Raw genomic sequence first — 72089 nt, 5'->3', positions numbered from 1 at the left:
TAATCCTTGCCTTTTTTAATTCCTTTGAGAGGGTTTTGCAAGGCTCTTCATGTCTTTGATTCATTTTTAGGATTGTCACAACTTTCTTAGGACAATCATAGGTTCATTAAGACTATATGTTACATTCTTAGGATAATGATGGGCTCATTAGGACAATCATAACTTTATTAGGACAATCATAGGCTATTTAGGACTACCATAGTTTCATTACACATCTCATAACCTTTATAAGATGAGATTTAAATTCATTAGGCTATTTAGGACTATCATAGTTTTATTACATGTGTCATAACCTTGTTAAGATAGTTTCATTAGACATCGTAACTTTATTGTAACTTTAATTGTGGAACAAAAAATGATTTCAATTAAGAGTTTAATAAGAATTGTATAAAAAATATATAGAATATGTAATATCTCACATACCTTAGCAACATCTTAAGAACCTTACAACCTTGCTTGCAACACGCAACAACTAGTAGAAACTTTGAAACATCCAAAAAAGTTATTCTAAATCATTTTCTTTCTCTTTTTGATGCTTAATTCAAGCTTATATTGCATCTTTACAGAGTGAGGAAGACTTTAAGAAACTCCTAGAAGTTGAAAAGATTGAGAAACATATGAGGAAATAAAAAATTTAGAACATCTTGAGATATTATATTTTAGCTTGAGTGAAATGACCACCTGTAATAAAGAGGTGGTATCAAAACCACCTGATACTTTCAAAACAAATCTTGTATTTTCAAAAAATATGCAAACTACTTGAAACTTTTCTCCTATTAACAATTTCCCTCCCCCTCACAAAAACTATATTGCAAGTGCAACCTAGACTAAGTAAGCCAAAATTTATGGTATATAATTGTCACAATCTAACAAGAGTTGATACAATTAGAGAATCTTGATTTCAATCATGAAATGTATATGCAATTATGGATAATAGTTGTAAAAAATATTTGCATTAACCAAAAAGCCATAAATCCATGCAACGATTCATGTTGATAAGAGTATAACATATTTATCCAATGCAGTGATATAGGCTTGCCAAAATCCATATGGATATATAAAATGTCGCATATCCATAATACAAAACGTATGCTCAAAATTTCATATAGGCATACAACAAAGGCCCCTAGTCTACTAATTTCCCACTACTAAGAGGAAATAGATCACTAGCTACCTTTGAATGTCAAGGGGGTGGATATGTATGTGATATTGACATCTTTCGAATGCACTCACCAGCCCTCCCATCTAGACTTCTTTGGAGCTCCAACTGATACAATAAAAAGTATTGACATCCATGTATAATATATATAAAAAATAAATTATAGAATGACATATAATAGAATAATTATTAACCATATACATATAATCATGATGTTATTCATAAAGGTGGCACATTAATGATCAGGAGTGACAATTCCTTGCAACAAGCATTAAGATATAAATTAAACTACATACGAGTATCATTAAAATTTCGCAGTAGACCATTAAAATAACAATTGAAAATTACTAATCATTATCATACCTTTGCCAAAGCTTTAGAACTTTCTATTGTTGTAGCAACAACACACTCCAATTTAGCATGAACATCAGGAGTAAATGATGTCAACAATTATAGTTCAATTATATATCAAACTACCTAAAATTGTTTTACAACACCATTAATAACTAAGATTAATTCTATGTAAGTGCCTCAATGAACTTCACTGCAAGGTATCAATGTCAAAGGTCCAACACCAAACTATTTTACATCCAAAGTGACTTATGAGAAAACCATTCATACATTGTCAACTATTCACATGTACTATTTGAATTCTTTATTGGATACATACCTATTGACTCAATGGTGTTGTGTAAAATGGGGTTGGGGGATCGTCACATGTAGTGAAAACACTTCGACATTATATTTTCATCATAATCATTATATTAACTTAGTTATTCTAACATTTCAAAATAAAATTTAATAAACAAAATTGAACGAACTTGCAAAAATTTACCTGCTATCAATGTTGAATGTCTCATTCAGTAGAGATTCTGCCATGACTATATTATCTATAGAAGATGGTTGATGTGTAGGTGCATGCTCACTACTATCAAGATCACAAGTGAAAAGAGACTTGCATGATTGATAGTAGTGAGTTGTAAATTGAGGCCTAAAAGATTCACCCACATCACCATGTCCTAGAGGCATGACACATTGTATGAGGGTTTGAGTCAGTGAGCTAAAGGACTCCAAGGTGTCCACCTCAACTCTCTCCTTTACAATGGAAGGAATGGTCATATTCCCCACCATAGGTCTACCCAAGGGTCTTGGTGCTAGGTTTGAGTCACACTGTGCTCTTTCTTTGTCGTGTGAGGAACCCCCACCCCTGCCTTGGAAATTTAGATAGTTAAGATAATTTGAGATCTCATTGAGGACAAACTCACAATAGAGTTTCCTTAAAAATGATTGAAGTGTGCCTCATGATTATTGCATAGAGTCTAATAAAAAACCATCTACAACCTATCCTAAAAGATATACCGCATCCCTTTGTGGTGGCACCAATAGATAGGGAACCTCCTACATCCATGGTGTAAAGCTTGATTGGTTCAAGGGTCCATGAAAAGTGCACACAAGTCGACTTTGTTAATTTTATTTTTCTATACTTTAGCATATGATAACTTGTTTGCATAATTTTATTTTTCTTCTCTTTTATTGGACCACATATTAATTTGTCCACTCACTGAATCTTCATGGGCCATGATAGATTGCTATGAGTTAGTAAGGCTTGTCCTATGAGAGGTTGCTGAAAAAAAATCTTTAAGCCTATTGATCAACTCAAGTTGCTTTTTTATTATTTTCAATTTTCCCTAGAATTTTTTTTTGTGTTCCTGGGGGATGTCTATGAATACGAGGGGTTTTTTGTTCTTCTTCTTCAGAAGGGTCTTGACGAGGAGGTGATGGTGGATTTTTAATATTTTCACATGGATTCTCAATTCCTAAAAATTAAAATAAATTTAGAATTAAAAACCTAATTTAATAAAAATTTGAGAGTAAGTAATCAAAAGTACATACCTATTCAACATCGTGGCGACATTTTGGTGATGATTCAACACCTCTAAGAGCAAAATTGTCTTCTTTTTTTGGTGAGCGCACTCTATAGAGACAAATAACCAGTCGAACTCATGGGTTGTAGCAGTGAAATGACAAAAAGGACACAAAATTTTTCTTTTATTTGTGTTTTTCTATTTGGCACATTCCTTATTTGGCATGCCCAAAGCTCTTGATGGGGGCAAAAAACATTTTTGGCAACTTTTTGGTCCCCCATCCTGGTGCATCGCCTAGATCCCATAGATTCAGGAGCTCTTGAGTCATTTCCAAGGTATTATTTGATAATTGAGATTTTTTCCCAAAGTATGCTTCAACTTTTAAATAATAGGAAAATTCATTATTGTTATCATAAGCTCCCATGAATTCTTTTGAGGAATCATTAATTGAAAATATGTCAAATGAAGGTATGGTAGAAGTGAAACTAACATCGATTAATTACAAACTAAGTAGAGGAAGATATTTAAAAGTAGATATCACATTCACATTGAGATATGGTAGATGTGATGCTTTGGTGGGATTTGAATCATTTTGATCAAAACTAAATAAAGCTTCTTACATGTAAGGCCCTATGGGAACTTTGATTCCTTATTCATTTGTACCACAACAATTGCCTTTATATCCACTCTTAGATATGATATGAAAACAAGGACCATAAAGGGATGTCATTTATGAAAGATATGGTGGAGCATCATAATTATCAATTTCATGTGAAGAAGAATTAGAAGACTTTGTTGAAGTAGAAGCAACCATGAAATTAATATTAGGTTTCTTAGAATAATTTTAAACCTTTGTGGATGCCACCACATCTTCCTTTCAAGTCTCAGATTATAATGGAGTGAATTTAAACTCTCCCACATAGGAAGGTGTAAAGTCTAATGACCCCCAATCATCCTCTAAGAGTGTCTCCTTAGGTGAAGGAGTATCATCAATAGGAGGTGGTGTATTTAGTTTGGTTGAGGAGGGAATTGTAGAATATAAAGGAGATTTAAATCTTGATTTTATTCACAAACAAATTTGTAAGCTCTTATTAGCTTCCAATATGTTATTATAAATGAATTTTAGTGTGTGATGAAGAGTGTAAAGGACTACTTGCATAGCATGAATCCACGGTCTACCTAGAAGAAGATTATAAGTGAGAGTATCATGCATGACATGGATAGGTGTGGGTAAAATCATAGGACCAACTTTAATAGGAAATGTGATTGTACCTAGCAATTGTATACCAACAATATCAAATTCAAGAATAGAGAGAGAATTGGGTTGAATGAGGGAGGTATCCTCATTGATTTGATGTAATAGGTTTATGCTACAAACATCAAGACCCGATCCATTGTCAACTAAGGTACATCTTATCTCAATATTGTTAATGAGTACAATAATCATGAGGGGAACATATTGATTTTTAACATCCAAAGGTGGTAACTCATGTTGTGAAAACACAATATCTAACTTTGTTGCATGCATACACTCTAACAAGGCCACTACATCACTCAGTCTCACAGAAGGTGGAACAAATATCTTATGCAAAGCCTCTTGGAACATCCTATGGTATGTAGGGAAAGTTTAAATCAATTACCAAAGGGAGATCTTATGTGGAGTGGCATGAAGCTACATAAAAATATCATACTCCTTTCTAAAGTGTTGAGTGAGACAAGGTGTGAAAGGAAGCATGGGTTGAGAAGAGGGAAAAGAAGAAGCAAGAACAAATTGTATGGAATTGGGTTGCTTATTGTTTCTCATTTTATACATGTGAGCAACTGTATTATAACTAGGTTGTTGTGACACTTGTTGGTTCATCATGTTTCTTTGAGTGAGTTGTTTTGTAAATTTTTGAGGTTGGAGAACATCAGGATGAAGGTGCATAACAATCTTAGGCTTTTTAAGTTTGTTCTTATAGCCAATAACATGTATCATGTTAATTAACCTTTGACAAAAGGATGGTTTAGGAGGAATAGAGGATGATTCAATAGAGATGAAGTCATTGAGGACTTCATTTGACATATCAAAATAATCACTACTAAATGACTCATCAAATGCATTAAAATCTTGTAAAAAGAGATCCAACATGATTGGATAACTTACTTTCTCCAAGATGAAGGTTGATTTTGTTTTTAAGGTTTTGGTTTTCTAATCTAAGAAAAGAAAAAAATGATTTAACCAAGGCTTTAAATGATGCAATTTGATGAATTAAAGTGTTCAAAACACTTAAGCAATTTTAAAAACACCATATAAAGACACAACAGTGCATGTAAATTAGGTTTTATTCTCTTTATAATCAAAACATATGTAAAAGATGTTGGGTTCACCAAATTGTTTGATATGGAAAAGAGATGGACAAGTATAGCTAGTAACTTAACTAGAACCAAGCTCTCTTCCATAAACAATCGTAGTATGAATGAACCAAAGGTATTATGCTTGACTTACTCTAATTAAAGAGAGTTAAGCAACTTGGGTTATATTCCTTTGTTGCATAGAAGATTGATTGATTGAAATATATGTGAGCTAATTAGGTCTAAAAGAATGCATAAATGATGACATAAAGTGCTAAAATAGATTTGTAAATAGATAGGAAGCTACAGAGAGTTACAAAAATGAAATAGGGATACACATATGGTCCTGTGACAAGAAACAAAGCTTCAAACTATCAAAAAATGTGCTAGGAGCCCTACTCCAAAGAGTTTGACTATTGAAAACTGCCCATATTTGATATAAAAAAACTCAAAACCCTAGTTCCTCCAAATTCTAGCTCAAACATGTAGGACTGGGGTGCTAGATGCCCTTGTCCAAGCTTTTCTTTCTGAATTTCCTTTGTTAGTATCTTCCTCAATTGGCTTAGTCTTCTTGTACTTGCTAACTATTGTTGTAGTACCCCTCCTTGTTCAGCCTCTTTTTGTATGTTTTTGATTGACTTCAGTGGAACATTATTGTATATTGATTCAGATGTTATGCGATGTTATTTCATTCTTTATCTGGATCTGTGGTGTATGATGTTATGCAGTATCTCGATGCTTATGTTTAATGTTATTTTTTATGGATCATTATCATAAACTGACACTTTTACCTTATAGTGTGATGCGTTATTTATATGTTGTGTGTTTGCAAGTGTATTGGGGTGTGAGGACATGATTTTCCTTCACTCACTCTGATGAGACAGGGAACGTCACGATTCTCCTTCATCAGTGTGCATTTTGTGTCTGTATATATATATATTGGTATATATGCACATGTGGTTCTTTGGTGCAGGACATTGCAGGTACTAGTACCAGGTAGGTATAGGGTATTGACTCCACCTAGTTTCATAGGTCTGAGCATGCCTTTTATATCTGATGGGAGTGGAGGAGATAGTTGTTGTACCCTGGTTTGACCCGCAGTTACACTCGTGTGAGTGTTGTCAGTTGGTTCCTTGGTTTGGTCATTCTTGGTTTTGCATATTTTCATTATTTAAATGGTTATTTAATTAAATCAATGATTTGCTAGATTAAATGGTTAAATGGCTTATTTATTTTGTAAGGTGCATTGATATATTTTGGAAGGAAATAAATAAGTGCCTAGCCATTTAAATGTTAAATGATTATGTTGAAAGAAAGTATTTTTGGAAATAGAAATTAATAAAAGCTTTCCTTTCTACTTTTTCATTTGATTTTTTCATTTTAATTGTTCGAAAAGAATTGTTTTTGGAAAAAGGTAAATATGATTGCTTTTGAGTTTTAAAATATTTAAATCTGATTGGATGGAATAAGTTTTAACCTAGAAAGTTTAGGTTAAAAGATAATTTTCATGCTATTCCTAAGATTCATGGGAAGAAGGAAGAGGGGAATTTTGGAAAGAAATTCTGGAAAACTTTCTAAAGGAACTGGAAATTCGACCTAGTTTGCAAGACTAGAAATTCTTCATCTCTTTGCTTGTTGTTGCTTCAAGGTTGGAGGTTCTCTTCTTGTTTTGAATCTGTTATTTGAAATTTTTCAGTTTGCTTCCTGTGTGTGGAAATTATGCAAATCTTGTTAGGTTCCGAAGACAACAATTTAACCAACTTAATGCTTAATACCGGTAAACTAGTTAAGTATGTTGGTAGATAGTTATAACAGTTAATTGCTATACTGGTAAGGACTAGTGCATGAAACATAAACACAAAGTCATCCACAACACATAACACCAATATTTGTACGTGGAAACCCTGTAAGGGGAAAAACCACAATGGGAAACCTTACCCACAATCAGATGATACTACTGCAGATAGTAAGTGTACATAAATGGGGTCTACACATGCAGAAAGGCCAACACCCTAGAGCTCACTGCTCAATCACAAAATGGGAGTCACACTGACTACAGTTGGATGGTTAAATCCAATAAGAATTTAGTGCACAAAATAGCATCTTATATGCTGGATTCAGTACTAGTGTAATGCTGATATGCTTCCACAAAAACCTTCCTTCAATCTTCAGATGATGTCTACATGTATAGATCTGCTTAATCTCGCATATACCTTCACACAATCCTTTTTTTGCATTCCACATTTGATCTTACAAATAAGATCTTACATTTATACCATAACCTAAGACCAATTTTAGTAGGTCGGCTCTACAAGATATTACAATAAAAACATTTTACAAACAATATAATATCCAATGCAATAACCGATTGAACATGTCAGCTTAATGCATTTACAACAATAATTAATCATCTCCATAGCGTTTCATGTTGATCTGGAAAAGATAAACCTGTCGATGTAACCCTAGACCTATTTGACGGTAACAGCAAATATGCAACTATGAATATACCAATGAACAAAACTCTAGGACAAGATGTCCAAACGATGTCTTCGACATTAGTGTTTTCCATGCCATTCTAAGTGTTGATGATCATTATATCTTGTCGGTGTACCATACACCAGTAACTGTGCAATAGTTACTTTCTTGCCGGTGAATGTTGTTGGATCTCCAAAGTGCTAGTGTTTTAGTAGGTGTTGACATCAATGACAAAACCATACCAAAATACCAACAATCTCCCCCTTTGGCATTGATGGCAACACAAGATGGAAAAACCATCAAAGTGCCAAAACAGAAATGCCAAGTACCAAAAACCAACAATCTCCAAAATGATTATAACCAGAAAGTAATGATCTCTCCTAAACAACAATCTCTCCCCCTGGGAGCAACATGTGTTTTCCAAAGTTTTTCCATACCAATCTCTCCCCAAAAGATAATAAAGATAATGTGTTTTTCCATATATATCTCTCCCCCTTTGACATCAAATGCCAAAGTTACAATAGAACCAAGTTCATATACAAAATACCAATCAATTCAATATACCAACTACTCCCCCTGAGAAGTAGCTTCCTCATCAAGGACCGGAATAAAAGATTTCTCTGTTAATTTTGTCGGTTGATGACAATCATCAACTATCTAAGTCTCTACCGGTGGTGGTATGACTCCAAGCTGATCTCTGAGATATTCGAAAGTCTCTTTAGGCAAAGGTTTAGTGAAAATATCTGCAATCTACTCTTTAGTATTCACATAAACCATTTTTATCTCCTTTGCTTCAACTTTTTCCCTTAGAAAATTCAGTTTGATAGAAACATGTTTGGTTTTAGAATGTAATACCGGATTCTTAGATATATCAATTGATGCAGTGTTATCACAATAGATAGTAATAGGTTCCTTGCATTTTACCTTTATGTCTTTCAACATTTGCTTAAGCCATAGTAACTATGTATAGTTAGTTGTTGTTGCAACATATTTTGATTCTGTTGTTGATAAAGATGTACAACTTTGTTTCTTACTCAATCAAGAGACTAATCTGTTTCCAAGAAAAAATGCTCCGTCGGTGGTGTTTTTTTTATCATCCACATCTCCTGCCCAATTTGCATCTGTGTATGCACATAATTCAAAGTTTTCATCTCTAGGATACCATAATCCAAGATTTATAGTGCCTTGTAAGTACCAGAAAATCCTTTTTACTACTGATTCATGATTTTCTCTAGGATTACTTTGAAATCTAGAAACAATGCATATTGCATTCATAATATCAGGTTTGGTTTGTGTCAAACACAATAAACTTCCTATCATAGATTTGTATCTAGTTGGATTAACAGGTGTAGATTCATCCCTTTGTGATAATTTGTCATTTGTTGTCATAGGTGTGCTTACCCATTTAGAGTTCTCCATCCCAAATTTCTTTAGTAACTCTTTTAAGTATTTGGATTGACTCAAGAATATACCTTTATCAGTCTGTGAAATCTGCAATCCTAAAAAGAATTTTATTTCTCCAATCATAGACATTTCAAATTATTGCTACATTTTAATAGAAAATTCCTTACATAATCCATCTTTTCCTCCAAAGATTATATCATCAACAAATACTTCTATAATCAAGATGTCATCATTAGTTACTTTATAATATAAATTGTTGTCTGCATTTCCTTTAGTAAAACCAATCTTTAAAAGATACTTATCCAATCTTGCATACCAAGCTCTTGGAGCTTGGTTTAGTCCATATAGAGCTTTTCTTAACCTGCATACCATATCATTGTCATCTATCAAAGAAAATCCATTAGGTTGTTCAATGTATACTTCCTCTTCAAGATCTCCATTCAAAAATGCACATTTAATATCCATTTGATAAACTTTGTAGTTCTTGTGTGCTGCAAAAGCCAAAAATAATCTGACTGCTTCAATTCTAGCTACTGGTGCAAAGGTTTCATTGTAATCAACTCCTTTTTTCTGAGAATATCCCTTACACACTAGTCTTTCTTTATTTCTGACAACCTTGCCATCTTCATTAATTTTGTTTCTAAATACCCATTTGGTTCCAATTACATTTTTATCTATAGGTCGGGGAACTAATGTCCAAGTGTTGGTTTTCTCAATTTGTTCTAATTCTTCTTCCATAGCTTTAATCCAAAATTTATCTTCACATGCCTCATTAATAGATGATGGTTCAATTTGAGAAATAAGACATACCTCTTCATTTGCCAATCTTCCTCTTGTCATAACTCCTTTAAACTTGTTTCCAATTATCTGATCTTCAGAATGATTCAATCTTACATATCGGGGTGTCTTAGTTTGTTGTTGTTCCTCAATTACTGTGGAATCCTCAGATGATATCGGGGTAACTAGATCTTCATTCTGTACCGGTGGATTTAGAGTAGGTTCATTTGTCAAAAATTTTGTTGCCGGTTCAGAGTCTATATACCTTGAAGTTCCTCTGAATTATTCATCAATTTTTACATTTGTACTCTCAACAATTTTCTGCAATCTCTTGTTAAAACATCTATATGCTTTTCTCTTAGATGAATAACCAAGAAATATTCCATCATCACTTCTAGGATCAAATTTGCCAATATACTCATCTCTTCTGATATAACATTTACTTCCAAAAATTCTGAAATACTTAAGAGTAGGAGTATTACCAAACCATAGTTCACGAGAGGTCTTACCGGTTTCACCTTTGATGTGAACTTTGTTAAATGTATAGACTGTTGTGTTGATTGCTTCTCTCCAATACACATGTGGTAGGTTCACTTCTGATAACATACTTCTTGCTGCATCCAAGATAGTTTTGTTTTTCCTTTCAACAACTCCATTCTGTTGTGGTGTCTAAGGTGCTGATATCTGTCTTCTGATTCCATTCACTTCACAAAATGTATTAAATTCCTTAAATGTAAATTCACCTCCTTGATCTGATCTTAAACATTTGATTTTCTTACCGGTTTCATTTTCAACCAATGCTTTGAACAGTTTGAACTTTCCAAGTGCTTCTGATTTTTCTTTGAGAAAAGTAACCCAACACATTCTAGAATAGTCATCAATGATTAGCATGAAATATCTATCACCTTGTAAGCTTTTAGTTCTCGCTGGACCACATAAATCAGTGTGAATCAAATCAAGAGCATTATTTGATTTTTCTGGAATACTTTTGAAAGTAGCTCTAACTTGTTTTCCAAATTGACATTCCTTACATACTATATTCTGAGGTTTGACAATTTTAGGTAAATCTCTAACTGCCTTAGTAGTACTGATCTTTACCATCCAATCAAAGTTTACATGATAGAGTCTCTTATGCCATAACCAACTTTCATCTATATGTGCAATTAAGCATGTCTTTTCATTGTTATTCAAATGAAAGATATTACCTCTAGTCTGATTACCGGTTGCAATTTCCAAACCAGTTTTGTTCATGATTTTGCATTTTCCATTTTTAAATTGTAACTGAAATCCTTTCTCAACTAATTGACCAACACTCAAAAGATTATGCTTTAATCCTTCAACATAGTAGACATTGTCAGTGTTATGCTTACCATCAAGAGATATTGAACCCTTACCTTTGATTGAACAAGCTTTGTCATCTCCAAATCTCACTAAGCCTCCATTGTATTCTTGAAAGTTCAAGAATTTACCTTTGTTTCCTGTCATATGATTTGAGCATCCTGAATCAATGATCCATTCATCCTTTACTTCAACTTTAGCTGCCATGGCCTGTACTACCGGTTGAGTAGTAGGTGTCAGTTGATCTTCTATTATAGCAACAAAAATCCATCCATTGTCTACCGAATCCTCATCAAAATCATCAGTCACACCTTCATCAACAATGTAACAAGATTTTTATTTATCCTTCTTAAATTTGTATCTCTGATATTCAGGGTTAGGCTTGTATGTTCTTCTAGCTTCTTCTCTTAGTCTAGCATGTCTATCAGGGCATCTTGAATCCATATGACCAATCTTATTGCAGTTAAAACATTTAAAGGGTGCTCTACCTTCATACTTACTTCCAACTAGACCTTTAGGCATTTTCCTTGCAAATAGTGCTTCAAGTTCTTCAAGTTCTTCATTTTCTTTCCTACTTTCTTCAAGTTCTCTTGCATAAAAGGGTTTCCAATCAGATTTGTCAAATGATGGAGCAGATGATGTTGATGCTTTAAAGGCCAAATCTATCTTTATAGTAGCAACGGGACCAAATTCTTCAATTTCAAAAGCTGAAAGTTTCCCAATCAATGTATCCCTAGTAACTAATGTATTAGGCATTGTTCTTAACTCATTTATAGTAGTGACTTTCATTTTATATGCCGGTGGCAATCCTCTTAAAACTTTTGAAACAATTTCATCCTCACTTAAGGTTCCTCCACAACATTTAATACCCAAAACAATTTCATTTACTCTTTCCATAAAAGCAGAAATCCTTTCATCTTCTTCCATTTTCAGATGTTCATTTCAAGTTTTGCAATTTTGATTGTGGAATCTCCTTCATTCAGTGTTTCCAAATGATCCCAAATAGATTTAGTAGTAGACCTATCTGATAGTCCCATGATTTGTTGATCTGATAATGCGCTCAAAAGTGCTTCTCTTGCTTTGCAATCATTTTCCTCATCTTTTGTCAAGTTAGCTGGACTGGGCTGCCCTGGTACAGCAACAGTATAACCATTCTTTGTAACTTCCTAGATGTCTTTTCCAATACAATTTAGATGTGTCTCCATTTTGATCTTCCATATGCCATAGTTGGTTCCATCAAGTTTAGGACTATCCTTCCTGAAATAGTTAGTAGACATTGGATCTCCTCAAGCTGTTAAACTTTTGCAAAAGAGGACTAGGCTCTGATACCAATTGTTAGATCCTGAAGACAACTGAGAGGGGGGGGAGGGTGTGAATTAGTTGTCAAATAAATTTAAACCAAAAACAATTTAACCAACTTAATGCTTAATACCGGTAAACCAGTTAAGTATGCCAGTAGACAGTTATAACGGTTAATTGCTATACTGGTAAGGATTAGTGCATGAAACATAAACACAAAGTCATCCACAACACATAACACCAATATTTGTACGTGGAAACCCTATAAGGGGAAAAACCACAGTGGGAAACCTTACCCACAATCAGATGATACTACTATAGATAGTAAGTGTACATAAATGGGGTCTACACATGCAGAAAGGCCAACAACCTAGAGCTCACTGCTCAATCACAAAATGGGAGTCACACTGACTACAGTTGGATGGTTAAATCCAATAAGAATGTACTGCACAAAAATAGCATCTTCATATGTTGGATTCAGTACCTGTGTAATGTTGATATGCTTCCACAAAAACCCTCCTTCAATCTTCAGATGATGTCTGCATGTATAGCTCTGCTTAATCTCACATATACCTTCACACAATCCTTTTTTCGCATTCCACATTTGATCTTACAAATAAGATCCTACATTTATACCATAACCTAAGACCAATTTTAGTAGGTCGGCTCTACAAGATATTACAATAAAAACAGTTTACAAACAACATAATATCCGATGCAATAACCAATTGAACATGTCGGCTTAATGAATTTACAACAATAATTAATCATCTCCATAGCGTGCCATGTTTTTCTGGAAAAGATAAACCTGCCAGTGTAACCCTAGACCTATTTGTCGGTAACAACAAATATGCAACTATGAATATACCAATGAACAAAACTCCAGGACAAGATGTCAAGATGATGTCTTCGACATTACCAAGTGTTTTCCATGCCATTCTAAGTGTCGGTGATCATTATATCTTGCCAGTGTACCATATACCAGTAACTATGCAATAGTTACTTTCTTGCCGGTGAATGTTGTTGGATCTCCAAAGTGCTAGTGTTTTAGTAGGTGTTGACATCAATGACAAAACCATACCAAAATACCAACAAATCTTCCCGTAGATGCTTGTGGAATGATTGGAATGGAAGAAAGAGTGTTTATTGTTCTTGGTTTTGTGAAATTTATATCATATGATTGCTTTTAGGAGGGAAATGATTCATTTCTCTATGTTGTGTGTTTGATTTTGAAAATCAATTTCTTGTTTTACCTCTTCTATTTGGAAAGAATGAACTAGATTTAGCTTGTTGTGTGCTTTCTAGTTTCGTGTTGCCCAGATTTGGGGTTCTTGTGGGACTTTATTTCATCTTTTACCTTGCTGGTAAATATCCATTTGAAAAATTGGATTTCGTACTGTGTTTGTGTGTGCCCATGAAATGTTCCGAAAATGAATCGTTTTCTTGCTTAAACGATTGGGTGGAGTGTTGTTTTTAATGCCTTGGAGGCATGTATTTTATTTGTTTTGTTTCCTTGCCTTACATCACCCCGTGGCAGGCTAGTTCCAACACGCGGGTCGGCAGTCTCTGTTGTCCGCAGGTAGCAGTACTATCGGTCGGCGGGTACTACTACGCAGTACTACTGGTTGGTAGTTGTTGCTACCAACGGTAGCACCGCTACCGGTCGGTAGTCACTACTACCGGTTGGTAGCAGTGCTACCAAAAAGTAGTGCCTGCTACCGGTCAGTAGCAGTACTACCGACAAGTAGTGCATGTGGCCCCCGACAGCGACACTACTGCGAGTTGGTTTCACCCCCGCATCACCATGTACTTTACCGGTTAGTGCAATAAAGTTAATTTTTAATCAATTATATATTTTTTAGAGTGGTTTTTGGTGTTAAATGAAATATATTTTAGAATGGATTTTGTGTTGAATAAAAATAAAAGGTGTTTTTCATGTGATTTTTATTATGTGGTTAGTAAATTTATCAATGGAAATCAAGGCATGAATTAAGAATTAAAACTGGTTAATTTGGGTATATTCTAGAAATGAATTAAAATGCCTGTTTGGAATTCATGTTTTTATTTGGTTGAATGTTTAATGTGGATTTCATTTTTGATGGAATATTGATTTGGAATTTGAATAATGTGATTGCTGGAAAGAGTGTTTTATTTAATTTTCAATCAATGATGTTGCAAGTGTTTATGATGTTGTTTTTCTCAAAGATTGTCTAAGAGCAGACTTAGTGAAAATAGTTGTCCTTGCAAGTGTATAATGTGTTATTTTTGGTATGTGGTTTAGTCGTCCCGTGGTGGCGTATTTGGTACCTTTGACCAAGTGATATATGTTGGCTTCGTTGTCGTAACCATGTAGTGTCTTTGCCTTATGGTTAGCAAAGAGTCAGTATGTCCTTGTTGACCACTTGATTCTGCTAGTGGTGTTTATGGTTGTCCGCTTCGCCATAGGGTCTTCGGGGAGTGACCTTATTTGTTTAGTGTCCTTTGAGAGAGTGGCTTTCACTTGGGGATTGCGCCCAAAGTGGTAGGCATTATGACCCAGCAAAAGTTAGATAATAACTGGTAATCTAATGAATTGATTAAGTGGGTAGTTTCATAACATTAATGAAGATAATTGTACCTCGCGCATGAGTGAGTGCTTGTATAGGGCTCATAATGTTGTGAGAAGGTCTGGAATGGCAAACCAACCACCTTGTCTTCACGAAAGGCTAGAAGGGTCCGCATGAGACTTAGTTGGAGCCGGAGGTTCGAGAGAGGTTACCAGGACAGAGAGTCGGGACCTAGGAGATCCTACCGAGGTAACCATCAAGCTATGCGATGACACTCTCTCATTTGGTTCACTTGTGTATTTGTGATGTTGAGTCACCTAGATTTTGTGGAGTCATATTGTGTTGTCATGGAGTCATATTGTTTTGTCGATCATGTCATGTTTATGCTTGTTTGAGGGTCCTCAGCTATCTCCTAGCACGGTGGCATGATTCCATTTTGGGAATTACATGGTCGGATGGTAGTGCCACTTCCCATCAAATGTTCGGATTTGTACCTTCATGCAAGGATTGGCTTCACAAGTGTTCTTTTGGTTCGTGGCTCATGATTCATCTCATGTTTGGAGATTATTGTTATTTGGAGACCTATGTGGTCATTGTAATATTGATCTTATGTAACCTTGTATTTGGTTGAGATGTATCTTTATATGTATATTGAGAAGCTATGTATTGGAAGAGAAATGTAATCCTATGTTGGGATGTCTTTATTAGTTTCCTTTATGATATTTGTACATGCTATTGAAGTGGAATTATATTGTATCCTTTCAATCTTTCAATGGTGTACCTTTATTTGCTTAAGGCTTCTTGTGATCTTAGATTTAATGATGTATATGTGGATTAACGGTAATTGTGGAATTTATTTTCTAAAGTTAATTCTTCGTTGGTAACCCTTAAGGAATTCTAGTGTTAGTCTTCCACTTGTGTTATTGTGCATATTGTGTAAATGCACTTATGATGTTTATACTTTAAAAAAAAATTGTTTCACCCTTGTTTGTGGTTTTTCTTTCGGGGTTCCTAGCAGGGTATTACAATTGTGAAATCCTAGATTTGAACCTACACAAGCATAGAGAGAGGAAAAAATGATTATAGCTATATAGGGGCTTGCCTTAGTTAAACTCTCGTTTTAGTTTTTCCACCTCCACAGATAGCCAAGTTGGATATAAGATAAAAGTGTGTGTGCTCTAAAACTTAAGTGTGTCTAAAATTGTGGTGAGTAATAATGTGCATAAACATAAACAATATCCCTACTCAAGCATATTAGAGTGAACCTTAGATGAGGCAATCAAAAGGTGGTGTACAAACCAACCGAATAATACATGAATCAATAACAATATATGAGTGATAATGATTAGATTTAAAGCTAAAAATCAAAAATGCAAGATTGACATGAAATCATACCATACCTTTGAGAAGTACAAGCTAATCATTAGTTAGTAATTCTCTATCATCCTCCAACATTCCTTGAAGCTTTCATCATCTTTGCAATAATGGTGAATGATAATTGATGAAGACTTGATGTAGATTTGATGTTGTTGATTATTCTTCAAATTCACAAACTTGTAGAATCAAATTGGCAGATCTTTGTTATCATTAGGATTGCATATTTTTGTATGTCCAAATGACATAAGCTATTAGTTTTTATATGAGTCACAAGGTTAATTTTTTATAAAAGATGACATAAATCAGTCATAAACAAAAATTGAGATTAGATTCGTAATGTTAAGGCCAACATTTAAAATATTTGAAATTTTGAGAGATTTTGGTGGGACGAGTGTGCAAATTAGCATAGTCCCGCCAAAATAGGATCCCTAAAAGTAGGATGCAAGATTTTAGGCCTATGATATTAGATCTGATCCTAATTTTTTGTTTTGACAATGATTAAATACAAATAAGATAATTGAATTTTGAAGTAGGATAGGACAAATCTCCTTGAGTTGGGGGTTAAATTAAAGGCTAGAAATGGTCCTAAAATTGTCTAGGGGAGTGGAAACTAAAGAAAGTGCTAAGGAGAGTGTGAAATATGACTCACAATTAAGAAGCATAATTTATGACACTGCAATCATTAATACATGCAGTATTACCACTTAAGTGGGCACTTTTGGCACACTTTTTGACTCAAAACTTAGACCCAACACTTTGCTATACCATATTTCTTAATTTAGAGCATCCCAAATCTATTTCCTAGAGCATTGCCCACCCTATACTAGATTGAACTTGCAATTTAATCCTCTAGACTAGATCATGGTGTAATCTTGTCCCTTTTTTCAAAAATTCAAAATTCTTACATTGCAAGGCTAACAATCTCATACATAATCATTACTCGTCAATATATGTGCCAAAAGGCTTGAATTGTGTGTATAGGGCAAGTATTTAAAAACATCACCCTAAATTATTATAAGGATAATCTAATCAAGACAACACACTTGCATATCTATCACTAACATTTGTAGGCTCAACATATTGACTACTCTATCTACATCAACATTTGACACTAGTATTCCATTCTTAAAAATTACTAACTAAATTTTGGGTCTTAATTGCTAATTATTATAAATGAGAAAAGTGCACACTTTTCTTCACCCACTTTATGTCACTTTGTGTGGAAGTAATTAGTGTAAGGTCTTAGTACTTAATTGAGAACTTTTGACATGCTTTCTAAGTTAAAACTGAAATCCAACACTTTGTTATACCACATCACTCAATCTAGAGCATCCCCGGTCCATTCCCAAAGCATTGCCTAGCCTTAACTAAATCACAAGCATGATTATGTTCATTACTTCAAAAATTCAAAAATTTTGCATCCTAATGTTAACAGTGTTGAAAGTGACTATCATCCATTAACATTGTGCCAAAAAAAATGAATTGTATTTAGGGCATGTATTTGAAAGCATCTCCCTAGGTTATTCTAAGGATAACCTAATCAAGACAATACTTGCAAGTTCAACATATCAACTACTCTATCTATATCTACTTCCAACACCATTATTACACTTTTTAAACCATTTCTAACTAAGTTTCCAGTCCTAATTTCTAACAACAATAGAGGAGGAAAGTTCATACACTTCTTTGCCACTCATCTTGTGCCTTTGTGTGGATGTCATTAATGCATGGTTGTAGCACCTAATTGAGTAATTTTAGCACACTTGATGAGTCTAAACTCAAACCAAACACTTTGTAATGCCACACACTTAGTTCAAAGCATTCTCGATTCATTTCCTAAAGCATTGCTCATCCTAGAATAGATTGCACTTGCAATTTGACCCCCTATATAGGATTGTGGTGCAATCTTGGCCCCCTTTTTCAAAAATTCAAAATCCTAACATTTGAAGGCCAATAATCTTAAACATAACCACTACTTGATGTACAATCCAATTTTTTTTAGTTGTGTGCCTAGGGCATCCATATAGAGGCAATGTCATATGCCATTCTAAGGATTATCTAATTGTGAACACACTTGCATATCTATCACAATAATTACATGTTCGACATATTAACCACTTTGTCTCCATCAACATTGAACACCACTGTACACTCTTTTAATCACAAAACACTTAACTTAGGGTCATGACTACTATCAAGGAAGTCAATCAATTTTCTCATATATTATAATAGGTCCCAAGAAGCATCTATTTTTCCTTAAAGTGGATATACATCAAACCTTTTGATCAATATTGAAGGTTTATCTCTACTAAAACAAAATCACACTATCAAATTGATACAACACCATGATAGTGTGATTGCATCCCATTATCCCAAACTCAAATTTTCATCTCAAGCCTCTAACACCACATCTAATACTAGGCTACAAATATCAACTCTTTGTGACAACATTGTTGCAAATGTGAAGTTCTTAGTGTGTCAGTATGGTTGTCATTGATGTCAACATACTGATTATGTGTTTTAGTGATTGGTTTTTGCTTTGCATTTATGGTATGTTACTGGATGTTGCTTTGGGATGTCATTCTTATGATTTGGTGCTCCGTAAGTTGTGATCCAGAAGCGTATTCAGTGTTGATGGTGTTTGACAATATTTGTAGTGCTCCACATTTCAGGTTCTGATGATAATATTTTAAAATTATGTTGTTTTTGTCTTTATCTTTGTTATTTTTATTCAGGATGTGATGATGTGCTCCAGAGTCATGGTTGCAGATATGTTCATTCTGGGTCCAATCGACCTTGAATGTTTTGTTTTTGCTTCAGTGATTGTGGTGTATGGATAACATGTTGTTTTGATAAATGTAGTGCATTGTGGTATGGTCCACTTTTCATTCTTTTCCACCATGGGAATGTTTAGTGTATACCTATTTCAAATTGGGTTTCAAAAATTTCTTTGGCCGACTTAGGAAACTTCTATTTCAGAGATTAGTATAAATAAAGGATGATCGTGATGAAGAACATATAGAAGCAAGTGGATTGAAAAAAAATATTTGTTTCCTATTGGTGCGAATTTGTGTGAGGTTATGCGAAGTTGTGGTTGAGCAATGTGGTAGTGTGTTGTTTTTGTTTGGTACTGGAGGTAGTGAGCCAAAGGTTTCTTCTAAAATTGCAGCATTGTGGCAGTTGTCCTATAGTGGTAGATTACTTCTTTTTCTTTCTTCTTTTGGGCAGTGAGCCCTTTTCTAGCCATTTTAGTCAGGCAGTGAGCCCACTGCAATGAGCATTCTGGCAGTGAGCCACCCTTTATAAAAACCACCTTAACCGATGTCACCCTAACAGGTGTTTTATACTTGAGAATTAGTATTCTCCGTGGTTTTTCCCTTCTTGGGTTTTCCATGTAAAATATGGTGTTTTATGTGTATGTTTCATGTGTGTGCTCTCTCATGCTTATATCAATTTATAGCTGAGTAATTAAGTATTAGTTTACCGCATCTAATTTTGTGGAATAAGTAAAAGATTTTAATTGACAATTGATTCACCCCCCCCTCCCCCCACTCTTAGTTGTCTGAGATATTCAATAATTGGTATCAGAGCTTTGGTTCCTAGAAAGTGAGACTAACCGCTTGAGGAGTTCCGATGGTACATAAATTGACTATTCCTACCTTTTGAAGGATCCAACTATAGTTTTTGGAGAGTGAAGATGAGAGGATATTTGATTTCTCTAAGTTACAAGACTTGGAAAGTTGTGGAGACTAAGTATATGATGTCGACAAATGGTCCTACTACCCTGAATGAGATTGAAGCCTATGAAGAAAATAAATGAGCAAGGTATGCTATCTTTAGTGCCCTATCTAAAAATAAATTGGCGGAGGTTGTTACATTAGACATTGCTTATGAAGTCTGGGAAAGACTGAAAAACATCTATGAAGGAAATGACATGGTTAAGCTAGCTAAGATTAAAAAAAATCCTAAATGCAGATATGAGAACTTAAGGATAGAAGAAGGTGAAGACATAAAAAGTTATTTCAAAAGGTTGATAGTGCAATGAATGAGATCAGAGATCTTAGCGGCACCTTGGATGATAAGAATGTGAGAGAAAATACTATGAGGACTTTACCCAGATGTTATGGTGACAAGATTTCAACTATTGAAGAAACTTATGATCCGTTCAAGTTCACCAGAGAACAATTGTATGGCACCTTGACTACATTCAAGATGAGGAAGTTTGGCATGGACAACATTTAAAGCCACAAAAGCTACAGATGAAGATTGAGATGATGAGAACCTAGATGAAATGGAAGCAAACTTTGTAAGAAAGCTAAAGAAAGGAGTTGACAAGTATAAAGGCATGTTACCTCCTAAATGTTTCAAGTGTGGAAAATTGGTCATTATGCGTCTAGATGTCCGAAGAGAGGCACAAAACAAAAGTTTATAGAAAACAAAGAAAGTTCAATAAGAAAGCTTAGTATGTTAAAGATGATGTTGATATTTCAGATGATGAGTCGGATTATGAAGATGGTGATTGTTTGTTTTAGGTAGAAAAAGATGAACCTAAACCTAGCAATAATAAAGAGATAACTCCAAAAGGTAATACTAAGATTGTAGAAATTGTTGCCTATGCATTTCATGTTAGAAGAGATAGAAATGAATTGTTGATTAATAGTGGATGTTCAAATCATATGACTGGTGACAACAGTAAGTTTGTAAACTTGAAAAGTATTATAGTGGTTCTACGGATCAATGCAAGTTGGCTATGGCAGTGGAGGATGTGTCACATCAACTTTGACAATTTGGTGAAGATTAGTTTACAAAGTGAAAGACATTTCATGATCTTAATTGATGATCATTCTAGAATAACTCGGGTTGCATTTTTAAGAGAAAAGTTAGAGGCATTAGAAAAGTTTAAGATATTCAAAGCTAGAGTTGAAAATGAAGTTGATAGAAATCAAATGCTTAAGATCTGATAGAGGAGGTGAGTTTGTTTCTAATGAATTTAACACTTTTTGTGAGAAATATGGGATTAAGAGACATCTGTCTACTCCTAGGACACCATTGCAAAATGATGTAGTGGAAAGAATGAACATGACTATACAAGAAGTAGCAAGAACTGTTATCAAAGAAGCAAACCTACCAGAAGTTTACTGAAAATAAGCAATGCATACTACTATATACACTCTCAATAGAGTTCTATTCTGGAAGAAATATGGGAAGACATCATATGAGTTATGGCATGAAAGGATTCCATCAATGAAGTACTTCAAGGTATTTGGGAGTAAATGCTACATCTGCAGAGATGAAAGAAATCTAGGAAAGTTTGATAGCAGAGTAGATGAAGGTGTATTCCTAGGATATTCTACAAAGAGAAAAGTTTATCGGTGTTACAACAAGAGATTGAATAAAATTGTTGAAAGTGCAAATGTGAAGGTTGACGAAAATATTTCCAAAGACTCTAGTATACAAGCAGGATATGAATCTAATGAGTTCGCAAGCAAAGAATAAGAAGAGAAGAGCAGAGAAGAAGATAAACAGAAAGAAACTCAGGTTACTTCGACAACTGTATCAAAAACTCTGAGGTATGTATAAAAGAATCACTCTGAGAACCAAATTATAGGAGACAAGAACGAAGGTGTTATTAGAAGAAGTAAAGTTGTTGAAGAACAAGTTTTTTTGTGTCTATTTTCTGAAGCTGAACCTAAGATAGTTGAAAAGTTTGTAAAGATCATAATTGGATGAAGGCTATGAAAGAAGAGTCAAATCAGATTGAGAAAAATCAAACTTGGGAACTAGTTCCTAGACCGGTAGATAAGAATGTCATTGGATCAAAGTGGGTGTTCCGGAATAAGCTAGATGAAGATGGGTGTGTTGTAAGAAACAAGGCAAGAATGGTATGCAAATATTACACACAAGTTGAAAGCATTGATTTTGAAGAAATTTATGCTCTTGTTACCAGAATGGAAGTAATTGGGATGTTTTTAGTTTTTGCAGCATGCAAATATTTTAAAGTTTATCAAATGGATGTGAAGTCGGCATTTTTGAATGGGGAACTAAAAAAAGAAGTTTACATTGAGTAACTCAAACGATTTAAGTTGTCAGATGATTCAAATATTGTCTGCAAATTGAAGAAAGCATTGTATGCTTTAAAGTAAGCTCCTAGAGCTTGGTATGGAAGGCTAGACAAGTATTTATTGCATCAAGGTTTTCAAAACGGGTTTGTCGACAATAATCTTTACTTTAAAATTGAATCAAATAAGATCCTAATTGTTGCAGTATATGTGGATGACATAATATTAGGAGGAAATGATGGCATGTGCAAGAAGTTTGCTGGTGAAATGCAAAAAGAATTTGAAATGTTCATGATTGGTGAGTTGAACTTTTTTCTTGGGTTACAAGTGTATCAAAACAGTAAAGGTATTTTTATTTCTTAGTCAAAGTATGTTAGAGAGTTGTTGAAAAAGTTTGGATTGGAGAATTCTAAACTGGTATGTACTCCTATGACAACCGAATACAAGTTGACTAATGATGATAAATCTCCTAATTCTGATGCAAGCAAGTACAAATCAATGATTGGAGGATTGTTATACCTGATTGCTACCAGACCGGATACCATGTATGTCATTTGCCTTGCAGCTAGATTTCAGCAAGATTTGAAAGAGTCGCATGTTGTTGCAGTAAAGAGGATTTTTAGATATATGAAAGGTACATAAGATTTTGGATTGTGGTATCCTAGAAGATCGGATTTTACTAAAAGCTTATATTGATGTAGATTGGGCACGAAGTGTTGATGACATAAAAAGTACCAATGGAGGATCATTTTTCCTTGGCTCCTGGTTAGTTGCATGGTTAAGTAAAAAGCAAAACTTTGTGTCTTTATCAATCATAAAAGTTGAATACATTGTAGTTGCATCATGTTGCACTCAGATACTTTGGATGAAACAGACGTTTAAGGATATTGGTGTGATGTTTGATGAACCGATATCAATCATGTGTGATAATACAAGTGAGCTAAATATCTCTAAGAATCTGGTACTGTATTATAGAATGAAGCATATCTTTGTTTGGTATCACTTCTTAAGGGAGAAAGTATTGGACAATGAAGTAAAACTTGAGTATGTATCTACAAAAGAGCAAGTTGTAGATATTTTTATGAAGGCTTTGTGTAAAAATACTTTTGAGTATCTCTGGCAGAAGTTGAGGGTAACACCCCTTCCTAGTTTAAACTAAGTGCATTTAGCAGTGCATTAGTCCAGAGAACTTTATGTATATTTTTAGTCTGGACTAATGATTGGGGCTTCCTCTTAGGAGGAGTTGTGCTAGCTCTAAAGCTGATTATTAATGTTGAGTTGTTGTCTCCTTTGTCCTTGATGTCAAAGGGGGAGAGATTGGAGAGATATGAAGTTGTTTGGGGAGAGAGATGAGTTATGAATCTGAGTTTGTGTTTGTTGTTGATGAATGTTGTCATCAATGACAAAGGGGGAGATTGTTGCAAATGTGAAACTGTTAGTGTGTCAGTATGGTTGTCATTGATATCAACATACTGATTATGTGTTTTAGTGATTGGTTTGTGCCTTGCATTTGTGATTTGTTGTATATGTAGTCATGAAGTTTTGGTATATTGTTGGATGTTGCTTTGGGGTGTCATTCTTATGATTTGGTGCTCCGGAAGTTGTGCTCTGGAAGTGTATTTAGTGTTGATGGTGTTTAACAATATTTGTAATGTTCCGCATTTCTCCACATTTTTGGTTCTGATGATAATACTTTGGAATTATGTTGTTTTCATTTTTATCTTTGTTATTCTGATTCAGGATGTGATGATGTGCTTTGGAGTCATGGTTGCGGATATTGTTCATTTCGGGTCCAATCAACCTTGAATGTTATGTTTTTGTTTCAATGATTGTGGTGTATGGATAGTGTAGACCTATTTCAAATTGGGTTCTGAAAATTCCTTTGACCGACTTGGGAAACTTATATTTCAGAGATTAGTATAAATAAAGGACAGTCATAATGAAGAACATATAGAAGCAAGTGGACTGAAAAGGAAAATTTGTTTCGTGTTGGTGTGAATTTGTGCAAGATTATGTGAAGTTGCGGTTAAGTAGTGTGGTAGTGAGCTGTTGTTGTTTGGTACCAGAGGCAGTAGGCCAAAAGTTTCTTCCAACATTGCAACGTTGTGGCAGATGTCCTACAATGGTAGATTACTTCTTTTTGTTTCTTCTTCTTCTGAGCAATGAGCTTTATTTTGGCAGTTTTAACCAAACGTGAACCCGCCTACAATGAGCATTCTGACAATGAGCCAGCCTTTGTAAAAATCACCTTAATCAATGTCACCCTAATAGATGTTTTATGTGCATGTTTCATATGTGTACTCTCTCATACTTATATCAGTTTATGGTTGAGTAATTAAGTATTATTTTATCAGAACTATTTTTGTGGAATAAATAAAAGATTTTATTTGACAACTGATTTACCCCTCTCAGTTGTACGAGAAATTCAACAAACATAACACCATATCTAATGCTAGGTTACAAATATCAACTCTTTATCACAACATCACAGCATCACAACAATCAAAATGCATCTTGTTTAATTTCAAAGTAAGCCCTAATTCATCTTATTGTATTTTCAAAATATATTTATTTTTATTAATCCATCAAACCCAGGTGCTTATAAATCTGACGTTTTGAATTATGGTTAATTGATTAGCTCTTTCATATATATTGAGGATGTTTGATTTGCTCTCGACAAAAGAGCTAATGGATTGTCAACTTTCTTAGGTCACATGTGGATCTCCAAATATTCTAATCGATTATAATATTGTTCATTACAATGAGTACTCTTGTTTTCCACAGATATGCATAAAGTTCCACACGTTAACGACAATGATAATCTTCTTGAATCTGGATTTGTAGGGCCATCTCCGCACTAATATAGAAAAAAATATTTGCTCGTTCAAATCTCTACATAGTTTTGAATGACTCGGGTCAAAATAGCCTACTCTTGGCGATACAATAAAAAAAAAATTGTAGCTTCCAGCAATCAAAAATACCACTGTATCAATTGATGGGTACTGATGAGTTGCAGGTCTTCCAAAATATAAATTTTCCAATTACTATTAGCTTCTTTTATATAAAATACATCTGAATTGACCATATTCCTGAAAATTTACAAGCGTTATGAGCAAGTTATATGCACATTTATTTATTTGTATTTATGACTATCAAAATATAAGATCTGTTAGTTATCCCGAGTATAAAACAGATTTTGTTTTATAAAGTTTACCTATACATGAAAGAAATGGACTTACATGTATAGCACTACTATAAGGCTATGAACTTATTTGTACTTTGCATGCCAATCAGCTACCAAATTAGGGGATAAAGTTCAAGGGAATGTTGTTTGCATCCAATTTTGGGCAGATGTTTCCACATGTTTCAGAGTAATTGAATGGTAACCAATTAGATTCTTTGTTTGTCCAAACAGTTTATCTATGAGAGAGGAGCCAAATACAAGAATGCATTAAAAAAAAGGCCCAAGGGAATGTTGTTTGCATCCAATTTTGAGCAGATGTTTCCACATGTTTCAGAGTAATTGAATGGTAACCAATTAGATTCTTTGTTTGTCCAAACAGTTTATCTATGAGAGAGGAGCCAAATACAAGAATGCATTAAAAAAAGACCCTCGCTGCTTGCAGGCATTGTAATAAATTGATTTATATACTGCTTATTGTTTCCATCCTTACAATGTTTACAAATAGCCCTTGTCTGAGTTTTGCTCAAAATGTCCCTGTTTTGTTTCCCTGGTTGCATTGTTATTATTCCATAAACTTCCAAAAAAAATATAATGAATTAATTTCTTGAAAAGCTGGTGTATTTATTATAATCCACAAACAAAGACTTAGCCCCGCGCTGCTCAATCAAAATTAAAAAATCTCACATGCAATTGCTATTTTTGTAGAAATTCATAATCAAGTGAATTCAGCCAACACCTGGCTTGGGACAACCAGTTGCAAGAGGTAGCCTCAAATTTTCCACAGTTCTAAATGTTCTAGGGATCATTCTGTCAACATAGAGAAGGCCAGCAAGATGATCACATTCATGCTGTAATATTCGTGCCTGCCAACCAATAGCATTTACTTTGATTGGAAGTCCATCACGCCCTAAACCTGTTACTTCAACTTTAAGATGTCTTTCAACTAGTGCCCGAAATCCATTAACACTGAAAAAACCAAAGGTCGCTTTATATGTCAGATTAATTTGCATATGTATAACTGAAAATAAAAAATATTGATGATACATTCATGCATGTTAACTATCAAAAAATAGTGCAGGTTTTTCATTAACTTCTTCTAGTGGATCTTTAAGAGAGTTGAACAAGAGTAGATAAAGATAAAGTGCATATGAAAAAAGTGGTCAGATAGAATGTATTGCTAGAATAGATGAGATCTCCAGCAATAATTTGCAAAGCAAGTAGACAATTGTACAGATATAGAAAAGGTGATCTAAAGAAACAGATAGGGTTGGTACCCAAATAGGTCGTGGAGATTGATGTGCATCAAATGCCAGAAGAGATCAGAAGCCAAACAGACAGCTTTACAAGATCTTGGGGCTAGAACTTGATGTTTGTTCTTATATTTCCTAGAATCAACCTTACATTCATGGGGGAGATAACTTTAATGATTAAGAATTGTATTAATTTTAGTGTCTTCAGTAAATAATAATAACACAGACATTCTTATCACAACACATGTATTCTCTTCCATAGTTTAGGTTCTGATACGTGAGTACAGGGCTCCACATTTATATCTTCAAACAAGTCAGCCTAAAGTAATAAAGATGCATTACGACTGTCCAATCAAAACTGCATTTAATGCTAAATAGTAAATACAACACCTACAAAATAATAAGTCAAAAAAACTAGTGCAATAAATTGGATCCCCAGTATTGCTTCACAAGCTGGATCAATGGCCAGCTTGTCAGGAAGCTTTTCTCGTACAATTTAGAGGATTTTGCCTTAAAGATGACTTCCTTATGATTCATGCAATTGCAGAGAAAAGAAACACTTTCACAAAAGCTCTAAACCAAACAGTGTCCATAGAAAAAGTTATCTTGCTATTATAGTCATCACTCAAATGCTAAGTTGCCAAATTCTTCAAAAAATCTGCTGGGTCCGGGTTCGGTTCGGTGCGAATTCCGGGCCGTTAGAAATTCATTGAAAATTCTGTCAGGGTGCGCTTTTAGCCCAGTAAATTCGCTCAGAGGAATGGGAGGAATTTAGGCGAATTTTGGGCGAATTTGGGCGCCAGCAGCACAAACCGGGAAGAATCTGGGCGAATATGCCAACTTTTAAAACTTTTGTGAAGTTTTTTTTTCGCCTAATTTAGTCTATTCGACCCTCCAACCCTAAATTAGGCCACTAAAAGGCCAAAAAGGTAAAACCTATCTCATTTGTGCATTTGTGAATGAAAAAAAAAACTTCTTGGATCCATTTCTAAACTTTCTTGTTTGCTTGCCATAGCTGAAGAAATGTTGAAAGGTGATTGTTGCATGCTCTAAGCTGGTTTGTGAGCTACTCCTACGTGGTTGCAAGTGTTGAGAAGTCCTCAAAGACATTGAAGAGGAAGATTTCAACAAAAGAGGTAGGTTTTTGAAATTTTGTTGATTTTGTTTGTTTTTTTAATTTTTCTTTGCATTTGTTTTACAAAATGAAATGATTTCTCTAGATTTACTTTTATTTTATTTTTTTATTTTGGTTTGTGGCTTTGTATGTTGTTTAATGTTTATAGATTCAACATTCATAGAATTGCAAGTGCTTCTAGCACTGGGAACTCCCGATTCAAAACAGACCCAGGCTCTCCACCATGGTAATATGTGGAAATGGTTCAGCAACTACCTGGTGGAGGAGGTTTCCTTTGGATTTGCAGCCATTGCAAAGAGGAATATAAAAGCTCTTATAGTAGAGTGAAAACACATTTGTGCTTTATCCCTCAAAAAGGCATCAAGTTTTGTCCAGGCAAGCCAAAAGTTCCAGGGCAGCCTGCACCAAAAACCTTGCTTGCAAACTCTATTGTTCTAAAATATATTGAAGAGCAAAGACAAGCAGATGAAGCAGTTGGGAATGCAGTTACTCATACTTTGGAAAGGTCTAGAAGTTAAAAAGAAACAAAGGCCCCTATGTCTTCAACTTCCATTTCCAATGAACAATCCGTAGAGGGCCATCCATTCTTGAATCTTCCTAAACAACCGGTGACAAATAAAAGAGCAAAGGGGCCCTTGGAAATGTCATTTCAAAATGAGGCTAGAGACATTGCCGGGAAAGACATAGGTAGATGCATCTCTGCAAATGGATTGGCATTTAATGTTGTTCACTCACCATATTGGCAAAAACTGGTGAGATCAATTAATGAGTCTCCAACGGGGTTCAAGGGCCCAGGTTATGAGAAGTTGCGCACCACTTTATTAGACAAAGAGGTGAAACATGTAGAGGATTCTGTGAAGCCTATTAGGGATTCATGGATCGAAACAGGTGTGTCCATAGTATCAGATGGATGGAAAGATGCAAGAAATCGCCCTTTGGTCAATGTTCTTGCAGTGTCCACGAGAGGTGCAATGTTTTTGAGAGTAGTGGATTGTGAAGGGCAAGAGAAGGACAATCCATTCATTGCAAACATTCTTTTCCAAGCCATTGAGCAAGTTGGCCCTCAAAATGTTGTTTAGGTGATAACAGACAATGCAAAAAATTGTAGGGCTGCTGGGTTATTGGTTGAGGAGTGCTATAACACATTTTTTGGACACCTTGTGCTGTCCACTCACTCAAACTAATGCTGCAAAAAACTGGCAATAAAATTGAGTGGATCAAACAAATGTATGGTGATGCCTAGGAGATCCAAATGTTCATCACGAACCACCATATGTCGCAAGCCATATTTAGACAATTCTCGAGATTGGAGCTCTTGAAAGTAAGTTAAATTATTTAAAATTTAAATATGTTTTAGACTTTAGTTTGGTATTTACTATTTAGTAAACTTTCTAAGTATTTAATTTTAATTTTGATTTTTAATTTATTATTGTTTTGATTTTGAGTTGTTGAGACCCGTTTTGCCTTCAACACTATTGTTTTGAGGCGTCTTGTGAAGGTTAAAAAGGCATTGTCTAGAATGGTAACCATTGCTAATTGGAACATATGGAGGCAATCTAGCGGTACAAGGGCAGCTGCCATTAAGGCAATGATACTAGACGACTCTTGGTGGGATTGTGCTCAGTACCTCCTGAGATTTACTGAGCCCATATTGAGCATGATCTGATACACTGACATGGATAGGCCTTGCTTGGGTGAGGTATATGATGGATTGACTCCATGATTGAGGATATGAAAAAAATAATAAATGAGAAAGAGCAAGATCCTGAAGAAAAATTCTTCAAGGAATTACAAAAAATCATGGTGGAGAGATGGAACAAAATGACTACCCCTTTGCATCTCCTTGCCTTTGCATTGAGCCCCAAATACTATAGTCGGGAGGTCCTCAATAAGAGTAGCACTAGAGTTGCCCCATATAGAGATCATGAAGTTGCTATTGGGTACAAGGCAGCCCTTCGTAGACTCTTTCCGGATTCATTATGGGCTGTGGTGAGGGCTTAAGTCATGAGTTTTGCAAGCACAAATGATTGTGGTATTGAGGCTCTTGAAGACAAGGCAAATGTTGATGCTCATAAATGGTGGTACTTCCATGGAGAAATATACCAGCACCTACAACCCATTGCCATCAAAATTTTGTCGTCACAAGTAAGCTCTTAATCTTAAGGTTCTAATTTCTAATTTCTTCATTCTTAAAATTTGTATTCATAACTGATAACTCTTAACTCTCTGATTTCAAAATTGAAAATCTTGATAGGTTGCTAGTTCATCATCATCCGAGAGGAATTGGAACACGTACTCCTTCATCCACTCAATAAAACACAATAGACTACATTCCAAGAAGGCAGAAGACTTGGTCTATGTACATTCAAACTTGAGGCTCCTAACATGCAAAGACAATACCTACAAACAAGGGGAGGCAAAGCATTGGGATGTTGAACCAGAGCATGCAGAGTTGGATGATTCAATTACCTGCCTTAATGCACTTGGAGTTGATAATGATGATGATGAGCTACCTAGTGATCATGAGGCTGCTCCCGAGACTGAGATTGCTAGTACCACTGCCAGTGGCACTGTTTGTGCTTCTAATTTGCCATAGGAGGAGGATGATGATATGTTTGATGACTTTTGATGATATTTGATCAATGATGGCTGATTGTTAATGTTGACATTATTATTTTCGAACTTAAACATTCATATGGTGGTGTATTTTGGCATTTTGCTATCTTATTTGCCATTTGGACTAAAAGTCTACAACATTAATATATATGGTGGTGTATTTTGCTATTTATTTGCTGCATATATATATATATATATATATATATATTTAATTTAATTTTTTTGTTTCTATATGTTTTTGTACGGACGAACCCAAACCCACCTCCCCAAAAAAATGAATGAATTTGCAAACCCGAATCTCGAACCAGAATCCGAATCCGAACCAGGACCAGCAACTTAGCCTACAACCTATGCACCAGCACACAGATAACACAAGTCAATAGCTAAATATACATCAGACTATAAAAAGTGAAGACAATCACCAAACAAGGTCCTAGGGAAGGGCATCCCTTGACATTCACTACAAAAAGCACCACTAAAATTTGGGACTAAAGTCAACTCCATCTGCATCTCTGAGTTTTAACTTTTAAGTTTTTAACACAAGATTTGAATTTTAATATGAACTTAAAAATGTGTGTGTTTTCACTATTCTCATTTTATTAAACACAACATTCAATACAAACCCATCCTTTCAGGATTGCTAGCTGAGTTGCTCACCATGTTACACATGACTGATGGATAAAATGAAAAATTCTATTAGCATAGCATACAACTGTAAGTAAAATCCAACCATCCCCTTATATGAATTCCGGGTAAAATCTCAGCCACCATCCTTTACAAAACTGTTGGCTAAACTCCTCAGTTACCACTGACATCATCCCTTACATGAGTGCCGGCCTAAGGTTTTGTCCTTCATTGCCACCATTCCTTACAGAACTTAAGTAATTGATTCATCACTGCCAAAATCCTTTGCATGATTATTGGCTAAAACTTTTAATCAGTATCACCACTATCCTAATAACCTATCATCCCTTAGAGGACTGTCGATACAATTTATCAACAATAATATCCCTTCAATAATACAATATTGAAATATGAATATGAAGGGGTCATTGTACTTTAAAATAACAGCAAAAAATGGCCACAAAAGTACATCCAGTTCGTGCTACTGAAAAGGTCAACATTGTGCTGACTGGTCAACATAACAGCATATTGTTCTTGGAATTTGGTCAACGCAGCATGAAAGATAGAATTCATTATAATTGCTTATGCAATTAATTTAACATTGTTGCAGAAAAGGTCAACAGTGGGTCTGATGTCAGATAATAGAATCTATCCTCTTTTTCTGCATTTCTGCCATATTGTCTCTGCTATGGCCTTGGAAGTTGCCAGTGAATTTACTGATAATTTCAACTAGGATCGACGTTTGTCTTGTAAATACACATTTTATGCAATGACAAATAGGTTTCTGTTGTCTAAGTTGTAGTAGTCAGAAATATATAACAAAGTATTTTGAAAATTCAATGCAATTCAGCTAATGGAGAGAATGGCGTATTTTTGTATCTAGTTTGAATAATTTTACCTTGATGATGTTATCAGCACTATATCTTAAAAACAAAGGTTTCTATGATGTGTCATAGAATGTCATCTTCATCCTATTTTCCTATTTGGTTTTCTCCCTGGGATCTCCTGAATGTTTTCTCCATAACCTTGAAGATACAGTCAATGGTTTTGTTGTCAGGTAAAGGCTTATTCTAGACTATAATGCTGGATAAAAAGGTCAATACAACAGTAGATTCTTCTGCAGACTTGGTCAATGCAACAACAAAAATAAATATGTCCATCACAGTCATTTTTAGCGTTAGAATCTATTCTGTCTTTGGAAATTACCAGTCAAATTGATAATAATTGTCTACTATAATTAATTTCAACTTTTCACTTGTTGCTCTCCCAGCAAGCTTGTCCTCTTAAAAATGAAGTAATCAGTTCATCAGAAACACATCACTTTCCCCTTACAAATTTCTTCATGTATCCATTTCATGGGGTTTATAAAAAAAATTAACAAGCTTCTTGGTGTTCACATGCACCCCTCAATGCCAATGCGTTCTGTTCATCCATAAAATTTACTGGACAGGAGTGCAGCCAATATTAATGTTAACGAAGATGTTACCTGAGACATCCTTCAAAGAAGTTTGCTGTTTTATTGCCTATAGGTTTGAGCTTCGGATTTATTATTATCTGTGTCAAGTCAAAGGATGCAAACAAAATTTAAGAGGGAATTTCATCATATTTTATAGATAAAAAACTAGCTGACATTAATTTAAAGAATTAAAAGCCTTGTCAAACATGGAAACAATACCAACATACCAAAAGGTCAAATGAATTCCGTTGTTGAGCTTCAACTTCCTCCTTTGGTGCATAACTGATATATTCTTTTGTATCTTCTAGGGCAATTATCTGTGTTCCTCAACATCAAAAGCAATATTCAGTGTAAGTTCCTACAGTAGAGAATGCATTTATTATTTGCATGCAGTGCATTCAACAATATACACGTTAGGCACTTTGCTACAATAAAATTGTGTAGCCTGTTGCATCTCACCAAATACAACCGAGAATACAGATTGGAACAACTCTATCCTAACTTTCATTTGGATCAACCATATAACAAAACAAAATGAAAATGGATGACAAATGAAAACATAAAAAAAATAATGGCAACAAAAATTGAAATTAGCCATTATGAGGGCAAAACAAATAACTACATAGAAAAACAGAAAAACTTATATTAGAATCAAGCAAAAGTCAAAAATGTATTTCCTGTTTCAATGTTAAACTGGGAAAGACCTTCCTTGAATATAATTTTCAAAAGCTCATGTCCAGTGGCGACTGCTCTCCTAAGTCCTTTATTGTTGTAGTATTTTTCAGCTTCATATACAGTTTTCCAACTGTTCAAACTTAAACTGGCATTTCTTATATGTCAGATGAATTTATTAAAATATTAACCACATCAAACACAATGTCCAATAATTTCAATGTTTGCAATCTATGTTGCTAAATCATAGTGTGGCTTTGCGACTTTATTCTCCCTCGCAATTTGTGAGCTCAAAGCTAAAGGTCAAACTACTTTCACACAATTGCAGCTAAATGTCAACCTCGTTATCCTGAGGAAGATGTGTTCAATATACACCTTGAAAATGCTTTACTAAAACACTTTTCTTGAGGACTTGTTAGCAATTTGTATCTCCCATAATTGATATGTCATGAGATTGCAGTGAACTCAGCTAGAGCAGCTAGTCCCCCTAGTCATGATTAGGTATCCTTAGTATGACTTAGGTCCCTATATTTCACGCTTAGACACCTGCTTTGCACTACACCTGACCATTCTAAGGCCAGCGTCACTGGCATTGGTTGGTATGATACAAATAGCAGTTTTCACCTTTAATCAAAGCCAACTGTAATGTCCACGGATAGTCTGGCACTGGCCTTTAGAAGTTGTGACCTAGTATTTGGTACACACTGTATACTTTGGTCCTTATTCCATTTCCAAAGGTTATATTAGACAACATAACAGACCTATGTGTTGCTAACTAAATCCCCCTAGAAGAACACTAGAGCTTCACTTAAGAAAAACACAGATACAATGAGTTGCAGACTTGAGGTTGAAGACTGAGTGCAGACCAACATCAGAGACTTACAAACAAGCACTCACCTGCTTATGAGTTTAGCTCTTCCCTTTCAAGATTTCAACCTTGCAACGTAGAAGCTCTAATGAATGGCGGAGATCATTGCACCAACAAGTTCCTCGCATGTTTAGAAAATTGTCTTCTTAATTTCCTTTTAGTGTATACTAAAAGAGGCCTTCTACCTTTACCTATTTAGAGACATGTTTAGTAGAATTCCCTTCTTAACATATCGTTCTGAAGAACCCAACATGAATTCTCTCCTCCCTTTGGTTGGGTGATGTGCACATTTCCCTTAGTTTCCAAACATATATCCTTTCAAATCTCTTATTTGCAAACCTTAGACCTAGAATTCACAAAGAATATTGAATAGTCCCAACAAATCCTCCATTTGCAAACTTTCAAACATAGAATTTCACCATCTAAAGCTTCTAAGAAGTGCACATTCCTATAAGAGAGCACAGTGGATTTTGCATAGCCGACCATAGATTTGCTACCAAATACTTCAAAAAAGTTTAACAACCATGAGGGCCAACCGATAATTCCTACAATGAACTATACAAATTGGTGTTAGGATCATACTCAACACTATAGTCCATTTACTACTAACCTAATTGTCAATCTTGATTGGTGGACCCACAAAACAAATATTGATCCTGCAGAGAATTACACAAATCAGCCTGGTAGACATTTTCAGCTTCACACTAGAAATCCAAATAAAATGCTTGAATTCGATGATCCTATTAAACAGGCAACAACTGTATTTCCTAGGGGACCTCCTCCTCAACAATGGGTGCATGATGCCCAATATTAGCAAAAATAACAGTCTCCATTTAGGCATCTCAGAGTCTAACCAACAATGAATTCAGGATACTGATAACACATTCAAAATCACAAATCTTTGATTCTCCAGTACTAACATTCCATTGGCATAATCTGAAAAACTTTTATTAGTGGCATGCTGGCAAGGGACATCTTGCCAATGACCGTAGGAGATTCCTTAACTCCCTAGTGAGAATTACCCTGGGAAAAGATTTTGACCATAAATACTTACAAGCTAAACAAGCCAAGGAATCTCAAGTTATCAACATCAAGCAATTGCACCTGAGATGCCAACCCATCCCACACACCCTTAACCTTGGTGTACAAACCAAAGTTCATCAGGACCCCGTTCTTTACCAATCTTAACAGAAACTACTAGTCCTGACTTTTAAAACCATCAAACCCACTGAAAGGCAATAAAAAACTATCCATGGACAATACCAACAATCTCAAAGGCATAAGCAAACTATCAAAGCTCAAACAACAACAAAATTTCAATTGTCAAATTCATATAGTCCATCCTATTCCCATTAGCAACAATGATCACCAACCAAACCATACATTCAGAGTTCTGAACAGAAAGTAGGAAGGGCTTCCGCCTCAAACCTGGTCCGTACATTAGATACATCACCAACCCATTCAGAGACTGCACTGCCATGCCTTGTAGCATTCAAATTACACCAACCCTAGGCAGGTGGCATCGCAAATTCACCAACTTTGGATCACACAACCCCAGATTTGAATGATTCCTAAGCCATTAGCACTTCCGACCATCATAATTATTATCAATATCAGAATTCTTATCAGTCTTCTCCTTGACATCAGACTAAACCATGTTATAAGTTACTACTATCGTCAATACTGTTGATGGCATACCTAGTGGGAGCATTCCATTACTAATTCCCAAGCTTATCAACACTGCATAGAGCAGAACACTACAAATGTGCACAATTCAAATTAATCAAGGGGAGGTTCGTGCCTTGCACATAAATTTAGTAAGAGGAACAGCTATTGTAGGTGACATCTCTCAACCACCCATTCTACCCACATATGTAGAGCCTATGAGTGACATCTCAACATCCAGCACACCAGTAACTCTCACCCAATAAAAAGCCTGTCATGTTCAGATTTTTATTTCTCACCCAACAGCCATTTGTAACAATGAGCAGCATAATATAGAGTAGATTTTGGCAAGAATAATGGGACCCGGCTTATAATGGCAGATTTTGCCCATCTGCATGAAGTATCTTGAAGTGTGTAGTTTGGTGAGTTTTGGAGATTCTAGCTCAACCTTCAGTTGCCATTTTTGTCAGTTTGGGTGTTGCAGATTTTTTGTTGGCATCTAGTGTTGATGCCCCTTTGTGACCGATGCATGTTTCTTCCTCATAATGATGGAAAGTATATTTTTCTACCTGTTGTGCTTTTCTATGTGAATTGTCTGGGTGTGTAAAGGGATATAATGTTATTTGTAAAAAGGATAGCCTCTATCTTCTGGAAGGGAACTTTTCTTCTCCATGTTTAACTGCTTGTCTGTGAAGCTTTTTTAATTTTTTCTTACATTATTCTTTTTATCATGGCAAGTACATCCCTGGAGCACTCCTTTGACAGTCTCGAATCAGGAAGGCCTTCTTAAAAATATGGGAAAATCTAAATTGGCTCACACTTATCAGTGAAGAAATTTTTCATAGTGAGGAAAGTACAGTGGTTAAGGTTAATCCTAATCTTCTTAGTTCTTGTCTACAAGCTCCGAAAGAATGGACACCCATTTGCAAACTTTTGGTGATTACAATATCTGCAAAAACTATTAGAAAATGGGGGTTCATCATATTTTCATGCTACTGGAAATTATTTAAGTCCTCATATTCAAGAATGAATCCTGCCGTATGGGAAGAGCAAGCTTATTTGTGAAAAATGGATTAAAAGGTAAAGAGTCCTCATCTGCCAACTAGGTCTAGGTGAATCTATAACTTTGAATGAACCCATCTTGGAGCAAATAGGAGATACTTTCAGGTTCATACCAGTGGTCCTCTAGTGGTACAAATAAAACGATGAACATAAATCATGCAAGAATATGTGTGGTTATTGACTTAGAAAAGCCATAGTAGCCAGACTCAGTTTCAGAATGAATGAAGAGAAAGAGTATTACAAGTATCGAGAAACAGATTGAGAAAACAAGTCAATTTAAAAAATAATATCAAAAGAACTTTTTGTTTGTAAGTTATGCACAAGTACCATATTGACTCACCGGTATTACTCATGCCACCCAAGCTTTTGCCAAGGCTTCACAATTAATCATAGTGGTGAGCTAACTCTGCTTGTTTTTGACATCAGATACAAATTACTTGAGTTATTGTAAGTACTCATTTGTTTCTACGTTTTCAAGGTCAAGCTACGCAACACTCGTGTCACTGAATATCTTACTACTGACAAGAGATTACAATGTCACATAAACTATACTGTTGTCAAGAAGTCCCAGACAAGTGCTTCAAATCTTTGGAGAACTACTCAAAAAGTTTTTTATGGAAAAGAAATTTGAAAGATGTGAAAAGGACGCCAAAGAGACATAATTAAAAGTTTCACGTGTGCTAGAAATATTTAGTAAAAAACTTGCTGGATTTGTTGAGCAAAATATAGGATGAGATTAAATTTTTGAAACTCACCAAATCTAAAGATGTGAATTTTGCATCAAATGATTGTCAAATATATGTTTTTGAGAGTTGGCAAGTGGCATATATGTTAATATGTTATAATTATTTGTCTTGTAGCCCTTTTTTCTTGACCAGATTTAAAATTGTGAAATCTATGTTCATGCATGAGTGCAGTTTGTGTTGTGTTATGTATATATGTCCATGTATCCATTTTGTATAGATTGTTTATGTCATGTAATGTCTTCATGGTTAATACATTTGGGTAATTGGATGGAATAGTGGGGCACATGGGGGCATCATCCAATCCATCTGAATTCCTGGAATGACTACATGCAGAAATAAGGTAATCGGATCAGTTACAATCTTCATCTTGCCTAGTCTCCTGGATAATATAAAGAATGATGGGGCTTATAGGTTTCTCATACAATCCTTCCACCTTATCCAGAAGACTATGCGCAGTCAAGGTTGTGACCCAAGAGCATGCTGCATAGGGAATATTACAAACACTATTATAATCATATGACATCTCTCGATAGGAGTTAGCAGGTCCTATTGCATTCCATTTTCTGATTATTGTGCTTGACAAGTCAAGGTCACAACCAATCATTATGAGCTCTTGATTTTGTGCACCATGAGGCAAGGGTTGCATGTATATTATCTTCAAGACCTTGGCCAAGGGAGCTGTTGTGACCATTTCACACATCACCCCATCAAAATGGGGACCCCCTCTCTTTTTTGTGTCTTGCTTTCTCTTTGCTTAGCTTTTCTCTGCTTGTTAGGTGTTTTGAGTGAGTTAGTGGTGGCCTAAGTTTGGTAAGTTAGGGTTTCCTTCCTAGAGCTTGCCTAGGGTTCCTTTTAGGGCCAAGTTTGACCTAAGCTTGGGGAAGTCATTTTTCTCTGCCTAGAACCCTGATGTAATTTTAGCAGGATCGTGCCTTAGAAAGTTGGAGAATGTATATTTTGCAAGGAAGTCTTGAGGAGTTTGAGTCAAGATGAGTCAAGGTTGTGAGTTGTTAGGCCAAAGTCTTGTCTTTTGTAGAGTCTGAGTTGATATGATGAAGCAAGTGATCGAAGTGTAGGCATGAAAGACGAATGCTAGCATGGGCAAGCTTGGAAGGATGTAATTATAAGGAATTGGCTTGAAAATTTGAGAAAAAGTTAAGGATGTGAGCTCAAAGAAGAATTTTGCTCCTGGCCCTTCCAAAGGGTCCATAGCAAATTCTACTAAGAACCTCCCTTGGTCCTAACTTGGGCTATAGCTTTTGCTCCCAGGCTTCAATTGAATGAAGAATGATTGATCCTTGCCATTGGAATGAGTTGCAACCATATTGGATAAGGAATTTGAGCCAAAAGGAGCAAATTCGCTCCTGACCCTTCCAAAGGGTCCAGAGCGAATTTCCTCATACCTACTTTCTTAGTCCTAATTTGCATCACAAACCTTGCTCCGATGGCATCTTTGAAGAGGATAAATACACTAGGTCGGAAATGAAGTCAATGATGGAAGATCTGAGCCTATAAAATCAATTTCACTCCTGGCCCTTCCAAAGGGTCCAGAGCGAAATCCTTGGAAAGACCTAATTTGTCATCAAAAGCATTGAATTGACATCACCTTGTAGGCAAATGGAATTCATTAAGATGAAGGAAGGATCTAAAAAACCAAGTCTAAGAGAAAAGTTGAGGGGAAAATGAGAAAATTGAGCCTAAAACCTCAATTTCGCTCTGGACCCTTCCAAAGGGTCTAGAGCAAATTTCCTTGTATCTCCCTTCCTGGTCCTAATTTGCATAAAAAAACCTTGTCCTTATGACGTTATGAAGAGAGCATTGATGTCTGCAACAATGAGAAGTGATGAAAAGTAAGGAATTTGAGCATAACTGCAAATTTCGCTCCTGACCCTTCCAAAGGGTCCAGAGCGAAATTTATCCAAGCTCCTGACCCTCTCAAAGGATCCAAAGCGAAATTCCCTAAAGGACCTATTTCTTCACCAAAGTCATTGAATGGTTGGGCAAATTTACAAGATTATGGAAGGAAAAGGATCAAGGATCAAGTTTAAGACAAAGCCAAGTGAAAAAGGATGTGAATTGAGCCTAGAAGAGCAATTTCGCTCCTGACCCTTCCAAAAGGTCCAAAGCGAAATTCATTCAAGCTCCTGACCCTCTCAAGGGGTCTAGAGCGAAATCCTTAGCTAGACTCTCAATTTCACCTAGTGCACTAAGACAACCTTGTTTTGATGGCAAATTGACTTGATCATGGTAAGAGGAGGTTTGATAAGACAAGTTTGAGGTGATTTAAGAGAAAAGGAAGTGTAAAATGAGCCTAAGGAAGAATTTCACTCCTAACCCTTCCAAAGGGTCTAGAGCGAAATTTCTTAAACCTCTCTTTATTCCTTGTTTGAAGACCAAGATCTTTGTTCCTATGACGTGGTTGAGAGAAGATTGATGTGTACTTGCCTTGAGAAGTGATTTGGAGAAAAGGAAATGATAAATTGAGACTTAATCACAAATTTCGCTTCTGACCCTTCGAAAGGGTCCAAAGCGAAATCCTTAGGACTCCCTATTTTCACCTTGTTTCGAGCTAGGATGGAGGCTAGTTGCATAATCATGATGGAAGGAGGTTTGAAAGGTTAAGTTCAAGGCTGAGAAATGATGAAAATATGAGGTAAATTGAGCAAAATAGCTAATTCGCTCCTGACCCTTGGAGAGGATCCAGAGCGAGTTTTATTATAGGGCCTATCCTTGGAGACGATCCAGAGCGAATTTTCATAAAATCCTCCCTTTTGCTTCGAATTTGGACTAGTTTTATGCCTTGGAAGCAATTGAGGGGTGAAAAGGTGAAGGATTTAGGTCTAAAAGAGCAAAATCGCTCCTAACCCTTCCAAAGAATCCAAAGCGAATCTTTGAGATAGCCTAATTTCTTGCCAAAACACTTTGAAATAGACATCACTTTGAGGGTAGATGAGGTTGATTGAGATGGAGGGAGGACCAAAAAGGCAAGTCTAGGAGCAAAGCTCAAGGAAATAATGAAAGGTTGAGTGCAAATAACTATTTCGCTCCTGACCCTTCCAAAGGGTTCAGAGCGAAATTTCCCAATAGGGCCTGTCCTTCCAAGGATACACAAACAAGTTTGCTCATAGTTGTCTTTGAACATTAAGATTTGTGCAAGGAGATCTCCAAGATGTCTTCCTAGCTAACCTCAAGGGTGGAACAACATGGATGAAGGTGATGCAAAGTGTTTGATGCTTGTCCAAGCCTCATACCCCTAATTCGCTCTTGTCCTTTTCAAAGGTTCAAGAGCGAATTTCTTCAAAACACTTTATTCCTCACCCGAATCGCTCATCAAACCTTATTTTGAACAACTAAGGAAGCAAATTCGCCCAATTCAAGCACTTATTAAATTCAAAACTAAAAAAAAAAAATTTACTCTTTGGCGCCAAAGCATTTTTTTTTTAAATTTTAATACAAAGTCCGCCAGCTCAAGAAGGTGAAATAATAAAAAAAATTATATATAACAAGGTCGGCCTTTTAGAGGAGGGGTGAAGGTGCCTATAAAGGAAAGATGATCCTAAAAGCATTAATCATTCAATCAAACAATTTCTTCCTTGGAGCGAATTTAAAGAGCAGACTTGGAGAAGCAAATTCCAGCAGATAGAAGGCGAATTTCAGGTTTAAGAAGGCAAAAATCATATCATATAAAGGCAGGTCAAGGCAGATTCAACATTCTTAATCTCAGACCTGATCTTTTTAAGAACAAATTAGAAGATCAGCAATCCTCCGAGGGTGAATTTGATTTACTTAAGTGCAGACCTGAAGCTTTTAGCAGAACAAACTTCTTTGAACAGCATTTAGGAAGGAGGTAAATTCAATATCAAGGCACTATTTATCCCCCTTTTAAGGTTTCTTCCTTTCAGAGCTCAAAAATCAAGATTGAGGTATGTTCAATGTCTAAATTTGAATGAGGATCTGATTTAGTTCAATAAAGATTATTTTGTAAAGATAGGTCTTCTTATTTAGATAGATTTGTAATTTCAATTTGTAAATTTCTATGCTTATTCATTTAAGTTCAAATTGAAATTCAATTGTTCTTTTTAAGGTCTTCAATCACCTATCTTTGTGACTATACCTAAAACCTAACTTAAACCCTTTTTATAGGTAACAAATGGTGGCCCCCAAGGCAAGTGGATCCTCTATCCGGCAAGCCCTCATTAAAGAAGATCAAAGGAGTGATGACTTGGAGACGAGGATCGTATCCAAATGGAGCAATATTGGAGACACCAACTTAGGAAACTTCAATGTGAAGAAGTTTCGAGAAGCACCCTACATCGGCAAGCCATCACCCATAGCTAAGAAGATAATTGAGAGTGGGATCATCAAGGCCGCAGGCTTCCCTCCCGCAGTCAAATGTCATGAGCTAATGATCGAATGTGCCAGGCACTATGATTCGCATTCAAGAACAATTGTAGCCAAAGATGGGACTATCCTCGCCTATCTCTCAGAAGGAGCTATAAGTGAAGCTTTTCATCTTCCAGAACAGAGGGATATGATCTACAAGAGCCTAGAAGGAACCAAATCTATCTACGAAGATGATCCTGATACTTGTCTAAATTTCATCAATAAGAATTGGTTACTCAAGAGTAGGCCTTGCCTAAATAAGATACCCAATACACCTCATAGAATTGATTTCCAAGAAGAATTCAGAGACTTGATAACCATGCTTAATCGAATTGTGGGTGCCTCTCAAGCCTTCTTTTTCGAGAGGTGGATGTTCTTCTTTATACAAGTGATCGTTTAAGGAAAGGGAATGTTCAATTGGGCCAGGATTATCAGTAACAACCTAGATGTGCAATTGAGGAGGCTAGTCCCTACTAAGTCATTCCAAATGAGTTCATATGTTATATATTTTTTAGCCAGATGTTTTGAGTATGCAGGACTACCACACAGAGGAGTTGTTGGGAGAGGACCCGGAGAGATAAGAGTATGTGATTCTTATGCTCAATTGCATCATCCGCCTAAGAATTACTACAAGCTAGTCAACGATACTTTCACAATGCATATCACCAAGACACTACAAGGAGGAATTCACCAAAGATTGTCTCTAGAAGCACAAGAGCTCGTGAAGAAACATGGTGCGTGGTTCATTCAATTTCCTTAATTCACCTACGTCAGAATCCATGGATGTCCTTCACCTCCTTATATGTTGCCAAGGTATCCTACGGATAGAGTAGTACTACTTGAAGAACTAGACAGCTGGCAACTTGTGCTAAGGCATCAAGACATAAGCATGGGAATGGTATCCCTATACCTATTTCACTTGGAAATTCAATTGAAGTATGTCCTAATTCTCAAGCAGCTAAAGATCCAGAAAATGAGCTATCTCTCTACTCATTCACATCTTTTGCCTCGAGAGAAAATTTTGATCCTAATGGTCATATGGAAGAAACAGTTGGGAAGAAGTACAAGCATGTATTTCAAGTAGAGGACTTCTGGATGAATGTTCAGGATGATGTAGAGGTAAAAAGAAAGATGCACTCTCGATTGCCCTTAGATCTTATCAGGAAATGCAAAGTTTATAGAGTAGCAGATCAAGCACAAGACAGTGGCAGATATCTTCAATCTTCCTATGAGAAAGAAGACAAAGAAATGAAGATTGATTGGGATGAGCAAAAGGTCGCAGGCTTGAGAGCATTGATGGATCCTGTCTTGAGTTGTACTCGCAAATGGGTGGATGTCCAACATCAAAATTTTAAGGAACAAAACATAGCTATGATATTCAACTTAGAAACAAGAACGGAAGAAGGAGAGGCAAGTGCAAGCGAGAACACTTCTCATTCTAAGGGGTCAAAGAGAAAGGAGGGACCTGAAAAGAGAGAATCATCCAAGAAGAAACAAAGAGTAAATCTTGATCATCCCTTGAGTGCTTGTTCTAGACATGAAAAAGAGATAAGTCAAGGAGAGGATCAAAGAGAGAAGGTCTATGAGATGGATGAGTCCATGGAGTCCACGATACAGAATGATAAACAAGACAAAGGAAGGACACCTCAGCACTCATCAAATCAGTCTCTTCCTCTCCAAGTTGATGTTAATGAGCAACAAGGAGAAAGAAATGATGATGAAGCGACATCTCCTTTTAGAGGCGAGAGGCCATTGCCTGAGGAAGTGCAAGTAAGAGAAGGAAAGTCTTCCATTCCAGATTGGCTTAGAGAAAGACTTACGAGGATAGTTGTGGTTGAAGATGAGGAGCAAGTATCTGATTTGGAAAGCCTTCTAGGCAATTCTCAAGAGGAGATTGAAAAGAAGAAAGCTACAAAGATGTCTAAGGTAATCAGAGATGATACAGGATCGAGAAAGATACAGATAGCTACACCAGCAGTAGACAAGTACGATGATGAGATCATGGCAGAAGAATATGATTTAGAGACATTTGATCTTGGCCCACTTACCTCCGAGCAAGCCATGGAAGATGTGACTAATTCAGTGAGGGCAGTCAATGATAAACTAAAAGAAGAAATAGAAAAGAATAAAAGGTTGGAAAAGGAGATTAATACTTGGAGGAATTATTTTAGTCACCTTAATGAGCCATTAAGGCGATAGGATCCAGTAGTCTCACCCTTGCAGGCACTGCCTCTTGAGTCAATAAATCGGGCAGAAAAGATGAAGAACTCAGCACGACTCATGGATACATGGATTGATAGATCCTACATGGTAGCCAAGGAATTTATAGGAAGAATGATGAAAATAGTTCACAGGGCCATCCAAGTCCTTGAGATCATTCATAATCTAGTGGTAATTGTCGATGCATTCACTCACACTAGAGACATTATCATCCCAGTATTGCAAGTGGTAAGAAGGACATCAAGACAGGTTTTAACACAAGAAAGGGTAATTGATAGAGGAACCCATAATCTCCTACAATGGTCAACTTTGCTCCAAATGAAGGAAGTTCTATTCAAGGACATCAATAGTAAGTGCAACCGAGTTGAGGACACTATCCATCCTATTCAGGATTAGGTGTTTGATGTAGTGTGTGAAATCTTTGATAGAAGGATAGAGATTGAAACAGATGTGAACGTCCAAGAATTGGAGGACACGATCAAGGTCATCTTTTGTAGAGAAGATAGCATAATCATAGAAGAGCAATGAGATTAGATGTATACTACTATGTTCCTGATTGAGAAAACAAAAGAGTTGGAGCACGGATGGGAGATGACTCTTCTTGCGGCCTTTGATGAGGTCCTTCACTTGGAAGAGTGAATAAAGAACATGCCTGAGATTCCCATTGCAGAGATTGAGGGGATTACGTCCAGATTCATTGAATATACCAGAAAGGAACAGGGTAAAGGGAACAAAATTCTAGATGAAAAGTTGTTATGAAATGATGTGGCAATTCAATCCCCATTGGACGATGCTTTCTCGTTATTTGTGCCAATTTCTATTGGCTATGTTATGATAATGCTTATCTAAATAGGGTTATTCTTGTAACAAACCCTAATTAGGGTTTAGGTTTCAAAATTTCAGCCCTTGATGTTCTTTAAATTTGGGCCATTCATTGTATTTGAGAATGTTATATAAGCTCTCACTCAATTCATTTGTAAGGTTAAGAAGAAGAATAAGTTTATTAGCAACAGAGAAGAAGAGTAGTTATTAATAGAGAATACAAATTTGGTGAAGAAAGAAAGTTGAACAATTGCTGTTATATTTTGCTATGAGATCAATGAAATCTTGAAGTTATGTTATTTTATTGTAATCCTTGTGGCTTCTTACATGGTTGTTTATCTTCTTGAATCACTCTTATTGAAGATAGCATTTAGATGTTAGAGTTAGATTGAATGATAATTGTAGTGCAAGATCTTTTAGTGAAGCTCATAGTCCAAACCACTAGCCTCTTACTGATTGTGAGTGTGCCCTGTGTGGTCAACTGGAGATATTGAAATTGTTTAGGGTTCAATCATTGCTTGAATACTGATATGTATCCTATTGATAGTATCTATGTTCATTAATAATTCGAAAATCTTTAAATTCCCTTAGAAGATCGCCCCGATTCTAGTAGAGTAGTTGTTCTATAGCAATACTGAGATTGGTAGAGTTTCACCAAGATTGCCCTCCATTTAGTCATTCATAGGCTTAGTTTAGCATAGCCCTCTCTAATCCCTTATCTTTTGTCTTTTTTGAAACATTGGTTAGTATTAGGAAAATCCAGTTCCTCATTGGTTAAGTAGTTGCAAGAAACAACTTTCATAGAAAGTACCTAAGGCCCCTTGATGAAACAGCAAACACAACGAACATTGGTGCTTATCCACACGTAGAGAACCTACATATTAGAACCTTGGAGTTGCCTCGATTGATCCTTAGGCGAAATCTTCAGCATTCAGGGAAGCTTTGTTCAAGAGAGGATAACGTACCTTTGCGTATTTTATTCAGTGTTTGATCGTGTATAAAAGACACATCAACAGGAGCATAATGAAGGGTAGGCTCCCACCTTTTGAGGTGACATATGGTGGAGTTGTACATCTCTTGATATAATTTCAGATTCATAGATTTATGTTTAAAACACAACTCTGAGTTTTCGTATTGTAGATGTGCCAATTAGATATGGTTTATTTATCGACATTTGTGTGCCTAGAACTATTTTCCACTTGTACCAATATGATGTATATAATTATCTAAAGAAAGGGGAATTGATCCACAGAAGTATTCAAAAGTTAATTTGCACTTTAAAATTATTATTACACATCTGATATCGTCTGCATGTATGGAAAATATATTTCTTCATATATCTTGGTCACTGTTGTGACGTTTTCACACATCGCCCCATTGCAAATGGGGACCCTTGCTTTTTTTGCTTTTTAGGGTTTGTTTTTTTGGTTTTTTAGGGTTTTGTCAGTTAGCCTTTGCATTTTGAGTGTCGCCCAGGTGATCACATGGATAAGCAAGTCCGGCTTGAGTGATGTCCTGATCCTGGAATTTGGCTAAGTCTGGAATGTCCTGATCCTGGAATTTGGCTAAGTCTGGAATGTCCTGATCCTGAATTTGACTAAGTCTGGAAACTGAAAAACCTCAAAAAACTAGATTTTGCAATATAACTCCTGGAGGTCTGAAACCACTCTCAAACATCCTGAAAGTATATATGGAATATAACTTAAAGTATAAGAAAGAAGAAACATAGAAGGAAGAAACATAGAAGGAAATGTCACATAGAAGGAAGAAACATAGAAGGAAATGTCACTTAAATGTTATATTCCATTAAAATTGTCCTGATAGAGAGTTCGAAAAGTCAAATTTCGCTCCTGACCTTCACTGAGGGTCCAAAGCGAAAAGCACTCCTGTCCCTCTCCAAGGGTCCAAGGCGAATCGCTCATGTCCCTCACCAAGGGTCCAGAGCGAAAAAGCTTAGTGGAGTCATTCCTGACCTTGTTTGGACAAATTGAGACATCAAAGGCATGGTGAAGGACAAAATGAGCATGATAGAGCATCCAGACTTGATCAAAGACAATGAAATGATGAAGTTTTGCCTAGAAGGGTAAAATCGCTCCTGTCCCTCACTGAAGGACCAGAGCGATTTTATTCATATACACATTTTTAGACCTTGTTTGGACTCGAACTTTTATTCATGGCGTGTAAAGAGATGATATTTTCCTTAGCGAAGGAAATTTGAAGTGAAAAGTAAAAAGATTTGGCCCTGAGAGCAAAAATCGCTCCTGTCCCTCACTGAAGGACCGGAGCTTGAAATCCAAGATTGCTTTATCCTTGCAAGATTTTAATGATTTCGCGATTTGAGGAGAACAAAGAAAGTGTGTTTTATCAGTTGAATATAATTTGAGTGCACCTCGATGGAGAAAATCTACTCAAAAGTCAAAATCGCTCCTGTCCCTTTGCCAGGGACCAGGGCGAATTTCAATGATAGCTCCTGTCCCTCTCCCAAGGACCAGAGCGATTTGCTTAAAGGACAAGTTTTGGCGAAGGTGAAGAAAGTTTTTAAGTTTGAGGCAAGTAAAAGGAGGCGTAACCACTCTATTGAAGATAATTTTGAAGATTGCAAAAAGCCAGTGAAGCCTATTTTGTCCTAGGCGCTCCTGTCCCTCTCCAAGGGACCAGAGCAATTTTCTCCTAAGACAAATTTCCCACGAAGTTAAAGTGAGTTTCATGTCAAAGATGAGTAAAGGGGAGCATAATGAATACGTTGAAGACAAATTTGAAAGGTGGCAAATCGCAAATGAGCTTATAAGTGCAAATTCGCTCCTGTCCTTCAGTCAAGGACCAGGGCGAAATCTAGGCTATTTAGCCTTCCCCTCTAAATTTTAATGAATCCAAGGTACAAGGTGGCGATGATGTTGGAAATGCTTCGAAAAAGAGTGAAGTTACAAAGACCGCAAAATGTGATGGGAAATGGCCAAAGCGCTCCTGTCCCTCTCTAAGGGACCAGAGCGAAATCTTCAAAAAGACATAAAATGCTTGCATTGCAAAGTACTATTTCTTGTGTCCGGGATTCAAGATGGAAGAGAAAGTGATATTCTACGTTTAGAAAGCAATTGGAGGTCGATATGATCAAAGGTTCGCACACAGAGCAAAATGGCGCTCCTGTTCTTCAGTCAAGGACCAGGGCGATATTCATTAAAACAGTCATTTCCTTCAAAGCTACGTCAAGGCAAGGTTACACAAGATCGAAGATGTCTTTAAGAGGATGGTGAACAAAGAGTTTACGACAAAAGTTGACAATTTTGAGCTCAAACACAAAGTTCGCTCCTGTCCCTCTCCCAGGGACCAGAACGATGAGGTTAATATTCATTATTCTTCCCATGTCTAGGCGCCAACCTCATTTTCAAATTGCATTAAATGCTAAATTTCGATGAGCCTTGATATTTTTAATTAAAATTGCCATTTAATGGGTGCGCACAAGGCATTTAATTGATTAATTTAGCCTTTAAAAAATCGAATTTTTCTAATTATAAAGGCATTTAAAATTAAAAATAAAATTGGAGCGCTTGGGATATTATTTAATATTTTGATTAAGTCGGCCTTATTCTTTTATTAATTTTTATTTATCTTTTGGCCTTTTTTTTTCAAGTCGGCCTTTGTGAAAATAAAGAGGTAAGCACCTATATAGTGGAGGTGTGTTGAGCGATTCTAATTCATCATTCATCCACTCACACAAGTGCGATTTGGAGAAGAACAACAAGGTGCGAAATCTGGTCTAAGGAGGAGCGAATTTAGTTGAAGACTAAAGAAGGAGCGAATTTTCCTCAAAGCGTTGAAGGCTAGAGGTGGTGAAGTTGATAGAAGAAGCACATTTTGAAGACTTCGATCCACATTTTGCCTAGCACACTTGCTTAATTTTGCATCTTTTCTTAGATTTAGTTCTCAAGTGGAGGTATGGCGAGATTCTCCTAGTCTCAATTTTCAATTTTCAATTTTCAATTTCAAGTGGCTTAGTTAAATTTAGGAAATGATAATTCAAAGATTTATCATGAGGTTTCCTAATTTAAAACTTAAATCCTCTTTCTAGTCTATATTTCCACGTTGCAAAACATGTTACTAATTTTAAAATGTTGTGTATGTATCAAGATGGCGACTCCCAAACTCGAAAGATCTACAAGTCGGAAGGCTCTCATCAAGGAAAATCAAGCCAGATCAAGGACGGTCTCCTCCAGGACGATCAAGCAAGGACAAGGACGACCTTCTTCAGCCTAGCATCGACAAGGATGGCCTTCTTTGGACTAACGTCATCAAGATAAGGGCGACCTCTTCCAATCCAGCATTCCAAGGCGAGGTACATCATCATCCTGCAAATCAAGGACACAAGAAGTCAAAGCAAAGGGTTCGTTGAAGAAGCAGATAGTTCCAGAAGAATTAATTAAAGCTAGCTTCTCAACAACATCAAGTTGAATATCTACCAAGTTCCAAGTGTCAAATGAGGTGGCATCCTAGTCATCGCTCATCCAGTCAGTGTGGTCCACCTCAGCATGTCCAGATTCGATGTACCTAACTCATGGGAGGTGGCACAAACTTCGATGTACCTACCCCAGCTATCCATTGGTGGAATTTTCTAGAGAGGACATGTGTCCAAGCAATACAATTTTATCATTGGTCAAGCATTAAATGTTATGTAATGGTTGTAACAAACCCTAATTAGGGTTTTTATTATTGAATCCTAGCCATTGATCTCAAATTGATCTTAGCCATCGAATTGTATTGTGGGCACTATATAAGCCCTGGCATTTCATTTGTAAAGGTATTAGGCAGAGAGAGTTAGAAAATAGTTAGAATAGTTAGGAATAGTTGGAAGCAATTAGAGTAGAGTAGAGAGAGAAGGCAAAGATTGTTGCCAAGATGTTGTTGTAAAAGACTTGTAACTTCATTGAAGAAATGGTGAAATTTATGGGTCGATTCGACAATTTGCATGGTCTTTATACTTCTCATATTTGATTTCATGTTAGTAGATGAGTGGAAGAAATGTGCTTGATTGATGGTGAAATTCATATATCCATACTACTAGCAGTTTGTTGATTGCAGACTTGCCTTGCGTAGTCAACTGGAATCGTTCAGCTTAAGCCTAACTTCAATTGTCGCTTCTTCATCGATATGCATCAACCTGATGGTGTCTATGCTTGCAGTGATGATTTGAACATCATAAAGCTTTCGTTCGAAGATCGCACTAGCCTTGTGGAGATGGTCCTGCGATGTCAAAACAAGACTTAGTTGGAATTTCATCAAAGATCAATCATTGCTCCTACATTCCTTAGTATTAGGATTAGATTCTATCCTCGCCCTCGTCTTTTTTCCTTTTTTCAAATCAGAGCTAGTAAGATCCCACGTTCCAGCACTATTCAAAGCAGATTAGAAGTTCAGGCATCAAATGTAAGTCCCCTTGTGATTCCAGCAAATCACATCATACCACAAAGAGCTTATCCACACGTAGAGACCCTACATACAAGAACCTTGGAGTCATCCTGATTGATCCTTTTTTGCGATATCTTCAACAATCAGAGGCTTTATTCAAGAGAGGATAAGGTACCCTTGGGTATTTTATTCTGTGTTAGGCTGTGTACAAAATACACGTCAACAGTCACCAATGGAATGATCATGATTATAGTTGATTCTATTTAATCTGATTTCTCAACTTTTAAAAGTGCATAATTTTATATTTATATGAACAACTTAAAGTATTGCTATCACCTTGTTTGTTGTCTTAAGAACTTGTGTGGCATATGCTAAGTTGTGTAAGATATCTACGTACCTTCATGAGTTGTAAGCACGTTGATTAGAAAGGTGGTACCTAACTAGATTCAAACCTTAGAGCTTCATGGACAAGTGTTCAACCTCACTTATCTTGCTTAAGAATTTATGAAACTCTATGTTTTGCAAGTACGACTATGCACAAGACTCTTACAATAAAAAATTCCTCACCCTTAGTTAAGTTACTGTAGTTAATATTTTTTATTTATTATAATGTTAGACATATTTAGTTAATTTGTAGGTTGGCAACCTCCGAGTTGTGAGAAAAGAAAGATAATCAAAGGACTTTTGGACCCATGCCAAACAAAGAAAAATGAAAAAATTGCTTCTATAACAATTAATTTGAAAAATATTGAGAAAAATAGGATCATTGAAGCTCTAAAAAAAGATAAATGGTACCAAAGTTACAATGACAAATCCAGGAAGCACAAAACAAAATTTGCGATCAACATTATGGCTTAGCTGGAAAAGGAACAAAAGAAAACTTAGAACAGAAGAAAAAAGAGAAGGAAGAACGAATTAAGATTTATTAAAAATAGCCTCAAAATTAATGAACACAAGAAGTGAGCAAACAATATGCCAGGCTTGCCACAAATGAAAGATGAATCTCTTTCAAAGACAAGATAATGATGAAGTTACAAAGCCATGGCCAACCACTGTCAGTCCACCTCAACAACCACATCAGTCTGATGGTATCTAATCAACCTTGAATAGACACCTACACAATATAAAGAACATCAACAAAGTGAATATTGACATCCCTGTTGCTAAAAAGATATACGATTGAAGCACATACTTATTGATGGATAAGACAATTGGCATGCAAACTAAGATAATTAATTGGCAGAACAATAAGAATGCTTGGTGTTGATCTAATAATAGAAATGCAAAAACATATTACTAAAATCGACACAAAGTCAAATTTATAGTGTATATATGGATGAGGTCCAACAGGAGCGGCAAGGCAGAGTGATTGACATGATGATAACCGTAGTTAACAAGTTTGAAAATCTAGATTTGTCTAGGGAAGGAAGAAATTCGAGAAAACAAATCATAAGGTCCGAACGAGAAAACAACTATATGTGTGAATTTGTGCATGAGCGTGTGCATGTGTGTGCATAGTTGTGTGTTTTGCTGTGTTTGTGTGGGTCTGCATGTGTGTGAGTGTGTGGGTGTGCGCATGTGTATGAGTGCATGGATGTATGTGTGTGTGCATGTGTATGGGTGCGTGTGGGGGCATGTGCATATGCGTAAGTGTGTGGGTGTGTTGAGGGGGAGAGGGAGAGGGAGAGGGTTGTGTGTATGGATGTTGTGCATTTGTATATGTGGGGGTGTGTGCGTGCAGTGTGGGTGTATGCATGTGTGTGGATGTGTGTACGTGTGTGGGTGTGTTGATGAGGAGAGGGAGAGGGTTGTGAGTATGGGTGTTTGCATGTTTGAATGCGTGTGTGTGTGTGTTTTGAAAGGGAGAGGGCAAGGGTTGTGTGTATGTATGTGTTAAAATATTATATGGTATATACATATCTAAAACCATAATTTCTGGCTGGGAATAGAAAATAAGATGGTATGTAGGTTTGCATAGAAATGAAAACATTTATTTGTAGAAAAGAATAAATAATTAAAAAAAATCTGGATTGGATCAGACCTATGTTATATGTCTTAAATTATGGATGTGACAGGATCAAGTCCAGATCTGACAGGATTTGATCACTATGACGATAAAATATTAAAAACCATGTGGTAAAATGTCTATGGCTTGTAATAGTGCAGGCCACACTTGGATGAGAATGAGAGCCAATCTTTCCATGAGTCTTGACAGAATTAAAAACCCTCAAACGTGGAATCTAAGTTGAATTCTAAGTCTAATTGCGCACTCCTCCATGAATAAAGAGATGGCAAGGAGAATGTTACCAATTTACCAGGCAATGAATGGATGGAATAGTAAGTAAATGGAATATGACAGTTTGATGCCAAAAAAAAGCCATCAGTTTCCCTCATTCTCATCAGCCAATAGACAGGTTTAAAACAGTGTTCCACAGGGACGTGTCCCCCCCCTTTTTGGGCGCGTCCCCCCGTCAGAAACATCTCGGGGACAGGGGGACAGGGACGCGACGTCCCCCGCCGTCCCGCCACCGCCACCCAAGCGCTGCCGGGACACGGAGACGTCCCCTCGTCTCCCAAGGAGACGTGGAGATTGTTGACGTGTATTTTGTACACTATCAAACACAGAATAAAATACCCAAGGGTACCTTATCCTCTCTTGAATAAAGCCTCTGATTGCTGAAGATGTCGCAAAAAAGGATCAATCAGGATGACTCCAAGGTTCTTCGATGTAGGGTCTCTACGTGTGGATAAGCACCAGTGGTCGTTGTAAATGCTGTTTCATCAAGGGGCCTTACGTTTCCGAATTGCAGGAATAGAATTTTCCTAAAACTAACAGGTTCTCAAAAAAGATCAAAAGATAGGGTTTGCAAGAGATGAATTCTAACCTAATCCTACAAATGACTCAATGCAAGCTAGACTTGGTAAAATTCTACCAATTTCAGTATCGCCAAGGAATTACAACTCTACTGGAATTGATGCGATCTTCTAAGGTGATTAGTGATGAATCATCAAGAATTATGGACACTACCATAAAGGTACATATCAATAGTTCAATAATGATTGAAGGTTCAAGCAATCCAAATATCTCCAGTTGACCACACAAGGCGTCCTTACAATCAGTAAGAAGCTAGTGGTTTGGAACGTGAATCTCACCAAAGATCAAGCCCAACACTTAGTCCTTCAAACTAAAAATGCCACTTCGACTAAGAATGATTCAAGAAAATAAACAACCATGAAAATAGCCACAAGAATTGCAATAAAACACCATAACTTCAATATTTTATTGATCTCAAAGCCAAAATAGACAACAATTGCTTGAAATTCTTTCTTCAATGCTCAATCTTGCTACAAAATAACTTTCTTCTCTCCAAAAGCTCTAATCTTCTAATTATTTGACTATCTAATTATGACAAAATGAAAATGAGTGAGGGTATATATAGCATCCTCAATTACAATGAACGGCGCAGATCAAAAGAAGATCAACGGCTGAGATTCTGACACCTAAACCCTAATTAGGGTTTGTTACAAAAAGTTCCCCTTTTATTGAACAATATTAAATGCATAGCCAAATATTTAATTGGCACAAAAATCTAGGAAACATAGACCAATGATAATTAAGGTGCCACGCCATCTACAACAACCTCTCTTCTAGAACCTTATTCCCCTTCCAATGTTCCTTCTTAGCATATGCAATGAATCTGGACACAATTCCCTCAATCTCAGCAATAGGAATCTCGGGAAGATTCCTCATTCGTTCCTCCAAGTGAATAACCTGATCAAAGGCCTTGAGAAGAGTCGTATCCCATCCAAGTTCGCGTTCTTTGATCTTCTCAATCAGGAGCATAGTAGCGAACATTAGATCATGTTGCTCATCCGTGATGACATTCTCATCTTTGCAAAAGATGACCTTGACTCTTTCTTCCAACTCTTGAAGGTCCACATCTGTCTCAACTTCGATCCTCCTGCCAAGAATGGTACATAACACCTCAAACACCTTATCCTGAATTGGATGGATGACGCCTTCAACTTGATTGCATTTGGTGCTGATATCCTCGAAAAGAACCTTCTTCATCTAGAGTAGAGTTGACCACTGGAGTAAATTATGAGCTCCTCCATCCATTATTTTTTCTTGTGCTAGGATCTTCCTTGGTGTTTGCCTGATTACTTGTAGAATAGGAATGATAACATCTCTAGTGTGAGCGAAAGCGGCTACCGTTATCATTAGGTTGTGGACGATCTCAAGGACCTGGATAGCTCGGTGGATTGTCTGCATCATTCTTGTTGCAAATTCAACGGCAACTGTGTGGGATTTGTCAATCCAAGAGCTCATAAGCTAAACCAAGCTCTTGACTCTCTCTGCCTCGCCAACTGATTCAAGGAGAAGTGCTTGCACAGGAGACACTGCTGGATCCCGACGTCCCAAGGGCTGATTGAGATGGCTAAAGTAGCCTCTCTAAGCACCGACCTCTCTCTCAAGCTTTCTATTCTTTTCCATTTCTTCCTTAAGCTTGTCTTTAAGTACTTCAAATGAATCGGTTGCCTCATCCAGTGCCTGCTCAGCAGTGAGTGGACCAAGTTCAAATGTTTCTACATCATACCCTTCTGCAAGGATTTCACCTTCATACTTGTCCACTGCCAGTGTAGCTATCTGCAACTTCCTGGACCCTGTCTCATCTCTGATCATCTTGGACATCTTGGTGGCCTTCTTCTTCTCTGTTACTTCTTGAGAATTTCCTACAAGGCTCTCTAAGTCAATTACATTATCTTCATCCTCAATCACAATCACCCTTGTCAGTCTCTCCTTCAACCAATCTGGAATGGCGGATCTCGTCTCTCTAACTTGTATTTCTTTAGGCAATGGTTCTTCTTCTTGGAGAGGAGATGTCACTTCATCATCATTCTTGTTTTCATGTAGCTCATTGACTTGGGGAGATCGACTTGACGAATGCTGAGGTGCCTTCCCTTTTTCAGGGTTATCATTTTGCACTATTGACTCCATAGATTCATCCACCTCAGGCATCGTCATCTCTTGTCCTTCAACTTGACTTGTCCTTTTCTCATGTCAAGATGATGTACCTGATGAGCGATCTCGATTAGCCTCTTGCTTCTTCTTGGAGGGTTCCCTTTTCTCAGGTCTTTCTTTCCTCTTCGCGCCTCTAGGATGAGAATTGTCTTCACTTGCACTTGCTCCTCCTTCTTCTGGTCTTTCCTCCAAAGTATAAGTCATTGGTAAGTTTTGTTCTCTTAACTTTTGACGTTGTACATCCACCCATCTGCGAGTACATGACAAAACTTGAGCCATCAAAGCTCTCAAGTCTGTAATCTCAGGCTCGTTCCAATCTATCTTTGCTGCTTTGTCCTCTCTGTCATAGGATGACTGGAGATGTCTGCCACTGTCCTGAGCTTGATCGGCCACTTTGTAAACTTTGCATTTCCTGATGAAATCTAAAGGTAATCTGGAATGCATCTTTCTTTTCACTTCTAAATCACTTGAGAGATTCATCCAAAAGTCTTCTACCTGAAATTCGTGCTTGTACTTTCTACCATATGTCTCCTCTATATACCCATAAGGATCAAAATTCTCCCTCAAGGCAAAGAACGTGAATGAATACGAGGCCAACTCTCTCTCTGCATCATCTAAGGCTAGAGCATTAGGACATACCTCAACTGAATTCCCCAATATGATGGGCACGGGAGCTCCAGTTCTATGCCTGTGTCTGAATGCCTTCGCATAGTCTCCCAACTGCCTAGTCACCTCGAGTAGCACTATCTTGTCTATCGGATACCTCGGCAACATGTAGGGGGGTGAAGGACATCCATGGACTCTGATATATGTGAACTTTGGAAACTGGATGAACCAAGCACCATACCTCTTTACAAGCTCTTGTGCATCTAGAGATAGTCGATTGTGAATCCCGCCTTGCAATATCCTAGTGATATTCATCGTGAAGGTATCATTGACTAACTTGTAGTCACTTCCTGGTGGATGATGCAAATGAACATAAGAATCACAAACTCTGACTTCTTTGGGTTCTCTTCCGATCACTCCTCTGTGAGGTAGTCCTGCATATTCGAAACTCCTGATCAAGGCATATATGACGTATGAGCTCATGTGAAATGACTTAGTAGGCTTTAGTCTTCTTAACTGCACGTCCAAGCAATGGCTAATAATTCTAGCCCAATGAATTGTTCCTTTCCTTGAACTATCACTTGGATGAAGTAGAACATCCACTTCTCAAAATAGAAGGCCTGAGGAGCCCCTGTAACTCGATTGAGCAAAGTTATCAAATCTCTGTACTCCTCCTGGAAGTCGATCCTATGTGGTGTATTGGGAATCTTGCTCAAGCGAGGACGACTTTTGAGTAACCAATTCTTATTGATGATGCTCAAGCAAGCGTCTGGATCATCTTCATACATGAACCTGGCTCCTTCTAGGCTTTTGTAAATCATATCTTTATGCTCTGGAAGATGGAGAGCTTCACTTATAGCCTCCTCCGAAAGGTAAGCCAAAGTGTTCCCTTCCTTGCACACGATTGATCTTGATTGTGGGTCATAATGGCGAGCACATTCGATCATCAGCTCATGGCACTGGACTGTTGGAGGGAAACCGGCCGCCTTGATGATGCCACTTTCAATTATTCTCTTTGCGACAGGTGATGGCTTTCCAATGTAAGGGACCTCTCGAAACTTCTTCACAATGAAGTTTCCCAAGTTGGTATCTCCAATGTTGCTCCACTTTGACACAATCTTGGTCTCCAATTCTTCATTCCTCTGATCTTCCTTCATGAGAGCTGGACGACTAGTGGATGCTCCTGCCTTTGGGGTCGCCATCTTGACACCTACACAACATTTCATAATGAGTAATATATTTTGCAACGTAGAAATATAGAGTAGAAAGGAAGACAAAAGATATTAATTAGGAAACTTCATGATAAATCTTGAGTTATCATTTCCTAATTAACTACGCAATTTTCAAAAACTTAAAGTTCAAAACTTAAAACTTCAACGTTGGGACTAGGATGATCTCGCCATACCTCCACTTGAGAATTAATTCTAAAAAATGATGCAAAAATAAGGAGAATTCGCTAGGCAAAATGTAGATCGAAGTCCTTCCTTTGGCAAAATGCGCCTCCTTTAGTCTTCAACACTTAAGATAATTCGCTCCAACTAAACCAGATTTCGCACCTCCTTCCTTGCTCCTCAAATCGCACTTGAAGTAATGAATGAATGATGATTAAAATTGCCCAAAACACCCCTATTATATAGGGCGCTCACCATTTCACCTCCCCATAGGCCGGCTTGGCTAAATAGGCCAAAAAATAAATAAAATTGCAAAAAAACAGAGGCCGACCTAATAAAATAATAAAAAATGATACCTCAAGCGCTCCTTTTTCAATTTTAATTTCACAAAAATTAATTTTAAATACCTTAATAATAAAAAAATCGATTTTTTGAGGCTCAAAATTAATTTATTAAATGCTATGCGCCTTTATTAAATGCCAATTTAATTTTTATTTTTTTTCAAACATTTTGAAATTGGCGATTTTGGCATTTCATGCGATTTGGAGGATATCAACGTTGGGATATGGCAAAAATAAAGAATGCTAATGACTTCGCTCTGGTCCCTTGGAGAGGGACAGGAGCACTTTTTCATTTTTAGGCTAGTATTCTCAATTTTTTGAAGTCAAACCTTTGTTCACCATGCTTTAGAGGATCCTTACCATCTCACACAACTTTGCTTTAGCATAATCTCGAAGAGAATTTGTTGTTTTCATAAAAAGCGCCCTGGTCCTTCAGTGAGGGACAGAAGCACTTTTGAGTCCTTGTGCAAATTCTTGATCACATTAATCTTCAATTTACCCTCAAGGCGTAGAATATCACATTTCACTCCATCTTGAGCCTTGGTAATAAAAATATCATTTCAAAATGCAAGGTAAATGGTCATATTTGGAAATTGCGCCCTGGTCCCTTGGTGAGGGACGGGAGCACTTTTGCCAGTTGTCGTCAAAATTTGCAACTCTCGCATCTCAATTCCACTTCAAGGCATTTTAAAAACTTTTTCAAACTTGCGCCTTGGCCTCAATTTGTCCAAAATTGGCGAGAAAGGCTAGATAACATGTTTTTCGCCCTGGTCCCTTGGTGAGGGACGGGAGCACTTTTGCAATTTCAAGCCTATCCGTCTTTTGCTAGCTTCCCAAATTATCTTCAATGGGCTAATCATGTCCTCTTCCATTCATTTCAATCACAAACTTGCCTTGGCCTTGCAGGAAATTTACACTTTTTGGAAAATCGCTCTAGTCCCTTGGAGAGGGACAGGAGCACTTTTTACATCTTGGCATACTTCTTTGTTCTTTTAAACCTTTAATCGCATCTAAGGCATAAAACATCATTCGTCCTTCCCATCCAAGTCAAGTTTTGCCATAAAATATCAAACAAAGAGGAGAAACTTGAAAAAGTGCCATGGTCCTTCAGTGAGGGACAGGAGCACTTTTTGTCATTTGGGTTGATTTACTCCTTTGTGAACCACTCAAATTATATTCAATGGACAAAACATGCTTCCCTTGACCTCTTCAAATCGTAAAATCACTTTAACCTTGCAAAGATAGTGCAAATTTGAAATTCAAGCTCCGGTCCTTCAGTGAGGGACAGGAGCACTTTTTGCCTTCTAAGCCAAATTGTCTCACTTTTCATCTCGAAATTCTTTTGCTAGGGAAGATTTCATCTTACTTCACGCTATGAATAAGAGTTAATGTCCAAAAAAGGTCTAAAATTCTGCATATAAAGAAAAGCGCTCTGGTCCTTCAGTGAGGGACAGGAGCACTTTTGACCTTCTAGGCAAAAACTTCGTCATTTCATTGTTTTCAATCAAGTTTGGATGCTCTATCATGTTCATTTCATCCTTCACTATGACTTTGATGTTTCAATTTGACCAAACAAGGCCAGGAATGGCTCAAATAAGTCTTTTCGCCCTGGTCCCTTGGAGAGGGACAGGGGCACTTTTGATGATTCAAACAAAATCCTTCACCTTTCCAAGCTAAAACCTCTTCAGGCGGGTGGAGAAAACCACTTGTTTTCCATTCATATCCAACACTTGGCCTATTTTCACTGCAAGATGAGGGAATCCAAAATTTCGCCCTGGTCCCTTGGAGAGGGACAGGAGCACTTTTTCCTTTAACCTTCAAAATTCACCGTTTTTGTGCCTTCAAAATCTTCAAAAGTATCAAGTCACGTCCAATTATCACTCCGGGAGACCCTGCACAAAACAAAATAGAAAAGTCAGTGACAAATATGCATCAAATAACATTTTCGCCCTGGTCCCTGGGTGAGGGACAGGAGCGTTTTTGTCCTTTCTGGCTAATCTATCCAAAATTTAAGTCTCCAATCACTTCACAAGGCAGAGTTAGGTCATCTTCAAGGCCAGGAATCAGTTAGCAAGCCCTCGCAAAACAAGAAATTACACTTAGAATGAAATTCGCCCTGGGCCTCGAGTGAAGGACAAGAGCACTTTCTCTGTTTCAGGTATCATCTTGCCTCCGAAATTTGATCAAAATTTACCTAGGCAAGAATACACAATTTCATCTTCAAAATGCTAACACTTAGACAAAATTTGGATTTTCCCTCAAAAACCCTGACTAGACCTAACCTGGGACATATCTGACTTCTTACCTTACTTCAATAATCAACCCTCGGAAGGACACTTAATAACTTTCAAAATCTGACTGGACTCAGCTTGAAAAATATCCAAAAGAAACCCCCTAAGGCTTAGCCCTAGCCCAGACAGACCACTCACTCACTCACTCAAAACCCTAAAAGCAGAGAGAAGAACAGGCAAAACAAAAGCAAAAAGAGGGGGTCCCCATTTTAATGGGGCGATGTGTGAAATGGTCACAACAGAGACGTGGAGACGTCTCCTTGGGAGACGTTTGGGCGTCTCCCAAAGAGACATGGAGACGCCTCCACGTCTCCTTGGGAGACGTTTGGGCATCTCCCCGTCCTTCAAGAGACGTGCAAACGTCTCTCCAAGGACGGGGAGACGCCCAGACGTCTCCTGTCGCCCCCACTTATATGCAATGTTTAAAATTAAAATTTTTTAAAAAAGTGAGTTTTTAAGTTTTTTGAGGGTTAAGGGGTAACTCTAATTGGACGTGGGCCAATAGAAAAATAACACCCGACGCCTTTAGAAAATAATAAAAGTATTTTTGGCCTCACGGGGCGCTGCCCCTCGACCCCGCCCTGTATCGCGACAGGGAACCCGCAAGGGGTGATGCCCCTTGACCCCAACTTGGGGGCGCTGCCCCCAAACCCCCGTTGAAAAATATAGGGGGAAACCGCGCCGATAGAAGTAAGGAAAATCTAACCTCCGAGTTTGATTAGCCTCCATATAACAACACAACTTAGAAATCTTGGTATTTAGATTTAGTATTTCAAATTTCCTATAGTCTCATTTGAAATGTAATTCTTACACTGTAATACTGTCATACATCTTTTCAAAACTAGTTTTTCAAGTACTATATGTATATGTATAAGTATATGAGCACCACCACCCCACCACCCCCCGCCGTCGTCCCGCCGTCGTCCCCCCGCCGTCCCCAAATTTAGGCCCTTGGTCCGCCCCTCCCCCTGCCATCCCCAAATTTAGGCCCTTTGTCCCCCCGTCCCGGAAACGCGTCCCCAACGCCCGTGGAACACTGGTTTAAAATAATGCTTGGTCAAAGCTTCTTAAGGATGGGCAAAATGGTCTGCACTACATACCCAATATATTACATTAAGAGGTGTAAACTTGGATATCCTACTATTTATTAGCAGTATATTGAAATAATTTTATTGTTACTTTTCAGTCATTTTGGCTACCACACCAATTGAGTACATGCCACGAGCACTGCTGTTGGCATCTTTGATGAGAAAAAGTAGTGAAGCCTTTGGAGGGATTTCTGATATCAAATATTTGCCAGCATTCCACCAGTTTCTAATTCAAATCCCACTGATCAACAATGAGAGGAACAATTAATGCAAAGGTATGAAACTGATCGCAGAGCATGCATTATCGTTGAGCTTTGTATAACAGCATGTGGAAGGCTAACTTTCATTACCTTGGTGGCATAATAACAAACTCTAACGATTTTTCTGAAGTTGACTCGTCTTGCTGCTTATTTTTTCCTGTTTGAGAGTATTTAGTACTGCAACAGTATCCTCTGTTTCTACCAGATGTGTAGGCACTCGGATAATGGTTCAAGTTTCTCTTTTTTCTATTTCTGAATTACAACACCAATCATATTGTCTGGTATGCTACCAAAGATTTAATGAATGTCAATTGAGGAAGGAGGTGAAAATGCCAATAGAACTGGATTATAACAATTAAATCAAAATAAGTTGGAAATGTTTACAATTATGATGACCCAGGTTCACAAACCAGCTGATAATGTCAAAACTTAGTTGCAATATGTAAAAATGAAGTTCAATACTCTCTATAAGAGGTTACATAAAATGGGTTTACCAAATCAAAGCATAATGATAATATTAAGGGTCCCAGAGATCTGCTAAGCTGTAACCGATGCTAAGAAACGGTGTTTACTAGCAAGATAGCCCAAGTCAATAATGTTGTAGCTATTTACTAATAATGTTGTATATATTGTGTGCGTAGTTAAGTACTACTATCAAGTATGTGCAGGACAAAGTATGTTCTTCAAGCTCAAAAGGCTTCTTCTACTCAAAACAAAATCAAGGCACATGATTAGACCCTAGAAAAACCTGTAATGCTACTTCAAGCCGTAAGAACAGGTTCTCATATTCTTTTGAAATTTCTTTCTTGCAAAAACCACCATTTAGGTATTCTTCACAGTGACAACAATACAAAATAAGATAATTAAGAACTTGGAACAACATACCTGCAATGGCACTCCTATTTGTGGGGCAGCAATCCCAACACCAGGTGCGGCCCTCATGACAGCAACCATGTCATCTATAATCTTCTGAATTCTCTCCGTGCCAATCTCTTCCGGTAGAACTTCACCTGTAGGTTCATGCAGCACAGGATCACCTGCCTGTACTATTTCTGGCAACTGAGAAGCCTTTTTCTTTCCAAATCCAAAAAATCCACCAGCCAAAGGCACACTTGTCATCCTCTTGTCTTGTGTCTCAATATTCCTATGTGTTCCCAAAAATCTGTATTTCCCAATCCTATTAGAAACTAAGCTAGGGACAGGCTTAGACTTAATGCCAATGCCCGCACTGGGGCCAAGATGATTTATCTGGAGCATGAGGCTTCCCCAGCTTCTAGAGACATTCAATGTGGCTAAAATGGCAGATGGGTTGTAAGTTCTACAGTAGACTGTAGGAGATAGCAATCCATGCCCCATCCTCGCCTCCAGCAAACACCTTCAGCAATGCTATTATGTTATATTTATTGCAAGAAGTTAACATTAGATAGCCAAAAGCTTAAGGAAAGTTTTTATATGTGAGTGTCCCGAGTGCTGGTTTTGCCATATTCGTGCCCTGTAATTTGTCGTTCCACTGATAGCAAGTTACATGCTTAGGAAAGCTTAGTCTTGTTGGGCATGTTTTATATATGTAGAAATGAAGTGCTGATCCCCTAAGACGAGGAACTAATACCTCCTGTCCGTTTATCAATCTGAAATATATTTTAAAATATTTTCTTGTGTTTATTTTTAAATATTTTTATAAAAATAATCTCTCTTTTTAATAGACAATGATTATAAAGGAAAATTAATCTCTCAAAGTCACCAAAAGTTGAACCAAGTTCAATTGTACCTCTAGGGGATTTGAATCTCCTTACGAGATTTGAACTTTAGTGGATGCCATAATCAATGAATATATCATCATCCTCGCCAATTAAGCTACAACCATCCAAATTAATTTAGATTTTAAAAGTAAGATATTTTAATTAAAAAGAGAGAACCCAAAGCAATTAGCATTGTAATCTTTCAAAAGTTCTTCAACATTAACAATTACCCTGATACTTCAATATTTGACCTTGACACTTCAACAATGAAACTTCTTTTAATCTTTATTTTTAGAAAATAATCAATTATTTGTTTACAAAATGTATATTAAAACACGTCACATTTTACTATCCCTCTTTGGCATAGTCCTTGTCTCAACCCCCACTATCTTAATGGTGAAAACAAGTTTAATCACTATGTCACTTCAAACAAATAGAACAACAAAAAAGTTATGATATCCTCATTGAGCTCAAGTTTCTCACAAAGATTACACAAGAAGCTTGATGATAGAACCAATCCTTCCTTCTCAGTAAATGATTGTCCTACTCGCCACTGCCTATGGTATAGACATCTTTAAGGGGAGTGGTCAAATTATGAACTAAATCATCTCATCTCAAATCCAAGCTTCATCTTAATTGTGCATCTTAGATAGAAGTGGCTCTTCCTAAGTCCTACACCACATCCTAGTTAGAGTGATTTTTCATGTGTACTACACAAATCACTAAACATAGAGTGTATCATTCATGGAGACCAACTCAATAACACTCCATGACTATTATATACAACATGATCCCCTCTATTTGATCAAACTTTATTTTTGAGTTTCATGGAGGCTAACTTGACAATATCTCTATCACTTCCTTCCAAATTTAATAAGATGAGCTTGAATTCCTTGCAATTATGCAAAACAATTTGTTATGATATTTTCAATATATACATTCATTTCATCTATTATGTTCTTATAGTGTCGTAAATTTTATCCTCATACAATTTCATACTCATTTGTGTCTCACTTTGGTGTTTCTCCCTTTCTCCCCCTGAACTTTACTAATCCTACTCAAGAAAAAGCCTAAATTTGGAAGCTCAACACCTTTTCAGGCTTCATGACCAAATTTTTAGCCCAATAGGTTTGGACTAAGGTATGTAGCACCCTAGTCCTCTTGGACTTGGGAGGACTAGGGTGCTAGGCCTAGCGCCCTAGTCCCCTGCCTAGTGGCATGGTCCAATCAAAAGGGGCCCAAATTTGTACCCTCCAACAATAAAAAAAATTGAGCGGGAAAGTGCTCCTCGATGTTGACCTTTTTAAAAAATTTAAAATGTTTTGTGAGGTTGAGTATAAAATCAAGTCTTAACCCCTCAAATATCACTTCTCAATACGTCTCTTTATAAGAAATTCAACTCCAATTGAGAAAGTAATTAGTCATCTTGAAGGCAGTGAAGGAGAGATCAAGCATTCAAGATGACATCCATGATCAAGTTTATGTGTTTCCTCCATGAGTAAAGACATGCATGAACTCCCACCTAGCAACATCAACCTTTCATCAGGCTTCAAGACAAGAAAATTCATAACAAAGGTATAACATTTCAATTCTGCATTTCCTTAAGGTTTTTAGCCTTTTCCCTGTAAGAGCAAGCTCTCTTTTCTATTCATCATTATTGTAGGGGAGGTTAATTCCTACCCGAGGTTTGACTTAGGCAAGCCCCTATACAGTCCAACACCATTTACTCTCTTTTTTGTGTATAGGATTCAGATTTGGAAAATGTGGATTATAGATTCATGAAGTGTAGACTAAGACAAACATATCCAAACTTTGAAGAAGCAAAAAACTCTATTATTGTGGCTTAGCCACAATGCCCGGCGCTTTTTCAATGAAATTTCAAGTAGATAATTTGAAGGGCATCCTAATTTGAAATTCACATTAGACATATTTAGGATAAAGGTGCCTAGCCACATAGACCAACACTTTTGGGCTCAAATTGCAAACATAGATTCCTTTCTAAATTCCATTTCCATATTTGTCTTGAAAATTTGCATAGTGTCTTTATACTTTGTTACATTTTATTTTATTTTATCTTATTTAATCATATCAAATCACAAAAGAAGAATAACCAATCATAGTGTCCAACTTTGCAAACAAAAAATAAAATAAAAATCATAGTGCCCAACTCTTCCAAGGGTCTGAGGTTGGGCCTATTAATTATTCTTTAATGTATGTTGATGTGAATGGATTTGATTCCTAGTTTGCATGTTTAGACTAGTGAACCCTATATACACCTAAAATGGTCTGAAGATAATTAATTAAATAAGCAATTATTTAATTAATCCTCCTTCCTAATTTAATTGAATTCATCAGCAATTGATTAAATTCCTCCATTTCATCTACCTATTAATAAATCTAAGGATTTATTTAATAGGTTCATTTCAATAGTCCCCTTTGATTATTAATTCAAATTAATTAATTCCCCCCATCAAATTCATTTCTTCTAAAATCCTTTAATTAATTAAAACAAATCAAATTCATGAATTGTTGAAATTAATTAGCCTTTTCCTATTATTTGAATTTTTAAATTCAAATTCTCCTAACTTCTAACCACCTAACCTAACCACTCCTAAACCTAACCCATTCCATCTAACCTCGGGTTTGCCTAACCCCATCCTAGCTTGCACATCCTAACCACCATGTCCCCTTTCCTTGGACACTTTGCCCTCTCATGAGCAAAGCTTTGTGACACTTGTCACTAAGTGTTCCCTTTCATCTAACCTCTTCTAGAAGCTTCTTGACACTTGTCACCATGGAGATGGCATTGTCCCCTTTCATCCAACCTCTTCTAGAAGCTTCTTGACACTTGTCACCATGGAGATGACATTGTCCCCTTTCATCCAACCTCTTCTAGAAGCTTCTTGACACTTGTCACCATGGAGATGACATTATCCCCTTTCATCCAACCCCTTTTCCTACCAACCTCCGATTGTCCCCTTTAATTAAACCTCTTCTCCAATCACCTCCAATTTAACCATTGATATCTTCAAATCAATCTTGACCGTTGATTCCTACCACCTCACCCCTAGCCTTAGGAAATCCTATAAATAGACCCCATTTTAGAGTTCAAAGGGCCCCCGATTGATTCATCTTATTTGCATTCATGCATTGTTACTATAGGCATCTAGCTTCTAGTTTATCATTTTAGCAATGTTATCATGTTCAATTTTAGCTTAAATCTTAGCTTATTTCATAGAAATATCATGAAATCATATAGCTTAAATCATATATCTCATCTAGATCATGCATCTTCATCATTTAAATCATCCATTTAAGTGTAGTCAAGTCACTAGAATTTGCATAACCAGATCTGAGAGCAAAATTCATACTCGCATTTACTAGGAGGCAATAGATCGATTAGCTATGGTTTTATCTTTCATTGATTAATTTTCTAACCATTGCTTGTAATGATTTATTGAGTGTTTTGTGTTGTAGCTGTAGGTATAACAGGTACACACTTCACAGATACACAACATTTTGGTGCCCACCGTGGAGCCTGGAAACTCATTTCTGACCTCTTGAACCTCATCAAATCTTTATCTTTGTGGGGTCTTAATCATAATGTCATACGAGTCCCTTTCTGGCCTAGTACAATATGCTTTGTGAGATGGACTGACAAGAGATCCTAACTCGTACGAGCCTTTAGGAAAATTTCACTGTCGTACAAGCTCTCATCCTGACTTGTATGGTCTCAGAAAGTTACTCGTACGATATGGTAAATAGTTTTGTACGACACGCTGCTTCTATGGTTTTTAAATGACTGCATTTTAAGGGTTTGATGCTTTAATTGATTACTACTAATGCTAACCCTGACTTGTTTGTGAGATTTTTGGCAGCCTAACTCTTTTTTTGCAGAACAATTGTCGAAGATACGCTAGTCGAAGACCTAACTCAAAACACATCATGACTACTAATGGATCTATTTTGCAGGTTGCCTAAAATGAATTCAACTAAACTCTATGTCTTCTTTAATCTTTCTAGGCACACTTGATTTTGCTAAAGGAATGAACAATCATGTATTTTGTGTCTTTGATGATAGGCGAGTATGCTCTCACCTTTCTTAGGTTATAAAAAAGCTAGACTCGTCTTTTTCTTTCATTAGTGCATATCTTTAGCAGGCCTGCCCTCCTGAGGAGCTAAAAACTCTTAAAGCCATTACGGCCAGTGTGAGGGGAACGCCCTAAGTAGGAATGGCTAACGCCAAGAAATCCAACCCACTATAAAATAAACATGATTTGATGAAAATCAAGTCAACGGCAGTGCTCGGGAATAGCTCTCCTCTGTACCTTCGGGTATATCAAACCTTGGTTTTCAAAGCTGGGAGACCTCTTAATTGAGTTTATACCCCAACGCACCGAACGAATCCCTTACTAGTTCCGGTTAAAATAGAAGCTACCTGATTCACCTCCGAAAGGGTGATAATCTTTGTGCAAGAGAGATAGTAACTCTCCCAAGACACTTGTCATATTGTGCCCCCATTAGCGTTTGGAGTCGGATAATATGACGTTGAGAATCCATTGTGTGATGCTCAGCGATCGTATTTTGATTAGCTATTGGGTGTGTACCTAAGTCAGCAAGAAAAGGTTTTCATTCTCAGCCAACTTCCTTAGGGTTTAGCATGCTTGGAGTCACTTATCACATCATGCGTTTGTTGTGTATTCATCCCTAAATTGAAAAATCAGACAGCTAAAACTGGAAAACAAAAGCAAAACATCAAACTTCAAAGATCAAAATTCGAACAAACAAACATTTTTATATCTGCTATGTTATCTATCGTACGAGTCAGGTTCTCTGTCATATGGATTAGTCTTTTGTTGTATGGCCCAGAAAAATGTGTCGTACGAAATATCTGTTTTGTTCTATGGTTTAGAAAATATTGTCGTACGAGTCTCTGCTTTTTACATGAAAACTCCTACTTTGTCGTATGGGCTCATATCTCTTGTCGTTCTAAGATGCATAATCTGTCGTATGAAACTTTGTGTTTACCAGTCCAGAACTGCTGCTTTGCATGACTTTTTCAGGTCTATCATTTTGCTTGATCAAGTTTACAGTAATCATAAACATTTGTTATCTGTCGTTCAGTGCTTAAATTGTCTGCTTGGTTTGCTTGATTAAGTTATCACCTGTCAAATCAAATTCTAGACATATACACCTCAAGTTTTTCAAGTCGTTACCCTCAACAAGTTCAAGATCTAAACATCTCAAAGTGCATTATCACCTTCTTTGGTAAACTGATCACTCAAACATAGTTTCTCATCAAGATCTATCATCCTCTACTACGAAACTGAAACGTTTGGTCAAGATAATCTCGTCCCACATCGTAGGATATATCGTTCCTACTGGACTTGGTTCTTATCAAATCGTCATCATTGCACTCCTAAATCGAAGATCAAAAAACTTGCAAACTTTTAAACACTTGAATCCTCTTTTAGTGTCATATCACTCTATTGCCTTGACATTAACCATTGATCACTTATCAAAACAACTTTTAGACAATCAAACCCCTGAAACGGAAACATAAACATTTGAAATAGATGAAAACCATATCAACATGACATACCAAAGCAAAATACAAGTAACAAGTCAACATATCAGAGCAATCAAATAAGTTCAAAATCAAAATCCAACTATGTTAAAACCTCACAAGGATTCAAATACATCTCAAAAGAAAGGTGGCTCTTTTATGCAACTTTTAAAAAGATCCCTAAAGGACTTGGCTAAAGAAGATCAAAATCGTGCACCTATGTCTAGCAATGGCTCATCCCCCTATAAACAAATTGACTCTCCAAAGGCATCTATTCCTACACCTCCTGAAAGCTTGCAAGAATCTTCCATAACATCATCACTAAAGAATATATCCAAAGATGAAGTTCCCCAAGGGATATCAATAATTGCCATCAAACCTATTTCAAAGGATCATATTCAAAGCCCATCTCCTATATATCCAAGCATTGATTCCTTGCAGCATCCCCATAGCGCTTCCTTGAAAATTGAAGTCCTCATTCATATAACGCTTGTTAAACGTGTCCTGATAGATGGGAGAGATGGCTTGAACATACGCTCTTTGAGTCTAGTTCGTGCTTTAGGTTATTCAGAAGATATAGTTGATCCCCGAAAAAGGATAAAAATCAAAGCCTCTGGTGAAGAAGAACATTACTCTAAAGGAATTGTGGTATTACCCCTCAGAGTGGGACCTTTTTAAAAAGACACAACATGCCAAGTTCTAGACTTGGACCTACCATACAATATACTCTTGGGGAGACCATGGATACAGGACATACAAGCTATTACATCAACATGTAACAGTGCTTAAAATTTCCATACAATGGACAGGAAATCACAATATCAACAGACTCAAATCCATTACAGTGTTGTAATAATCTGAAATCAGCTCAAGAGGTCATTGTCTCACATAATAGGGAGGCATCATCTTCAAGCACACAATCCAAAGAGCAACCATTTGCATCAATTTTGTCAAATATAAAAAAAAAAATGCAGCTAAGAGATCAAGGTATAGGAGAATACTCGCTCTCAGGGACAAACAAACAAGAGCAACTTGAAATTGAAAGGGAAGTAGAAGATGTAGCAGTCGATGTAGTTCACACGTATGCAGGACAAACATTAGGAACTAGCCTACGTGAATTAAAATCACATTCAGTTGACATAGACTTAACCGAGGACGATCAGGAGTTTCTTATGCAAGGTCATTCTGATGAGAATACCGTTCTAGACATCGACATACATATCGAAAGCTTTGTCGTCTCTATCATGACCCCTAATATCTTTGAAACATCTCAACCTGAAGATCCTTTACCGTTAATCTATCCCGAACCTATGGACTAGGAAAATGAAGAACCTACTACTATCGATACCTTTCCTAATGACCATGCCATATCCTTATATCTCAATGAAATCAAACCCACAACAACTTTCACTAGCGATTCCGCTAACGTATCTTCCAATCAAGTGGGTGTTAAATCTCCTAGTCGCAAAAGTGAAAATCAAGAAAACAATATCAGGTATAATGTTGAAAACCATTTATTGGCAACATTAGACCGGCAAAAAGTAAAAATAAAGGACGAATCTAACAGTGAAAACCTCCTTGAGGTGTCAGAAGATTTGACACCTTACCTTAATTCTATCAAGAAAGGTCATCCATTTTGATAGAACCAGTAGAGGCAGTTATCATTGGCACAATTAATCTACATCTAGCAATCTCTCTATCAAAACCAGCAAGGAAAAAATATTTGGAACCCTTCAAAAGGTGGAAAATCAACTTTACCTGTTCATATACAGACATTCCAGACTTTGATCCATATCTTACAATACATCACCCAAATATCAGTCCAGGAGTAAGCATCAATAATAGAACACAACATGGATCAGGAGCAGGTATTCTATTCATCACACCACAAGGTCATACAATTCCAAAAGCATACAAATTAAGCTTTCCATGCACCAACAACACAATAGAGTATGAATCTCTGGCTACAAGTATCAAAATGGTTTTAGAATGGAACATTACACAATTTCAAGTCTTTGGAGACTCTCAGCTCGACATTAATCAAATTATTGATGACTATCAAACAAAGGACGAAAATCTAATGCCTTATAAAAAGATGGTTGATGATATCAGGAAATACTTTGTAGAAATAACTTTTGAGAAGATTCCAAGAAATGATAACAAAGCAACAGACGCCATGGCTACACTTGCTTCTCTCCTTCAAACACAAGAAAATCAACAATGTTGTGAATTCCTGGTGGAAGAGTTGTTTTACCCTGCTCATAATTATCCTGATTCCCAAACTATCTGTCACCTTGTGGGTCATGATTCCTCCCGCTACGGTCAAACATACACATACTTGAAAGATAACACACTACCCCCCGACTTATCGAAAAATCAAAAGAGAAACTTTATTCGCCAATCCTCTCATTTTACTCTTGTCGTGGATACCCTGTTCAAACGAGGTCTAGACGGTACTCTTTTAAGATGTCTCAAACAAGAAGAATCTGAGAAGGCCTTACATGAAGTCCATAATGACATTTGTGGCACTCATTCAAGTGGTCTTACCCTTTTGAAAAAACTCATACGCTTGGGCTATTATTGGCCGACTATGGAACAAATCCATGAATGAAGACAAAATGCCTTTGATCATCTAAAGGTATATCAACAAAGAATGTGTCGGACCTATAATCACAGGGTCAAACCATGAATTTTTCAAGTTGAAGAACTAGTACTAAAGGAAAATCCACACAACCAGGCAAAGCAAGAAAAGAAAGGAAAATTTGAACCGAACTGATTAGGTCCGTTTGTGATCACAACAGTATTTGGGTCAGGAGCATATCAATTATCAACACGAGATGGGGATTGGCTCGAGGAACCCTTCAATAGTATGCATCTGAAGAAGTTCTATATTTGAAAAAAAAAAAAAAAAGTCAAATATATGAAAAAGTGCAATAAAAATAGATGGTGAAAACCTGGCAAACAGGCGCTATCTGTCTGCTAGCTCTTCCATCTATTATTTCATGCATCCTTCTGCTTGCATTCATTCATTTTCCATCAATGCTATCC

The 72089-nt window shown here is 36.7% G+C and overlaps 1 protein-coding gene across 1 annotated transcript; it reads right to left on the bottom strand.

The window, feature by feature from the left end:
• Positions 1-26234: 26234 nt before the first annotated feature.
• Positions 26235-63321, bottom strand: LOC131079716 (peptide deformylase 1A, chloroplastic). Its single transcript, XM_058017739.2, has 4 exons — positions 62622-63321; positions 33126-33215; positions 32929-32996; positions 26235-26783 (listed from the first exon to the last, which is right to left on the bottom strand). Exons 1-4 carry the CDS (start codon positions 63090-63092, stop codon positions 26543-26545), a joined length of 870 nt encoding a protein of 289 aa, XP_057873722.2. The 5' UTR covers positions 63093-63321; the 3' UTR covers positions 26235-26542.
• Positions 63322-72089: the final 8768 nt, after the last annotated feature.

This window comes from Cryptomeria japonica, chromosome 1 (genome assembly GCF_030272615.1).
Source record: "Cryptomeria japonica chromosome 1, Sugi_1.0, whole genome shotgun sequence".
NCBI classification, from domain to species: Eukaryota; Viridiplantae; Streptophyta; class Pinopsida; order Cupressales; family Cupressaceae; genus Cryptomeria; species Cryptomeria japonica.
Note: the sequence above shows the minus strand (reverse complement) of the source record. Positions and strands in the feature narration are given on the sequence as shown.

Bases quoted from the DNA above. Each gene is read 5' to 3' on its own strand.
- LOC131079716 (XM_058017739.2), bottom strand. From the start codon at position 63,092: ATGGGGCATGGATTGCTATCTCCTACAGTCTACTGTAGAACTTACAAC. The intron at 33,216-62,621 runs GTATGTTGTTCC...TGAGGAACACAG, and splicing joins AAATAGGAGTGCCATTGCAG to ATAATTGCCCTAGAAGATAC. The intron at 26,784-32,928 runs GTAACATCTTCG...TGGTTTTTTCAG, and splicing joins TTCTTTGAAGGATGTCTCAG to TGTTAATGGATTTCGGGCAC.